The sequence below is a fragment of the Falco biarmicus genome, chromosome 13, assembly GCF_023638135.1.
Source record: "Falco biarmicus isolate bFalBia1 chromosome 13, bFalBia1.pri, whole genome shotgun sequence".
NCBI lineage: Eukaryota > Metazoa > Chordata > Aves > Falconiformes > Falconidae > Falco > Falco biarmicus.
Window position 1 is genome coordinate 20,219,457 of NC_079300.1, and position 70,913 is coordinate 20,290,369.

A 70,913-nucleotide genomic window follows, 5' to 3' on the forward strand; every position below is an offset into this window, starting at 1 on the left:
GCAGCCTGCCCCGCCGCCCGAGCCGCGGAGGTTCGCGTCTGAGCCCAGGGCCGCCTTCCCCTCCGCGGGAAGCCGGAGCCCGCTCGGAGCTGGCGCTTTCCCGGCTCCGGGAAGGCTGCCAGGGACCCCCACCGGAAGCCAGATCGGCTTTCTCTGCTCTTCCAGGATATACGGTCGTGCGGCTCTTCTATTCGAGAGGGTACGGCTGCCGCCGGCCCGCCTCACGCCGGAGAGGGCGTCTGACGTGTAGGGTTGCGCCGCTACACAGGGCACCTCGGCCTGGCGGGGCGGCGCCGCTACACGCAGCGTTACGGCGGCCGCCGGGCTTTCCCCGCGCCGTCAGCTGATGGGCGCCGGGCCGGTCCCGCGGCAACATGGCGGCCGAGATCCACTCGCGGCCGCAGAGCAGCCGGCCCGTCCTCCTCAGCAAGGTCGAGGGGCACCAGGACGTGGTGAGCGCCGCGCTCCTCATCCCCAAGGAGGACGGGGTCATCACGGCCAGCGAGGACAGGTAAGCGGCGGCCGCGGCCCGGCCCGGCCCGCCGAGGCGCCTCGCGGGGCGGTGAGGCCCCTCAGGGCCCGCTCGGCGAGGGGCTAGGCCGGGGCGGCGGGGGCGGGCGGGCAGGGCCGGCCCCTCGGCGGCGGGGCGGGTCCCCCTCCTCTCCCTCGGAGGTCTGCGCTCCGTGTGGGGCTGGGGCTGAGCCCCCCGGTCCCGCAGCCCCCCGAGCGAGGCGCAGCGGCGGCGCGGCCCCCGCGGAAGGTGGCGGCCGGCGGGAGCTGGCTGAGCCGGGGAAGCGGGGCACTGGGGTGGGGTGCGGGGGGGAAATCGCTTTTTAGCCTGTAACTTTGCCCGGCGGCACGCAGCCACGACTCTTAGCCTGGAGCCATAAGGAAATGACTGAAGCTGCAGTTCGAGGGAGGGAAACGGCATTGGCCGACCGGCGGCTATGGGGGCCGGCAGCGTTCCGCTCCTGGTGGGAAAAAGCTGCTGTGCTTCGTGCCTGCGTCCCGGCCCCTCCGAACTAGCTGGAAAAGTACAACTGGTGTGTGTGAAAGGGTTCTACAACGGTTATGAGCAGAACGAAAAACGTAGGAATACGTTTTACTCAGTCTTCAGCTGGGTGAATCACTTGTAGGTACGTTGCTGCTCCCCGGTCTGTCAGGAGGGTTGAGGCTCCCCGAGCTGCTTCAGTCAAAACAAGCCCATCCTGATGGCTCAGTTTGAAGGTCTTCAGCCTGTTTCGTTCTGGCTGAAACAGCTCAGGGAGTGAGTTGGCAGATCTGAGGGGAGAGGTGGTGATGAGCTGCTGAGGACAGTGGTTTCTGTCAGGAAGGGAAAATGTCTTCAGAGTCTAATCCTGATCCTTGGCACTGGTGCACACAGCATGTGAAACATCTGTCACAAAAGCTGGTAATGTCATTAAGCAGTTACTCAGACGAAACAGAAGTGAAAATAAGGAAGCAAGTAGCACAGAGGGTTGCTGGCTAGGAGAGAGGTGAGGGGTCTACAATGGAGTGGTGAGAGCTGGGATTTCCCCTGTGCTATGTGGAAAGTGACTTTTAAATATGAAGAGGGGTAGGAGATGCTTCTTAAGAGCTCCTGTCCAGAACTGTGGCAGTGTTTGAAAGAAGCATGTTAAAGTACGAAAGTGCCTTCTTTGAGATGTAGCTTGGTGGAGGGATAATTTTACTGTTATAATGTATAACTTTTAAAACTGAATTTGCGTTCATTTTTGCATTAAATCTTATCTGAAAAGCCTGACCTTGTGGGAGTATGAGTGCTGAAAATAAGTAGAGCTATGGTGTTACCTGAACGGGTAAACGAGGTTTTCTGGTGTTTATTTTTAGGTCAAAAAGAGCAAACAGACCAGCTAGCAATGCCACATGCTAATTTCATAAGCATAGTCTTAGCCAAGGCATTCAGGATTTGGGAGGGGGACAGATTAAGTGCAAAGGATGTAAACTTGTCCTGGTTTAAGTGAAGTTTACCAGATACTGTTAGTTTTTCATTAGCTGGCATTTAAAGTGACAAAATTTGTATAGGACATGTCATGGTGCTGTTATGCAGACCAGGTAGAAACACTGACAAACTTGTCATACTTCGCGGTGACGTGGCAACATAAATCTGTTACTAAAAAATGTGAAGCCATAGCTGCACTTACTGGTGCTGATTACCAGCACTTCTGAGAATTCAGGAAGTGCTAGTCTTATCTTTACTTCCACTGGAGAGGTGGTAAGAATGTATTTTTCATTGGCATTCCAAGAATTGTTTTCAAGTGCCAGTTGAACTCTTTAGAGATCAGGCAGAAGTAGTTGAATTTGGAAGGGGAAGACTTAATTATGTACTACTTTAAAATGGCTAATCAGATTCCACCTCCCCACCCCACCACCCCCAAAGATTAGCACACTTAAGTCTTAGGTGAGCTATCAATTATTGGAACTGGAGTAAAAACTAATCACTGATTTCTAAATGCCTGAAGTACAAATGCTGTAAATTTGGGGTAACTATAAAGGCAAAGATTTCCCTGTGTTGTTTAAAGGCTATTTGAAAATATTTTTCTGAAGTACTTTGAGTCAGACTCCTCTTCCTCAAAAATATTTTTTTCAGCCATCAGATTGGGTGCTTATTGTAACAGGCCATCTAAGAGGTGCTCTTAAGTGCATTAATATTAGTGTTAGGATTATCCATCAGCTTCTATAGAATGTGACAGATATCTTTCCCAAGCTTCCAGAATGCTGGAGTTCTGGGTGCTGGAAGCATTCAGCAGAGTGTTAGCGGGATCAGAGGATAAAAGGTATATGTGCTTCTCAAACTATACAATTAGATATCGATGTATTAAATATTTTCATGCTCTTAGACTGCATGATATCATACTGTGCAATGTGTGCACTGGAAGGTGGGCAACAGAGGGAAACTGTTCTGTGACTTCACAGAACAGCACCTGCCTCTTCAGAGCTTCGTTTTGCCACTTAGTATGGCTTCTTTAGAGTTAAAATGCAATTTTCTCCCTGGTAAAGAGGTTAACAGCTTCCTTCGCTGTAGTAATGCCTATGTAAAAGCAGCAGGATTTGAATGTTGACCCTTTGAAGCAGTAGTACATACTACTCCTTGTTGACCCATGGCAGCAATTGTACCTAGCTTGCAGCAAGTGGTGACGCTTGGATGTGTTAGGTATGTTTTCTGGCTTTGATTGCAAGACAGACTTGGTTGTCTCTTCTCTTCCTGTGGAAATGATTTTCTGTAGTACATGTTGGGTAACAGGTTTTGGAGGAGACTGAGCAGCTTCCTTTTTATTCCACTTTTATGTGTGGTGGTTCTGGTATCTTAGTCCTGTACAGGATGAAGTTGGTGTTTTGGGTGCCAGTGTGGGCTAAGTGTTAATATGTTTGTGTTTAGTTTGTTTTGGTGCGCTTCCTGAGGGACAGAAGAGGGAGAAGCAATTTTTACAAGTTCATATCCGAGTTAAACCTGAACAGACTTTCATGGCAGAGGCTTGCCTATAGCAGACGACGCCAGCCTTTAAGCTTAAAGATCTAATGCTGAAGGTAGCAGTCTGCATTCTTGTTGGTAAGAGCCAAGGATGCAGCTGCATCTTCATCTCTGCAGATTTTGATACCAGATACAGACCTGTGCAAGGAGAGCCAAAGCTGTTGCCTACCTTTGGTGTGTGTAAATTTCTAAGAGAAGCTTTGGACTCAAGGCTAAATTTGTGGTGCCGATCTTACTATGAGAGTTTATTTAGATCCTGAAACTTTCAGAAACTGGTGTGCTGTATTGTCTCTAATCTGGGATACCTCCTACAGCACATCAGAGCCTACTTATGTATCCTTCACCTCCAGTTTAATGTGTTATCAAACTTACTGCGGTCCTGTTTGTTCACTAAAAACGGCGTGTAGGTGTTAATACTGCGTAACTGATTATGCTGCTAGCAGCAAGCAAAGTACAGAGTTCAAGAAGTGAAAGAGCTGTTATGCACACCAAAAGAGTAGGGCTGAAGTATTTTTGATTATGTCTTAATACAGCTAAGGCTGTCAAGTGTTTCATAAAAACCAGTCAGAGGCATGTGTTTATAAGTTGAGTGAGGAAAACATTGGTGCACAAACGTTCTGCAGAAATGTTGTAGATTATCCTTCTCTTAGAGGGGTTGTAGTTCTTTCTGGTTTAAATTATGTTTTCTACAATGAGAAGTAATGGTAACTTTTTTCCTTGAGGGTACAAAAGATGACATAGCAAATACGTGAATGCAAATAAAAATCTAGCTCTTTTTTATTTAAAGTTTTGAAGCCAAAATAGGCAGCAAGAATACCCGCAGGAGTGCAGTAGTTAATTTTCCCAATCAGACTTTTTCACAGGATAATTTCCATCTGTGAAGCTTTCTCAGAATTTACCTAGAAAGGATGATTAACTCAGTGTCCTTATGAGCCTCTTGCCTGACCCTGGCTCCAAGACAATGTTTGGAATTGTTTCAGTGTGTCTCTCAGCCTGGGCAGCTAGCTCAGGTACCAGCTGTGAGTTGGATCAGTCTGCTTGAGGCTTGCTCGTGTTTTCTCAGAGCTGAGATAGGCCAGTGTGGGCTGGACAGGTCTGTGATACAGTAAAATCTCTGGACATAGCCTTATTATCTTTGTTGTCAGCAGACAAATAACTAAAGCAAGAGAAGTGTTTGCCAGCTGCAGCTGGGAATGCTGAGGGATAATAAGCTAGTGTACAAGACCGTAAATGCAAGGTTAAAGTACAGTATTTACCACAGGCTAACAGGATCTGTAGAGTCACTAGCACATCTGAATGCTGCTGTTCTGTAACCATCAGCAGCTGCTATTGTGTTGGAACTGCTGCTGCTGATCACAGAACAGTTGTGGTATTAGGGGTTTTTTTGGTTATGGAACTTTAAATATTGGTCAAAATTAATGTTTTAGTGAGGCTAAATTTGATAAAAAGCATCCAACTGCAAGTGATGTCCTTGAACTTGTATCACACTGTAATTAAAAACCAGATTCCTAATGCTGTTTTGGGAACACTGTCAATAGCAATCTGAATACTTCTGCTTTATTTTGACTACCAGAAAAATCCAGTCTTCTGCTCTTGCTAGGAAAACAAGTTAGTGACTGATTTCAGATAGGAAAGCAATTGTTTGTGGTTTGAAGGTGTTGGGAAGATGCAGTTCTTGGAACAGGCTGGTGTAGCCATGTAGTACTTGCAGCAGTGCTTGTATTGTAACACATTTGGATTTGCCTGTTCGTATTTCATCAGTTCTTTCTCCCTGCCATGCGAGCATTTGGCTTTTAGAGGGCAGTTTATGTGGTATGAGCACAAATACTGTTGGAATGCTGAAGGATTTTTCTCTGCTCTCAAACCCCAAATTTTTTCTCCAGCACTGTTCGGTGCTTAACTCTGTGAAAGAAACAGCAACTGAGAACAAGGGAAATCCTTAGTAATTGGTAAGGCCACACTCAGTATTGCTTAAAGATTACTTTTGTATGCATTGTTTCTTTATATTATATTTTAAAAAAACCAAACCCCAAAAACCAAGAAAACAGCCAAAAAACCCCTTTCAAATTACTCTTCTATAAATATGTATGCTTTCCAGCTGAAAGCAACTTTTGGTTCAATACTCAGTTAGGGAAGTTTGGAGGTCTTCTTTAATCTTGTTTAAATTCCTCTTGCTACTCTCAGATGTCTGAGTCTACAGTGATTGAAAGTGGATGTGTCTAGCTCTGGGTGCTCCTTAATGAGTTTCAACATTTTTACATCCTTACTGAGACTGCTGTCAAACAAACCTGTATCTTTCTAGGCCCTTAATAGGGAATGCTTGAGGAAAGATGAGTGGTACCTAGCACTTAGGTACTGAGCACAGGCTTCTTCATTAAGTAAAGACCAAGTTTTGAGAAGAATGTGGAAAACTCTAGGATTGATACGGTGGTTTACGTAATAAAACATTTTCATGGTAGGAGAATGTGGAAGTGGCATTAGTGGAGGACTTCTCTAGTCCTTTAAGCTAGAAACGGTATTCCATAAATTATTTGGTCCTAACAAAAGTAGATACAGTACAACAACAGGTTTACAGGAGAGAAAAGTAGAAGTGGTATTTTGGCACAGGTTATTTGCTGACTACTATGAAACGTCTCTTTTCAAATTTTGCTCAGAGCTTTGTATAATTAGATATAAAGCTGTCTCACAGCTTATCTTTGGCAGCGTGAGGCTAGCAAAGTCTAAATCTTGCTTAAACCAAAATAAGAAGCTTTCAGAAGTTAATTTTGCTAACTCTTGCAGCTGTTTGCCTAGACGCTCAACTTTATTGAGGGACTGTATTGTTGATGATCAGTGTAGAAATCATACTTCCAGGAAATAATTTGCTTAGAAAAAGCAAATCCTTGCTTCCTTATATGAATTCCTAATTCAGTATAGTTGACCAGAATACTGAGGGGAAACAATGTCTACTTTGGGAAAATCAGCAATGCATCTCAATCACTATAGCAACTCCTAGTCTTCATATAAAAATATATATATATATATATATAATTCCATGATTTTGGTTAGAAGTGAAAGAGATTTGTAAAGGTAGAAGCTACCGTCTGAGACGTTTAGAACAGTTTGAGTATGATGGAGCAGTTTTAAAAAGCAGATTAAACAGCTGCTAAAAATGCATAGGTGCTAACCCATGCTTTTGCATCATGAAAATGACTTCACAGCATTGTGGCTTTTTTTCATTTTCTCATGTTACCAAGAAATAACTGCTCTTCTGAAAGTGTTAACTTTTTGACGGTGAGGCAAGGTGTCAATTCTTGTAAAGAGGAAGTGATAGCTTTTAAGAGACAGTCTTAATGCAACCTGTTTAATGGACTGGAGTAATGTGCATTTGTCACGGAACTGGTGGAAGAGTGGTTTGATTCAAAACCTGAAAATCATCGTTTTGAGGCAGTGTGTACTCAGCTATATTGATGTCAAGTTTTAGAAAAGGAAAGGAGTACATTAAGGGTGGGTGTTGTCATCTTTGTGTGGTCCTTTAAAGAAAAGCCCTTAAATGGATTACAAAATGAAAATGCTACCTATATTTCTTCAACCTGCAGAGTTCTAGTTCTGATGCAAGATACTAGTCCCCTCCTGTACTCTTTTTATTGAACTCTTAGTGGCAATTTTGTATGATGTTTAGCAAATCTATCCCCTAGTTTTTTTCTAAAAAATGCTAAATATCAGATGCATTGAGGTGTGTTTGGTTTTGTTGGTTTTTTTTTTTTTTTTTAAAATAGAACAACTCATCTCAATGAAATCTCTTGACAGTGTTGCCAGGTACATGGATTTACAGATCATTTAGGTTTCCATTTAAGGAAGGAGGAAGTTGGATTTAAACAGTGACAAGAAGTCAAACAATGGTTTGGAGAGGAAGTTTCAAGTAGGCTTAAAATAACCTTAACGCTACCTACTGTGTCTATGTGTTCTCTTAACTTCTTGATGTAGATTCCCTTCAAGTATGCCTATTGTAGGAATGTTTTTAACTGACGATAACTTTCCACTCCCTTGCTGATTCTCTTACATCCCTCCTCCCAGGATTTGACAGTCATGGGAGTGTTACAATGCTAAATGTTCTCAAGACCATTTTTCCTTTCCTTCCAACGCTTGATTTGGAAGGTTGCAAACTAAAAACAATTTTATAAAGAGCCTTAGAATGCAGTCCAGGTAGTCTTGTCAGCTTCTTTCCATTTCCATTTGACGGGCTAATCAATTCTGTTGGTATTTAGGCCAGAGGAGCAGTGCAAAGCAACAGTACTACTAACATTGATTGTCCTTTGTGTTTGTACATGAGGGAGTAGAAGTGTGGATTAGAGGGAATAGTGCTGAACTAGATATGAGGTTCTCCATGGATCCATACATCAATATTTGGGGATGGAGATGTCAGTAATATGCTGGTCTGGAGAATGAAGTGCTTCTGTTACTAATATTCAGCATCTGGCTTGCTGAAGGATGAGTTGCGCAGAGGAGCTGTAAAAATTCAGGAGTTCAGGCTTCCATAAGGAGTGATTTGGAATTCTTTTTTTAAACTTAATCTACTATAAAGCAAGCTGTGGCTTCCTCTGACACAGCTGGAAAGTTCCTGCAACTTGAATTCGACTTAAATCAGCCAGAACCAAGGAGAAAGAATTAAAGGGATGCAATATGTAGCAATGTCTGAGGTGAGCTGAAATAGTATTTCCATTTCATGTTTAATGGAACTTGTATAAATAGATTTGAAGAAAACTGTTCAGAATCAAAGGGTAGCTACTCTTAGTACCATTATTCTTGTTATGTTAGTAGCATTGGAGTACTACTATTTTTATTATGTTGTTTCTCTATTACGTTTGAGTAGCACAAAAGCTGAGAGGATTGGAGCTGGTATATAAGTAATGAACTGGTTCTGATGGTGTGCTTACAACTGTCTTCTCATCACTCTTCCCACAACACAGAACAATACGAGTATGGCTGAAGAGAGACAGCGGACAATACTGGCCCAGCATCTATCACACCATGTCATGTAAGTACAGTGCTGGAGATGGTAAGTGATGTCCAAGCACAGCATGAGTTTTGTACCTGTGCTCTGTGTGGGGCTGACTCCTTCCCATTTCCTCAAGTGCTGGATTCACTCGATGATCTTGAATTTGGCAATTTTGCAGCAACTTTAGCTCAGACTTTAATTGCACAGTGCATAAGATCTAAGGCAGTGTTCTGTCAGAACCAGATCCTTCACCAGGTAAATCACTGTGTGGATCTGCAGCTGTAGGTGCCTCAAATGCTGGCAAATAACTTGCCTGCCAAAAAAGTTAGTTTTTCAAACCACAAGCTGAAAATTAAGACAGAAGAATATTCTCAGCTTTCTAAGGTGTGCATTTTTCCCCCTACATTTATATTATTAAGAAAACAATACTGAGTAGCAGCTTCAGTATTGGGTAGATCTTGAGTGTCAGTGTGCTTTTTTTGATTTTGAAACACCACTCGGCCTGGGTGCTTTGCTGTAACTTCTTTAACCTAGACACATGCCATGTACAAAAAGAGGTAATACAATGACAAAACAAACCATCACACAAACAAAAGATAGTCTTTGGAATGTCAATTTCTGCAGAAACTTACATACAAATGTTAAATGAAGATCGAAGAATTGGACTCCTTGATGTTCTGTGTCTTTTCAGCTGCAGGCTGAGTAGCCTAGGATCTAGATCAGAAATGCCAACTGTAATCTTTTTTTTTTTTTTCTTCAGTAGTTGGTCTAAATTACAACACTTGCTCAATTTATCAATTTTCTGAATAGACTATTTAGACTGCTCTATAAAGGTTTATACGAAATCAAGTGTGCCTTTAGGTAGTTCCAAGGGATGGACTTGTCCTGATGTAATATGACCACTGTAATATTCCAGACTGTCCTGTCTGGGTTTGAATTTCTAAAACCACCTTCAAGGCCACATTTTCTGATGGTCTTGGAGAAGGAGGTTTAGAACACTGTATCTTCATCCTTGTAATTTGGAAGTTTAGTGGGGCCACTCTTCAGTGAATTTTTTTTGCAAAATTTTCATTAGGACACTATTGTAATTTTGTTGTTGTTGTTTTTCACGTTTATTTTAGCTCTTAATTTCAAAAAGTGAAGTAGGTCTTTAGAGGTTTTCTGCTGAAATAAATTGTATGTAATCTCAAAAACATGAGTCTCCTTAAAGCTGCAGATATTGAAACATGATTCCATATGAAGTTGGCATGCAATTACTTATTTCTGTCTAGCGCTTTACTCTCTAATGATACAGTCCTCAAATGTAAAGAATTGGAATATTGTTCTGGTATACAACTCGGGACTCTATTTGAGATAATTTTAGTGAACTCAAGTTCTTCCGTGTAACCATCTGCACATGCTGTTGCTGCTGGTTAGGCTTTCATCCTGTGTGGAATTCCTTTTACCAAGTTGCACCTTGTGGCAGGAAATGGTGTTTGCATATGGTGCCTAGTAGTATATCTGAGTTACTGTAGTAGTGTACCTTTCTTCAGTTCACATATGGGAATTTAACTGTCTTACCAAGGGACATTATCTCTGCAGACTAATTTCTATCAAGCTACTTAAACAGCTTTTTTCCTGTATGAAAGAATTGGTTTTAACAAAAGTTCTGTGTATCCTGATACCTGTATTCCAGTAACTCTAATGCACTTGCTTTTTTTGACAGCACCGTGTTCAGCTATGGCTTATCATCATGACAGCAGACGAATATTTGTAGGCCAGGATAATGGAGCTATCATGGTAAGTTGCTGTGACTTTTCTTCAGAATGTAGATTAGAATTGTCTAGATTTTCCGTGAGCACCAGGTGTTGCTGGCAGCTGATAATTTTTCTTTCCCTTTTTGGAATGCAGCTACTACTAAATGGCTGAACTTCTTGGCAGTTCATCTGAGATGTACATGGGAGGACTGCAAATAAACAAGGGTTCTTCTGGCCAGGTGGGAGCCAGCTAACCTCAAGAAGTCACTGCGCCATTAGTGTAGCAGTGGACCCAAACAATGACACTTTGTCAAGGAATAATTTTGAGTACATTAAGCTGGGCAGAGTGCTGTGGTGGTGCACTAACGGGTTGTGAGCTGCAGCTGGCTTGCATCTGGCCAGAAGTATGGATCAGCCTGTGTCTTGCCATGCAAGTGTCTCTGGATTTTCTTGATGTAGATCTTTTTATGATGTGGAAATTTCAACGCTAGCTCTAAAATTACAAGAGGCAGGGTTGGTTTCTTTTCCTTCTGGGAAGTCTTCCTTCTGTCTCTCTGTACTCTGGGAGAGGGTGAGCAATTACAGCAAGAGAGCAGATATATATGGCAGAACAGAAAGGGGTCTGTATTCTTCCCCTCTTTTCTTGGCAAAGGAGGGGAATCTTGTGATTCTCCCAGATGCTTTAATGGTTTCCTTTCTTTATGAAAATAAGGTCAAAATAATAACTGACCTATAACTGAGCTGGGGTACTGCATCAGTGTCATAAATAGTGATTCTACTGATAACTCCTGTGAATAGTGTATGCAGTACTACATAGAATAATGTTTCTAGTGATAACTACTTGAAATTGTAAGATAAGACTTTTAAAATTTCACTAAGCCTAATGGATCAAATAGAGAATACTCTCGCTTAAATCTGTCTATTATGAAAACTCAGATACTTGAATTTAACTGCGAGATACAGTGTTACTTATTCCTGCTGGGGACAGCGAGACCTTACCTCTTCCTATAATCTCCATTCAGCAAACTCTTTTCTGAAAGAATGCTCCCTGTTGAAAATGTAGTTCACTATTAACCTTAATTTACAGTTGGTGTGTCAGTGTGCTACACTTCAGTCTCTGAAAATGCTAGTTTTTCATGAGATATGTTGCTGCTAAGCAAATTTTGTTCTGTGAGGTTACTGCTCTCTTTTTTTTTGTATCAATATTGCTTATGTCAGTGTGGTATCTTTTCTAATGATTCTGCTTTGCTTTTAGGAGTTTCATATTTCAGAGGACTTTAATAAGATGAACTTTGTGAAGACCTATCCAGGTAAACTGTTGACCAGTGACTACACTAACATTTGTGTGAAGGGGAGGCATCTAAAATGCTTGGGAAACTGGACACTGTCACAGACTAATCAAGTCCAAATATGCTTTAAATCTGACTGACCTTCTAGCTGTCACTTAGTTAGGAATAACTGCCTTAAGATAAATGTTCAGTTACTGAGTAATCCTCAGTCATCTGAGTTGCAGTCATTATCATTAAGTTCAGTACATCATTAGCCTGTGAGTGTAATGAGCCAGAACTAGTGGTTCAGATTTTGCTCTTCAAGTGGAGTAGTTATACTGCGTGAGGGTAAGAGCTTTCTACATTTTGGTATTTGCAGTTTCCATCCTTACCTTCTGTAATCACTGGGCTTGGTTACTTCTAGCTGAAGATAACAGTCCTTGCCTTCTCTGTCAACTTAGGAGAGCAATAGGGATGGAAAAGGTCTTATTTTTTTGGTACATGGGGAATAGGCATTGTTCTAATATCTATGGAGATGCTAATTTCAGCATTTGTCTGCACATCCTTAAAAGAAATACAAAACTTGATTGCTGGTTGAAATTGGAATATTAATGTAAAAGGCCTGAAGGAGGCTCATGAAGACTGCAGATTATGTAGTGAAACAAAGTGCGGTTTGTCTTGTGACTCCCTGACACTGATAGAAGCAATGTTCTTACGTAGGAGAAAAAGACCTTGTTCCTAAAGCAGCAAGCCCTGCCTTTATCCTAAGGAAGATGACTTGACAACTCAGTCCAGGGAAATACTTGCATCTTGGGGGAAAGGGGGGACTTCTTTCTAATGCTTATGTAATTTTTTGCTTAGTGGCAGCATCCTAAACAAATCTCTGTGGGATTTGGTTGCTGTCATAGGTAGCAGTTTAAATGGCATGGACTAGATACACTGTCAGGTGCTTAAAAGCATGCATCTGAGGATAGCTCCCCAGGCATCAGGAAAAGAGGCACTTAAAGATGAAAGTTAAGGTTTTTAGATGCATTACATTACTTCCCAGAAGTACTGGCCTAACTAGAGAAAGCTGAGGATTTGTCTGCCCCTTAACCACGGCATCACCAGTATCTGGGCTGAACTCAACTTCTTTCTCTGGGATAAAGGGTTAAATTAGCAGACTGACATGATCAGTTCACTTAAGCTATTCAGAAGGCAAATACTACACAGAACAATGCCAGCCTTTTAATTCAGCCTAGAGGCGAGTATAGTATGATGGTAAGAACATCTCCCTAGGGCACTGCTTAGGTACCATCTTCAACCTATGTCTCTCTGAATTAGAACATGCGAACACATCACTTTGATTTTTAGGAAAAACTAGCCAGAAACTTTTTCTTCCCACAGCCCATCAGAATCGAGTGTCTGCTATTACTTTCTGCCTGGCATCAGAGTGGGTTATCAGCACTGGCCATGACAAGTGTATCAGCTGGATGTGCACCAGGAGTGGGAGTATGCTGGGGAGACATTACTTCACCTCTTGGGCTTCGTGTCTACAGTATCCTTTTGAAAAATGATTGCTGCCCTGAAACCAAAGGAGTACTTTGTTCCTTTAGCTCCATTTGTTCCCTCCTTTAATAGTGAAATCTCTTGCAAGTCTGCAAACCTTTATTCTGATTAGATATTTAATACCATTATTTCTGTCAGGGGATGTTGTGACCTTGAATTACAGAAATTGCAGTGTGTATTAGTTCCAAATGTTGAGATGTTTGTCTGTGGGATCTTGTGGAAGTGACTAATAACTGTACCTACATCCTGGCCTGTAAACTTCCTAGGCAAGTCACTTTGTTCAACAGATACCAGTGTGCTCTAGAAGGACTCAAATGCATAAAACATCATAAACCCCCTTTGGATTGCTTTAATTTTTCTGCCTTTACTCATGTTAACCTTTTGTATCTTTAAGCTACAGGGTACACTGTACCTTTATTCATTACTAGTAGTAATTTGTCTGTGCAATTTGCTTTCCTGCACATTGCTTTTAATTGCAGCATTTGTAGCTTAAGAACTCTGGTTGTCTATTCAGCTGTGAGTACTTCCGGGCATTCTTTACCCTTTGTAAAAAACTTACAAATCCAGTAGCTTAAAATGTAGTTCATATATCAAAACTTCTGAGCCTGAGTTAATACTTTAAATTCTAAAACTGTTTTTTGGCACTTTTTAATGGTGACAGTTTAGGTGTGGCTAGACAGTAATTGGAAGTACTGGTTGGTGTATGAGGATTAATGGCAGTAATGTTGTAGAAGTGGCGTAATTCAAAAGGTGAAAGAGGTCAGCTGCGTCTCTTGAAAAAAATACCTCTCTAAGAATCGCTATATACCTGTGCAGTACTAAGAAACCAGGAGGAAAGCAAACTGCTTGGTTGTTGGCAGCGTGTGTAGCCTTCTGAGGTCTCCTATTTTTGCAGACACTGCCTTGCTGACTGAAGAGCTGACAGATTAGTATTGTTGTACTTACACTCTTTTTTTGCTGTCCTTGTTTTAGTGTTCAGGGTGATGGTGTCCCAGAAAATATTTCATGTACAGCTCACCTCGGCTGCATGCAGCACAGAACTGCGTTAATACTGGGGGGTGTGTGTGTTTTAGGAGACTACCTCACAGAACAGTCTGGTGCCTCTGAGCCTCACTATTTGAATGCAGTGGGTTCTATAGCTAACGCTATTGCAAATAACGGAACAGTTTATTATGAAAATGGAGAAAAGAATATCATCTTTTCTGTCAAGATAAATTTCCAATGAACAGCATGATATTTTAAAATGCACTGTAATTGATCCTGCCTTTGGACTTGTGTTTGGAAGAATTAACTTTCTGGTGTGTGTACTAGGTGCTTGGTCTCCCTGTCAGGAGGTTCCTTAGGAGTTAGTTGTTAATGATCCTCTGTGTAAGCTTCTAAAAAACACATCAGAGTGCCTTTTCTCTACTGGATTAGTGGGGATAAAGCTAGCCTGAATTTCCAAGATGTAGAAAGGATCACATGTTCAGGGACTTAGTGGATTTGTTGAAAGTGAAATGTTTATCTCTATTCTGAAGGCTTAAGAGATTTCAGAATGTCATCAGATGACAAAACCTCTGCTTTTTCACTTGTGGTGGTGGGCTCTTTGGTACACTGACTTTTTAAAGTTAGTCTTTTCTGTTGCACAGAGTAGGCTGCTTTGCTGGCTGCTGCTTGTGTGTTTGTGTGGCTCCAGGAGGACAGGTAAGTTTATACACAACTCTTGGGTTATTTGGTGTCAACTGTATAGGGTTTTTGTAGCTCTTGTTTACATCCTGAATAGCAAAGGTCTTCCAAAGGCAGCAAATGGTCTAGTTCCATCCAGTTTGCTGTGCTTTAGTTTCTGGAGACAGTAGTTACAGTGACAAAAACTGAGTATCAGAACATGGTTACGATGTATAATACTTTTGCCAAACATGGCACCTTGTTAGTAGATCCCATGTTAGGATGTGGTGTGGCTTGTATGTCAGTGTTAAACGACAGAACCCTTTCTGAAATACAGTTCAGTCTTCAATACTGTGTTTAAGGACCCACATCAGTAAATTTGAAAGTGCGGAGAACAGAAACTAGATGGTCTCACCTTCTCAGTAGCTACAATGTTGGGAGTGTACTTCCACTGTAAGGTAAACTAGCTGTGGTGGGTTAACGTCCTTGTGTCTTAGTTTTCCTATTCTGGCAGCATCGACTAGTATAACATGCTAGAAAACTAAGTTTATAGGAGGACATACTAGGTAGGACTGAATGCCACCCAATGTCCAGTGAGGTGCTCCTAACGGTAGCTCTGCACTGCAAGAAGTAGCTTGAGGAATTCTGGCATCTCTTGTAGAAGATCATGAGAGTATTCTGTAAATTTCTGCTAGAGATGGTCTAAATCTACTTGGCTTGCCTTAAACTAGGGGATGTGTTATCTCCTGGCTTCTCCAGTGGCTTTCTAAAACTTTTCATATTTATTTTCCATACTGTGTTACCTGCACATGTAGGGAAGTGTGGGGAGAAGAGAGGAATGAAAAACGTTTAATTATGGTCTCCAACCCCTTTAGAAGTAGTTACATAAGTATTTGTCTGGCCTATTAAAATGTTCCATTCCAGTTTATTTAGTATATTGCTAACAGCTGTGCTGTCTGTTTCAGTCCCATAAAATACTCTTATGAGCAAATGAGGCTTCTCCTTGACTGGTGTTCAGATATGATCATGAAACTCGGCATGCCTTTGTTGGTGATTATTCTGGACAGATCACTCTCTTGAAGCTTGAGCAGAATACATGCTCACTTATCACAACACTCAAAGGACATGAAGGTAAGTAATTCTTCATCTTAATTCCACTTGACCCGTACTACAGTACCTCTTTGTAAATTGCAATGAGACGTTCAGTTGAGGATCTACCCCTTAAGGATAGATACTGGATAAACTACTAGTGCAGGGCAGTAGTTATCAAAACCTGTTCAAAGCTGTACATATGACTGTCTCTTAAAGAACAGACACATACTTGCTGAGGGGAAATCTTAACCTTATAAATACTGACAATATTTTTCATCTATAATAAAAATACAAGGTAAACTTACACATTCAATTAACACAAGTTATCCACTAGATGGCCACCTTTAAAAACTTTTGTTTCCTTAACATTGAAAAGAAAGGACAAGAATATATTATATTTTTTTTGGTCTGGAGGCCTTGTAGTACTATAATAATTCCTAAAGCAGCTTTAGCAGCCCCCAGTCTGGATTCTAAAAAAAACACTTAATTCTTTCCAATGTGGACTTCACTGTTCTGATCAGTCTTTATGAGACATTAGTTCAGTTTCCTATGTTTAGCTGAAACTAAGCTATAAGCAAGAAATCTAGAGAGCATTTTAGAATCAAAACTGTCTAGCCAAAGACAAATGTCTCACGCTGTGTAGTATAGTTGAAATCCTTACGTCGAACAAAGAACCAAATAGTCTGTGACATGATATGGAGCCACTCTCTGCTGTAATGAGTAAGGCAAGAATGCAAATCAGAGGAGAATGTGTAATTTAATAATATACTGAGAGAAATAAACAAGACTTAATGCCTCTTCCCATGTGGTACTGGCAACTTTCACATCAGCTGACTAGTTAGTATTTGGGTAGAGGGTAAATTACTGGGTCATGAGTCTCAGCCCCACTGGAAAAGGCTGTCTTGTTTAATAGCTGTAAGTATAGAGTAGACTTTGTTAAAGCTGGGTAGACTCCTGATTTACAGATGACTGTAAAATGACAAAGCAGGTTTTGAATGTGGGAAGCTGGTTGAGATTTTCAAATGATAAATGCCTCTTCTGCTTTCAAGCAGAATTTCATATTGTTTCAGTTAAGAGCAAAATAATTTTCTTGGCCCTAGGGACTCCTTTTCCTAGTCTGTGTTCAAGTGCAACTCCTTGATAGATACTGTTGTTAGTCTGAAAGCAGTATGTCTTGATGTGCCACTACATAGAGCGTGTATTCTCTCTATTAAGTTGTGGTGGGTGTCCAGGTACTAACTTCAGCAGTGCTGTCTACATAGCAGACAACTTTGGCTTATATATCAGTTCACTAAGGGAACTGTGATCCTCAAAACAAGAATTGATCTAGTACAAAAGATGATTACATTTGAGGGGCAGAAACAGGTTTTTCTTCAATTGGTGTAATAGTAGCTATTTCATCTTGTTTGCTTTTTGGCTTTTTTTTAAAAGCAAAACAGATTATGTGTAACCTTTTTTCCTCCACAGTATTTGTGTAATATTCTCAAGGCCTGGTAACTAAATTTAAATAACATCTAGTTCTTCTCTGTGTGCTCTTTGCCAGACTTCAGAAGTCTGACTTCATCTTGTTTCCTTTCTAGCTCTTGCCTTACTGTGACTTCATAAGCAAGCAGTGTTTGCTTTGCAGTTTGAATGGTTTTAGAGCTTGCCCTTCAACAAGCCAGTTTCCAGAATTCTCCATGTTTAACAGCCTACTGTGTGTAGGCTGAGTTAATACTCAAACTGCCTTTTATGGCACAGATGCTCACTGTTCTCTGAGACAACTATTCCCAAATGGGTCAGTCTGAAAACAGTGTAGCCCTAAAGGAGGCAAGAAAAATCTCGTGCTCCAGAGAGCTGGAGAGGACTAATTTAGGCTGTAATTACCATTCATCTTGCTTTCAGAATAACAAGGCTTTTGATGACAACTGAGCAATGGAATGATGCTTTAACGGGAAGGATGTCTGTAAAGGAATAAAACATCCCTGCAACTTCAAAACTATAGGTGGCATGAGTGACAAATTTACTTATTTAGTATCCTGTCTACATTATCATGCATATGGGCTTAGTATAAGACTGCTGCTGTCAGATGACTAATTTCTTTTTATGTCAGACTAATGAGGTGCACAGCCAGGTTGGGCCTTCTGAAATCTCATTTTGTAATTTAGTATGTAGTGGCCAGATTTGCTAATAGCAATGAAACTGTCACTTTGTTTCTTATTCCAACTATTTTAAGGTTGTAAATGGTCATGTAAGGGAGTTGGTTTACCTGTGAACACTGCATGCTGTCCTGCAACCACTGACCAAGCACCTTACTGTATTGTAGATATTAGTCTCTGCTTGGCAAGTTTTAATACTTTTCATCTTCCGAAGCTCGCAGAGCAGCCTGCTGACTCTTAAAACAAACTACCAGTTTACAAGGGGCAGCAAGCTGGTAATCAAACTTTCTGGCTTATGCTTTGCATCTAACTTTCATCTTGGGGGTGTTTTGTTCTGTTGTCAAATGCTCTTTGCCTCTCTAGCAGGACTGTATCTTGCTGTTGCATGCTGTCCTTTGCCTTAAGGCTTTCAATATCTGTTACTGTAGTAAGGGCATACCTCAGGTTTCACTTTAGTGACCCAGAAGAGCATCATTGTGTTGGGGAGTGGCTCCCTTAGGTCTAACTGCAGAATGTTCTTTCCTAGGAAGTATTACTTCCCTGTGGTGGGATCCTGTTCAACGACTGCTCTTCTCAGGTGCCTCTGATCACAGCATTATCATGTGGGATATTGGTGGAAGGAAGGGACGAACACTGCTTCTCCAGGGACATCAGTACGTAATGGTGTCTTATTTTTCCTACATGTTCTGTAATGAACACAGAGTCCGAGGAGGACTAAGTAGCATGGCAAGATATTTGAATCTGTGAATAACAGGGAAGATAACTTTTTGCAGAACTCTGAGGCCTTTGAGGTGGAAGAAGGATAATCAGTACTAGGAAAGCATTACTGATAAGTCCTTTTTTTTTTTTGCTCATGTTTGATACTTCTAAACATGGGTAATAACAACATAACATAGAAGTAGGTTATAGAAAGAGGTGTGTAAAAATCCTAACTCGTCTTACTTGGACTTTATGTAGAAGTTACATGCTTCTGTATTGCATATCCTTCACTGAGTTGCCTGTGAGTGTGGGGCTAGAAACTTGACATACAAGCATGTTTGTGTGCCCATGTAGAATAAGCTTTAGTATGTTCATGTTCTCTGTCTTGATCAGCGAGGTGATAAACTGATTGGCCAAATTACAGGGAGGTCTCTTGACTTCCCTGTATGTCACATCTCCACTGTTCTGTGGATTAGGTAGGTAGTTGCCTGTATTTAATCAACTCTTTATTTTTACGGAGACACAACACTAGCTGCCATTTTTAAATCCAGGGCCTTTATTCAGTATGACAGGCAGTTCACATTCACCACTCAAGATATATTCTACTTAGAAATGCAGTGGTAGTAGAGATCTTGTTTATGTTTAAAAATGTATTTGTATAGTGCATTCTCCTCTTGTCTAATTTCATAGATGCCTTCATCCATCTTTGATCAACTGATAGCCTTAGCCCTAGAACTCTTGTTAAATCTTGAGGATTTAGTTTTATGGCTAAAGAACTAATAATAGAATACTTGTTACAAAAAAGTAACTGAAGTCAATGACTGGAGGACTTTATACTGCTTTTACTGCTGCATCATGTGTCCTGGTGAAGACTTGTAACAGTGTTAGTTTCTCTTCAGACATCACACTTAGCATCAAACTTCATACTGAATGGGAAAGTAAGTTCCTCTGAGAAGCAGAATGGCTTTTTTAATTCAGCTTAGATGTTGCAAAGCAATCTAGTAATGTTGAGATCCTTTGTTTAGTTGCTTAGGGTAGACTTTTGTTTTTCTATTATTTTATTTAGGATTAATTTGTATTATCGGTGTATGCATGCTTTGCTTTGCAGCTATAGACTCACTTATTGTAATTTGTTAGAAAAAATGGAAGTTCCGTCTGCTTCCTAGCTGTATATTGAAACAAATTATTTCTCTCTATTTTTCCAGTTGTCTCTTGTTTTGATAACTGGCTCCCCTTGCCAACACAGACAAGTATTGGCGCGCATGCTGAGCCAGTTGACACTCAGCTCACTGTCAATGCTTACTGCCAATAAATACTAACGTGGAACTATACCTCTGGTATTCTGGTCAAGCCTGTAAGAACTGTTCTAAGCAACATCCTGATGCTAGGGTACTGCTTAGGTGACGGTACCTGTTCATTCATTTTCATAGCTCTACTTACTAGTCTTAGCAAAGTGTTTGGAAATCAGTTTTGGCTTTCCTAGGTAGCTTTGCAAGGATAAATTGGGGTTTGCTGGGAAATTAAGCTTAATTTAGATACCTGTGGGTAAATAATGTCTATTTTGTCTGCAGTGATAAGGTGCAGGCTATCTGTTACATCCAACTGACACGGCAGCTGGTATCTTGTTCAGCTGATGGGGGAATTGCTGTTTGGAACATGGATATCAGTCGAGAAGAGGTAAGATCGTGTCCTAGGTCAAAGACTTTTATTCCATCCCCCCTTTCAGAGGCTGATGTGCCTTTGCTTAGTCAGTTGTCCTCATGTTGCCTGAAACTTTAAGGCTGATATTATCAAAACCTGCTCTGTTCTAGTGGCTGTCCATACTGCATTGTAGTAGGTGGATTCCCAGGTCAGGGGAAGTGCAGGACAGACTTGGGAGTGCTTAGAATCTTATCTCAGTGAGACGCGCTCGCTGGAATGGCTACAGACCTTGCTGCTGGACACTTTAAAGCAGGCAAACTTTTGCCGTAAAGAAACCAATGGACTGTGCTTCAACAGTCTTGGGATAAGTTCTCAACTTGTATCGAAGCAAGTAAAGTAGTGAGATGCTGTTTTTGAGATGCAGTTCAGAATGTAGAGATTCAGTCCCCAGGTAACACTTTTTTTTTTCTTTTTGTTTTTTTTTTTTTAAGACCTCAGTACACAGCGACTGAGCCTGCCAGGTAGATTCTTTCTGCATCAGTTCATATCCATGATAGGAGCTGAGAAGATGTATGTTACTACAGTCTTTGGTTAAACCATAGTTATAGGAGTTTTGGTTGCCCCCATAAAGCGGTATTTAAGGCTCGGTCTTCCTTGCCCTGTTGCTTTTTGTTAAATGCAAGTGTCAGGATTAAGAACTGTTTTCTGACATGTGTTGAGCTGTCACCTTAAGCATACAGAGTGCTGTATGTGATGCTCCTGATGTTTTCAGCATCATGGTCTCCTCAAAACTTCTGTGATATTATGAAACTTCGTAGTTGCAAGGAATTGGCTTATAATACAATTGGGAAAACAAGATGTAGCCATTTCTCTTCTTGATCTGCGTGCAATAATTAAGGGATCTTCTAAATAGTAGACAGTTTTAACACAATTAAAATAATATGGTTAATTTAGAACAGCCATGATGTCTCAGAGCTCGTTGGAAAAACATGATCAAGCCCAATCCAAAAGCAAAGAAACTAAATGTTTGAAGAATGATGAACATAGTGCCTCTGAAGCATTAGCTAGCAAGTTGTGTTATGGGGTATCTTTAAATACGTATGTAAGATTAGAAGACTGACTTTTTTGATTAGAAGGAATAGCGACTCTACTGACAGCTGTACTGTTGATGTTGGGCAGATCCAGCTGTGTGTGGGTAATAGCACTGGTAGTGTTGGCAGGTTTTTATCTCCTATCTAGTGCTGAAATTAAGATGAGAATAATAGGAAGATACCCCGTTTTTCTGTTAGAGGGAGCCAGAAAGGGGATTGTCTTCTCAGAAATGCTACATGAAGATGTAGGAACTGGACATCTGGTATTAATAAATACTCATGGTGAGATGATTGTTTTATTACTATAAGCTATGGATATAAGTGAATTGAGGAAAAAAGTTTCTTTGTTGTTCCAGCTTTCCTCCTGTCCAGTTTCAGGGAGACTCCCCCATCAGATGAATTAGAACATGTATGTTCTATACAGCTTTATACAAGTCTATGTACTAAAAGCATTGTGCCTTTCTTTCTATCCCCTACAGGGATGCTCAGTTAAAGTGTATATGAGTGTTGAAATGTGTGAAGGTTCTAACTGTTTTCACTTGGCCTAGTCCATTTATGGCAGGAAAAATACGTGGGTGGGAGAAGAGTTGCTTAATGAAGATGTGGGCAGGATGGAAAATGCAGATGAGTTCTTAATTATTTCAAACTGCAATCCTAGGGAAGCAGAAAAGATATTTACTTCTGGACACCCACCCCCCCCCCCCCCCCCCCCCCCTTAGATGGGATGACTGCCTCATAGCTTCTACAATTTGGATTACACTAGCTCTTAAAAATCACCTAGGCAACCAGAGCAGCAATCTTTGAATGCCTGCAGCCAGTTTAATAACTTAGATGTTTGAATTAGTTTTCTTATTAAGGCAGTAACGTAACGTACTTCTGTGGGCTTAAAAGGTGTAGGAGGCATGTAGGTAATAAATAACTGTAGTCCTGGGTTTGGGGGTTTTTTGTACTAAACTTCCTATGTACTGTACACTCGGCGATCTATTGTAATGTCCAGAGCTGAGACAGGGCATTGTTCCAAGTAAAACTTTACTTTGGGTTGGTAAAACCAACTTCCTTGGCTGTTGCATGAGGAGAAATAATTCTGATTGCTTACATCTCTTGCTCTTTTGTAGGCTCCTCAATGGCTAGAAAGCGATTCCTGTCAGAAGTGTGAGCAACCTTTCTTCTGGAATATAAAGCAGATGTGGGACACAAAGACATTAGGGTTGAGACAGGTGAGATTGCTGGTTTGAGTGCTTAGCTGTGCTTCAACACTTAAGCAAAATGCAAACAGAAACCACTAAAGCTGTTAGATCTTTTAAACTGTTGGTATTTTTGCTGCTTTGAAGTGAGGGTTTATTGAGAGGTCACAGCTTCCAGTCAGTGCTAAGAAATTTCCAAATTCTACAGAAAGTGTTGCATCAAACTTCTATCATAGGGGCAAAGCAGGCTGTGCTGGGAGTGCTCTGTTGGATTTCTCTGAATATTTCTATGCACTGGAGCTGTGGACAGCTAATCCTTAAGTGCTGTGTGAAGTGGCACACAGTGTCCTGTAACTGAGCAAATTGCAGCATAGCATATTGTAGGGTTCTCAGTTCAGTGAAACGGTGATAGCCCTGCTCTCACTGGGCTAGAATGTGACAGCTTGCTTTTTGGAGGGACTGGACAGAGGCACCGAGACACTCATCTGTTTCTGGCTTTTTTAGACTGTTATTTCCTTGGTTGCTTGTTCAGCCCTCTTTTTTTCCCCTGCTCCCAGAAGGAGCTTGCAAGGAGAAGAGGATGGGCAGGGAGAATATGGAGGTAAACCCATTAATAGCCAAGATGAGTATTCAGAACTCCAGAGTCCTTGGTCCTTGGTTGAAGTAACAGAATTCTCTTCCTAACAGGTTGCTTCCTATGAGGTTGCAAAACAGAAGCTTTGTTGCCGTTGTTCAGTGAACACTGGTTAAGGTGCTCAAGTGGCACAATATAGTGATTTTCTTGTTTGTTTTTTTTTGTTTTCTCCATGAAGCATCATTGCAGAAAATGTGGGCAAGCAGTGTGTGGCAAGTGCAGTACCAAACGGTCAAGTTACCCAATCATGGGATTTGAGTTCCAGGTCCGTGTCTGTGATTCCTGTTTTGAGTCAATCAAGGATGAAGAGTGAGTATTAAGGAGTAATAAATTCAAGTAACACTGCTGAGGTGCAGAAACACTTGTGCTTGCTCCACATCCACGCACAATGCTACACAAACATGCCAAGCTGACTCTGATAATAGGCTACCCTTTCCTTGGGCACTCAAAGCACTGCAATGAGAGAGATCCCTCAGCTGGCTTTGCAAGCTGATTTGGATCATAAGTGGATTACAACTTTTTTATCCACTTTATTTCTTCTTTCCCATGAGCCCAGATCTAGAGTTGAAACATACTTTTCTCAATATTTCTGTTTAGGAAAAGGCTATCGATTGCACTTAAAATTGCTGAATGGATGCCTGACAATGCGTCACAACTGCCAGGATGTATATGTATTAATTCATGTACACTTACTGAAAATTGTTTCTACAGGAGTATTCACAGCCCAATATTATTTTCCTCATGCAAGGAAATTGGGTTAAACATAATTTGCTGTCTCTTTAAACTCTTCTTAGCAATGAAGGAACCCCCTTTTTATCTTGATGTGAACAGCACTTCACTGTTCACTGTCTTTTCACCCCCTTGGACACTGGGATGTTCAAGGATCAAAGTAATTTGATGCGAATTTTTGAGATGGTTGGTGGTGTTTTTTATATGTTTTGTGGTTTGTTTTTGTTGGTGGGATTTTTGGTTTGTTTGGGGTTTGCGTTTTTTTTTTTTGAAAGGGAGGTGCTGTGCCCTAGTTGACTCACTGTAATGAGCAGGAAAAAATGTGGCTGAGTTTGAGTTTATAACCCAAGAGTAGAATTATTTACTAATGCAATTTCCCACTTCTGCTCTAGTTTTATTAACAGTCAGCCTGCAGAAGGCCAAGAAATGTGACAGTATAACTGCACAAGCAATGGGTTAGCGTGACTTGCTGATTTAATTCTGTCCACTTTTATGTGGCACTGCAGTTCTCAGGACTGATTTATTGGTACTGAGCAATTTAGTTTTCTTGTAAGTTTATTTTGTGCTGCTATAATGATGCCATCAAGCTTCATCTGATGGCTGCCTTTCAATTGAATTGTTCTTGTACAGCCGCACTTCCTTGGCAACCTTTCATGAAGGAAAACACAACATTTCACACATGTCCATGGACATCTCCAGAGGGCTAATGGTGACCTGTGGGAGTGACCGGATTGTGAAGGTATTCAAGTGCCTCTTTCCTGCATTTGAGATATTTAATGGAGAGCTAATGCTTTTTTGTACTTTTTTCTTTCTGACAACTATTGCTACAAAGCTAACTTGTTGTGGGCAGCAGGAATCGTATTTGTTGCAGACTGTCTTCCTGCAGCTGAATGAGGAAATGAACTGTAACTCCACTGCATGGGGTCTAGATGTCAGGACTAGTTACTGTTGGTGTCCTCTGGACAAACAAAGCAGGCATCAGCAGAAGGAGGATATGCCAGTGGCCTTAAGGACACAGACATGATGAAATGTGCAGGCTTCCTTCACACTGAGCTTTCTGGTTCTTGGAGCATTGCCACTAAAAGCCCTGTGATGTGGAAATCAGACTGATGTAGAATCTTGCTGTACTTAAGCTGTACATCTGCCTTGCTTGCCAGAACTGAGACTGTTCCAGTCTGTCCCTGCTTTTCTGTAAGCATGTTTATAACAAACTGCATAGCATTTTCTAAAATACAGAAATGCTAAAAGCCCTAAGTTTGGCTTTTGGGTTGTAAGGCTGGTATAACTCTTTATGACATCTTCCTCAAGTATAGTTTAAACAGGATTTGTTATCTTGTGCCCAGGAAGCTCTTCATGTTTGCTTCTGTCCTCTTGCAGAAATACCTTTTAGGTCTTATAATAATGCTATATAATTCTCCACAATATTTTCTTCCAGATCTGGGACATGACGCCAGTAGTTGGTTGCAGCCTTGCAACTGGCTTCTCTTCACGCTGATCTCATACGTGACAGGTTTATGCACCTTATGTACAGCAATATGCACCAAATGAATGGGATCCTTCGTAAGAATATTACCGCAAACACTGGTTGCTTGATTCTTCTCCTGCTGCTGTTCCAGGATGGACAGTCACCTTTGTAGAGCACGGCTTTTCTGTTGGGCTCACCAGGACTCTCCTTGGTGCGGAAGTGCAGTTCCGCAGGCTCTTGGACTAACGTAAAATGGCTTACCTGCAATATGACACCTTGATGAAAGGACCTCGGTTTACATATGTAGTGTTAACAATGTGCTATCTCTGCTGATATATCTTGTACAGATACCTTGTAGCTAAAACGTTACCAGAGTAAAATGAGTGTAGTAAATTCAATTTGTGCAAATAGTAAAATAACTTATTCTCTCTTCCTTAAAAGCAGTTCTGTAGAAATACTTTTCAGCAGTCACTGTCTAAACTGCCTCCAAAAGATACGTTGGTTATTCCTGTGGAAGGAGGAGATACTTCAGAGCAGCAGGTAGCTTCTTTCAGATGAGATAGTAAGGGGACCTTTGATCACACAAGATTTCCTTTACTGGCTTTCTTGTAGTGTTTGTCTTCAAGTCCAGTTATTAGTGGAATCGCTTTTGTGGGACAACTGTTTAGGTAGCTGGTGAGTCTTTGAACAATTCTAGGGTCTTTAAGTAGTGTTTTAGCATAGCTAATAAACTTCTGTTGTTCTTACAAAGATGTGCAGCCCAGCTACTCTAAAGAGAGGCTGTAGATATGAGCCATATACTTTGACAACTCTGTAATGCTGTTAGAATGGGAAGCTAAGCAGATCTGCCTTGTTAAATGTAATGGCTAAGAAAAAATGGCCAGCTAAATTTTAGAGACCTGTTTGCTGTGGAAAGGCTGATGTTTCTTAAATGGTAGGGAATCTGCATCTGCTGAAGTGCAGCATAAATTCAAATACTGCCTTGATGTTGCTTAAATAGATAAATACTGAGCAATAATTACTGAGGTACAGATCAGCTGCTTTTTTCCCTGCACCTAGGTCTGCTAATCCTGAGATGAGATATCTATATTGATCCTTTCCTGTTTCAAAGCTGAGAAGTATGGAGAAGAACAGGGAGGCTTTTATGACTGTGCAGTTGGCACGTACAAGACATAGCTAGTGAGATTGTCAATAAATTGGACTGTCAGTTGTGTGATTCTCCTATATTTGAACACTGTAAGGAGAACTTACGTTGAAACTCGGAAAGCTAAGGTAATATGTCACAGAGTTTAAGCTTGAAGCTGTTAAGATTTTTCTGAAAACCGATGCATATGTGTGAGGATAAAAAATGTGGGTAGGTCAGCTGGGCCAGAATAGCTGGTGTTGCACAACTCTCAAAGGTAATAGTCTCTTTCTGGCAAAGGACTTAGAGGCTAGACTGTCTTTATTTACAGCAACAATCAAGTGGTGCTATGAGTGTTAGTGAATTCAAGTCATAGGTGTGTAACTTGACACTAATAATCTGCATTGGACCATGCTCTAGGCTGAAACAGATGAATAGATGAAGATCATGGTATCGTTAATACATAATGATTCACTCCCGTTTTAAGCCAAAAAGCTGATAGTCTCCAAAGGGCATTAGAATCCAGAAAATGTTAGTTGCTGTTATTTTGGATCTGGCTTTGTCTGCCTGTCCATGGGCCTTTTCTGGAAGTTTTGCAAAGAGTCTTTTAATTTGCTAGGCTTGTTGGGCCACTGAAGAATAACCCCTCTTTTTGGGGGGAAAACTTGTCTTGCCTTCAGTTTGGGATTTAGCACTTGTCACACTGATGTGATTCATCCCTTGATACATGCTATATAGTTTAGAGGTTTTGTGAAGGCTTATTTCTAAGCTATTGAGAGAAGATGAGCTTGTACTGGAAAAAAAGTTTCGGCATTCTGCTCTGAAGACCTTGTAAATTAGGAGGGGAACCAAGTGGTTAAAGGGGTGAATAAGCCCTGATAATGCTCTGCGTTCACTTACAGACTACTTGTTGTCTGGCTCTGGAAGAGAATGGAAGCCTTCTTCCTCACAGCATGTAAGGGAGATCATGAGTTACATTGCTAGAACTGTTTAAGGTCATACTGTGGTAGGTAAGGAGGATCTAGGGTAACGAGTTAAGCTGGGAGATTGATGTAGATGTGGGGTGAATAGCATATTTTTCAAACCAGACGTTCTGAAACTTACACCAATGATACTGAGGTGTAACTCCCTTGCAGTCGGCACTCCTGAGCTTCAGCTTTTTTAGTTCTGGTTAGTCAACATGCCCCCTGCTGAGCATGCAGCTCCCGCCCCTTCCCTGTGAATACTTCCTCTGCTTCTTTACATTACGGTTTTGCCACTCGATAATATATTCTCTACTACATATTATTAAACCTAAGGAATCTATTTTCTATAATTGATATACTTAAAGATAGTGTCGGTTCAGATATAACAAGACAATTATGGCTGCTAAATCATTCGTCATTTAAGTATACTCCTGGTGTTGAATGAGTAATGCTTACAAACCACTGAAGAGATAGCGATTTGGTTTATAAACAACTATTTTGAAGGCACATACTCTGTCGTGAAACTGAACATCAACTATGTCAGTCAAGTGTGCAATTACTGAGAAGGCTTGATTTGAAGCATTACTAGTCTGGCTTGTATAACCTCCACTGGGGCAGGGAAGGGGAGCAAAGGGTACTAATATGTGCAGATTCTTTACTAGTTGTATTTCTGTACCCTGCATAGTTAAGAGATGCTAGATAAGTCTGTCCCTTGCTCCTTCTTGTCTGTTTTTTAAACTTTGATTACATGTACAATAAAATATTTCTTGATATTCACTTAGTCTATTCGGATGATCCATTTTTTCTTCTGTGAGTGCAGAACCCCAGTATACATATATATATATATATATATATATGCGCTCTGGCTCCTCCTTTATATGGCCCGTGTCCAAATTCTAGGCTGGAGGTAGAGCTTGTAAGAGGTGGTGTATTGGAACTGGAGAAGCTGCAGCAGTGGGGTTAAAGGCCCACGATGAACCAGTGAGCTGAGAGACAAACAACTGTTGTGTGGTCCCAGCTAGGCATGTATAACCCTATCCTGTGTCCGACTTGCTAGATTGTACAGACCTCTTCTCTGATTTATCTGGTTCCCTTTCAGAGGTCTGTGAAGGTTCTTACAACATGGAGGATCAGAGGGTCAGTCCCTTCCCAGAGATCCCTTGGACCTGTCTGAGGTATTAGGGAAATATTAATTTATGCTGAATGGGATGAGCAGAGTCTACAATATGATATATACAGAGGACACAAACTGCAACCACAGGAGGTGATTACACTTGTCTTGTGACGCTTTCTTATGGAGAAGGGATGGGGACAGGCTGGGAAGCATCCTTATCCCTCACAGTTACACAGCCTTCACAGGCTCAAATACAGCACTGGCTGCCTTTGTAACACCTGGAATGCCTGAATGCTGGCCTGTTAACATGTAGTGTAGCTCACTGCTCCCTGGGGTATTCAGGAGCAACAGAAGGAATCTGAAAGGGTTTCACAAACTCTTTCCACTCTGAAGGGTGGCTGAGTAGCCTGTGTGGTATGTAATACTGTAATTTTTTTCTTTTTTGACAAACTATGTCTCATTTTGATCAGCTTCTCACCTTTCCCAAGGCAAAATGCCCTGATTTCTAGTTCCAACAAAAACTGACTGGAAACAACGAAGCTGTTGCTTGTCTGTAGTCGGAAAAGCCTGTTTAAATGTCTGTGTACACCATCTTATAGACTCTTTTAAAAAAATAAGGCATATGAACTCTAGTTATGTTTGAAAATGTTTGGGAACTGCAAATGGTGTTCTTGTAGTAAAAGCACTAAAATACTTGTATTTGTTTTCTAAGTGAAAATGCATAGTTAATCACTTCTTGACATTTCTTATGTCCTAAACTTCATTTAGATTTCAGCTAGCTGTGTGGCAGGTCTTAGCAATGAGGTTTTTTTGGTGTGGTGTCAACTTTACTCATTGGAGAAATTTAGAATTTGCTAGATGCAGGAAAGGGACAGGGTTTTATATTGATCAGATTTACTACTACTACGTACTTCAGAAGGAAAGCTCTCTAAGGCTTTTTGTCTCTGTAGACTTAAGTCCTCAGTGCTGAATGACCTGGCTAACAGTGAAGTACTATGATCAAACTACACAGCAAATGATGAATTTCTGCCAGCTTAATATTTAAAAAAGTACTTTTGTTATCAACTAACCAACCATCTTTCAGTGAGTTGCAGCGTGCCCTTTGAAGGCTTTATCTGCTTCTCTCATGGGTATAACACAAGCCTTCCCAATGATCTTTTAAGATACTGCTACCAAATGATCCCACATAGTTTTCTGCCACTTTAGAGGAAGTAAGGGCATGGTCTCTAGGTAGCTCTGTGTGGTCTACAAAAGCTAATAGTTGAACAGATTCAAAGACAGTGTTACTGGTTTTATCACTTTGGCAATGGAAGAAAGTATCAAAAGATCAGTAATAAAAATTACACATTTTTTTTCATGAAATTAAATATAAAATATTTTATCAAATAATAAGATGAAGTATGTGGGGTCATTAGAAGCTTTTCTTTCTGCTTCTATAGCATGAGCATTTTCTCCCCAACATACAGGCAGCTCAGAGTTGCTCTAACTAACTGCCCTCCAACTCACTTGTGTACTCAGGGTCTCTTGCCAGTTTTACTTTATAATCTGTGCTCACACAGAGAAGTTGAACCATATGCTTTGACTTACACTTGATGTGTTATACTAATTTGGGTGGGATTGACTGGCTTGTCTTGCAGAATGTTTGGTACATTTGCTTTTTGTCACAAAGATGTCAAGGGTTGCCTTACATCCAGCTGTTGTAACTGAATTACTGAGTAAATCCTGTCAATTTTGTTTACAAAGGCCCTGGTGTGCTATGAATCATGCTTTCTGTGAGACACCCAGAGGCTTAGGTATCTTTGCATTTATCCAGCTCAAAACCAAGATAAATTTAGGTAGAAATAAAGGTTGGCTGTAGGATTTCCCATTTGTATGTTTACACGTGGTCTTCCCATTTTTCCTCTAAACTGCTTTATGTTACTTTATGTTCTTCAGGAAAGTGGCTTGCAATAACAAATGTTGTGGAGGTGCATGCTTTTCTCCCCTTTTTCTCCCCTTTACCTCGTTTATAGGGAAAGACACAGAACAGGATTTAACTTGCTCCTAGCTTTGCTACCATAGTGGTCTTTCAAATAAGGAAGATACCATGACTCTCACGATCTATATTGATTTTTCTTTTTGAAGCCTGTTTTCCTTATGGCTTCAGCTGCTCTCAAAATCTATATGCATGTATCTGTCAAGTTTTCATGAACTGAAGTGCACCCCTGTGTTGCTGATCAAGGGTGGGCACTGCTTGCTAATACTCCTTGATGTTGCTGCTAAGCTATAGCTATTTTTCTGTTCTAGTACTGTCCTTTGTCTTTTCTCTGTTCTCATTCATTTCTCCTTCTTTCTCTCTTAGTTTATGGCTCCTTCTCCAGGTTTCCTCTACAGCAGCATGTCCATTTTGGAGTTCGGCTCCGTGAGGCGAGCGATGGCAGCTCTTGAAGCACAACTGAACTGCTTGCCTGAGCCTCCTGATCTGTTAGAAGGAGCTGGTCTTGCAGTGGTGGAATTAAGGACGACTGAGGCAGCAGACGGGGAAGGTGAGTGTCTTCTAGGGTACAACCTAGTACCTCATCCTCAGTTACAAGACTTTGTCCTGTTAAGCACCCATAGCAATGCAGCCATAACTTGTTCTGTTTGCTGCAGCCTTTGCAGGTTGGAAAAGAACGCTGTAAAAGCCACTACCTCTTACAAACCTGACTGTGCAGTGTCCCAGCTCAGTGGTGGATACCAGAGTTTTTAGTCTTGGTGATTGGTAGGGAAGGTCTGGCACTCTGGGATGCGCAGGACTGTCAATAGTACTTAGAGGTTTTGGAGAATGTCAGCGTGATTTCTAAGGGTAGAGAAACGTTACACATGTCTAAATGATGTCTGTAGGACAGTCAGTTTAAAACTTGATCCCATAGGCATTATCTAGAAGAAGGAAACAAGGCTGTAAATTGTGTTCATTGTGGTCCTTTTATGGAGAAGAAATGCTGGGAATACAAGCATGCTTATAGGCAACGAGGGATGTTTTAGTCCTACTCCAAAACAGCAGTTCTCTCGTTTTATGGTGTATATACCATGCAGTTATATCTATATGTATATATACCAATCAAGCACTCTGCTGTTTCAGAAGCATGGTCTGAATACACTTAGATTTTACAACCAGGATGGGACAAGTCAAAACATGAACGAAACTGAGGGAAGGTGGAGAGGGCAAAGAACCGAGTGGCAGTGTGGTTAAAGCAGGCAGAGCCTTAACTTAAGGGGTCGTAAGGAAGGACACCATGGATCCAACAGCTGTGAATCCAACTGAACACAAGAGGGCTACACTGACACATTTTGTGTTGATAGAGAATTCTGGACGGAGCTTTATTAACGTCTATCTGCCTTGTGGCCTGCTCTTAGTTTTATACAGCTGACAAACAAAATGCCACTGGACACCCTTTAAAGGTGTACTTGTGTACACCTATCCCTTCAGTACAGGCTCTAAGGATTTGAGACTGCTATTTTTAACTCTTTTCTAGTACTGTAAACTGCTTAAGTGTTGGGACTGCTTACTGAACATGCTATTGCTGCTGATAAGGTACCAAGAATTGTGGCACAGATACGTAATTCAGTATGTTCTCTAGTGATACGAATGCTTTGTTCTGCACTTAAATTGTGGAGAATCCAGACTCTGTGAGCACATAAGGAAAAGGGAATGCACAAAAAGCAGTGGGAAATTGTCTGGAAAAGTACAAACCCATGCCTAGTAACCAAAAGCAAGTGTTAGATTGCTTCACTATTGATCCAAGTGCAATTAAAAGCTACCTCCTGCAGCTGATTGTAGATTGGGCTTTCAAAGTTTTACCTTTCTCCTATGGACCTGGTATCAAGTGGAAAAAAACGGGCACAGCAGGTCTCCTGTAAAATCACCAAGTGGACTGTACATCATCTGAACTCCTTGGTTCACACAGGGCTACTTATCAGTAGTAGCCTGTGGCTCTGTGTACCTGGCCGCAGCTCAGTTTAGGTACTGACAATGACACCAAGGTATGTGCTGGCTAGAATCGTTGTCAATGGCCAGTGTTCTGCTTCATTTGTTGTGGTGCTCAATGTCAGTAAAAAGGCTTCTTTCTGCAGTAAAGAGGTGGGGCTTTTTCAGAAGGAAATTTTTTGCAGTTTTTTAGAAAGAAAGGAGAATGTTGTATCTTGTTCTCTCCCTGCTGTTCTTTGGTTTGTGTCTTTTAATTGGAGCTGTCAGGATTTGTTTGTTTCCCTGGAAATGTACGTTGAACACAACTTCCCAATCGATTGTAAATCATTAGTGAATGTATAGCTTTACTTACATGGTCCAGGATTAGTTTCTGTAGTCCATAAAGCTTGCAGAGATTAGGAGGGTCTAAGACAAGGCTTGTTGCAGGTTTAGGCATCTGACATTTTATCAGTGACTTCTTTTCAAATAAATAATGTCCAAACTCACCAAAATTTATACCTAAGAGTTAGAGAAGCTCTTACCAGCAGCTATAGGCACACAAGGCTCACTAAATCCACTGTAAGTCTCAGCGTGAACATTTTCTACTTCTGAATGCGATAGAAGAATGGAATATAAGCAAAGAGGATGCAATGTCCAACAGCTGTTTGCCTCACTTAAAAGCCTTTCAAAGGGTCCTCAAGAAAGGAATTCATATTGTGTTTTCTTTCAGGCAGAGACAGAAGCCAAAAGAGAAGGGTCCCAAAGCCTTTGCAGCCCCTTTTGAATTAGAGAAATAAATTTGCGTTACTTGGCAAGCTTTTGTGTTCAGATTAGTTAATTGGGCCTAAGGGAAGGACCCGAAGGAGTCCATGGTATGGCATTTTGCTGGCATAAGATCACCCCACCAGTTCATCTGGCACAACTGTGTGCCACAGCTGTCTCCACTTGCTCCCTTTGCTGTGTGACACTGATAACCATCAGTAGTTGCTAGCTGGGAAGTTTGAGCTATCTTCATCACTTTTGTGGGCACACAGCGCTAGTGGTGGAGAAGTGGGGAGGGAAGAATTCCAACTCCTTACCACTCCTAGTTAGCCAGTCATTAAGTACGCCCTGTCTTTCTGTGCTGGAAAGCATCTAATTTAGGCATGATCCTGTATCTGCAGCCTTGTTTCTGTTGGGCAGCAAAATTCTCTCTGCTAACCTGTAAGATTGGCATGTTGATGTGTTGATGTTGGCCACTACTATTAATGTACGCTGTATGCATGATGTGTTTGCTGCTGCTTATTTTTCTGATGTACTTGCAAAACCACAAAAGCAGCAAGCTAGTTCCCTTGCATTCATGGGTCTAAGTAAGTAAAGTCTTTGCATAGAAAAGATTATTGGGAGACTGTTGTTAAGCAAAAAAATATTACTGTTCATCACTGGAGTAAATTACATAGCAAGGTAAAATGTAGGCCAGAGTTGTTTTCACAGGTGAGGGGAATGTTCATTCCTTAATTTTGAATTCATTTTGGAGACGGAAGAGTTGAAACGTTGATGCCCTACATCTGCAGTACGTCTGCACTGTGGTGTTTGCATATTTGGCAAATCCAGTTCCCAGCGTTCAGAGGCATGGCTTTCCCAGTGCTGCGGTGGTATCTGTGGAAATCCCCCATTCACCAACAGTGAGGAACATTTGGGGTTCAAGCGCGCAGCCAGCTCTTGTTGCTCTGCATAGGCCAGGGTAGGGTAGAGCTGGGGGCTCCAAAGGACAGGAGCGTTGGCTGTGGTTGTGGGGGAGCCAGATGTTTACCTCCTGGGGAAGGCAGCATGGGTGCTGTGGCACTTCATTTGGCCTGTTTACTCATCCCAGCCGTCTTTCAGAGAATCTAGCAAAAGGGTTTGGTCTATTTTAACAGAAGCTGATAGCAGTAAGCATGTATTTAGCAGGCACACCGAAGGCAAGGTAGTGCCCCAGCAAAACCAGTGGGGCCAGTCCTGTCTTGGAAGCATGGCGTGGTGAGTGCTGCACCACAGCTGTGCAGTAAAGGGTGAGTGTGTCCATGCAGTCTGTAGATAGCACTGCTTTATGGGTCTGGGATATGTGCTCAGGATGCGACAGAGGCTGGAGGCAAGTGAGCAGATGAACTATCAGTGAGATCTGTAGGCAGCTGGGACTCTTCTTGTGTTGTGCACTCCAGAAGTGAAACCAGGGCACTCGGCAGCTGGCAGTGTCGCAGCACAGCATGCATCATGCTGCTTGAGAGGATGGGGTTGGAACATACAGAAACCAGAACTGAGCAAGCAGCAGCGAAAGGCGCTATGAACACTATGCCTGTGTAGACCAAATCGAAGCTTATGGAGGGCAGAGAGGAGTAGGGTCATGTGTGCTTAGGGAAATGTGGAAATCACCTCCACACTGTTAAATGAGTGTAAGGAGCACACCCCTCCATATGCTCTCTGCCCTTGCAAACAAGATTTTCCAGCTGTGAGTGGATTTCAGCCCAGCTGCCCTCTCAGCCATGCATGCAGGATTGCTTTTGAGTGAGGGACCTCTCCTTTGCTGAAGCCAGAGGCTGAAGAGGGGTTCCACCTGTGTCAGCCATTGACATCACTGTGTCCCCTGGAGTCCCTGAGCTCATTCAGATTTTGCGTTCTCACTGATGGCTCTGATGCATCTAGCACTGCACATGGGAGCAGGGCACAGCTCTGCCCAGGGCAGGTGGGAACCATATCCTGAATCCAGAGAGCAGCGCTTTGGGCTAGGTGATGCTGTGTGCTGCAGAACGGCTCTCCTTTAGACTACAAACATGGCACTTAAACATCCTAAGTTGTCTTGTTTTGTGCTCGTGTGGTAGTTTGCATCTGAATCAGACTCCTGGTAGGAGCTTGAGAAGCCTTAGGCCTGGATTTAGAGCTTTAGATTCAAGTGATGAGCCTGTGGATGTCGCACATGATTTAGGCACCAGCTGCTTATCGGCAGATCCCTGCCGGAGGTTACAGGGATTCGCTGCTCTACCGGCAGCGCTGCTCGTGTCTTGCTCCCCCAGAAAGCACAGCTTAGCAAAGCCCAGCCGTCTGCGGTGGTTAGGGCGAGTTTCATTGTGGTGGAGGTGGGTGCAGAGCCATCGCGGCTGTGCCGGCAGCGTGGCCTCATGCCGGGAACGCTCGGCAGGGCTGAGGCGAGCCGCTGCGGGAAACAGGCAGCGTTGTTGTTAAACTGGGGTCCCGCTGCGGGGAGCAGGGCGGGCCCACAGCCCGGGGGCACCCCGTGTGCCGGCAGGGGCCGCCTGCCCTCCCACATGCCGGGGCCTGGGGGGAGCTGTGCTGCGGTCCCGGCCGAACCCCGGCCCGCTGCCCGCGCCCTGCCTCCCTCCGCCGGCGGCACAGCGGGGCCGCCTCGCGCCCGCCGTGCGGGGCCGCCCGCCCGCTCCCGTAGCGGGCGCTGCCGCCGGGCCGGGCCGGCCCCCCCGTGCCCTCCCCGGGAGCCGCGGCCCGGCGGGGGAGGCGGCCCGGGAGGGCCCTTTCGGGGCATTGTGGGAAGGCGCGATGCGGCCGGGCCTCACCTGGCGCGGGGCGGGGAGGGAGGCAGGGCGGGAGGGAGGTGGCCGGCAGCCACCCGGGCCGGGCCGGCTCCCAGCGTGCCGCCGCCGCACCATGGTAAGTGTGCCGGGGCCGGGCGGCTGCTGCCGACCCCTGCCCGGGTGCCGCAGCCCCCCTCGGCGGGCGCTCTCTGCGCTTCCCCCGCCGGGGCTGGCTGGAGGCAGGGCGGAGCGGGGCTGCCCCCGTTGCCCTCGGTCCGGCGGGGCCCGCGTTCCTGCACCCGCCGCGGCCGGGGGAGACCCTGCGCGGGGCCGGCTCGGCGCCCAGGGGCCAGCCCCATGGTGGGGCCGCGCCGCTGCCCCGGGCTCCGGGCCGCCGTGCCTGCGGCAGGGCGCATCCCGGGACGGGGCGCCAGCGGCCGGCTTGTGTTTGGGGGAAAGAAACTTGGATTTCAGTGAAAAATCATCCTGCTGGAATAATCTGAGTTGGCTCTTAACAGAGGTACAACGTGTTGTGCAGGACGTGCGTGCCAGCCTGCCTGCTGGGGCCGCAGCGCACCGGCCGGGGGGCTTGGGGCGAGGGTTGCACCTTTGCAGGAATGAAAGTTCTGGTCCTTCCTTGTCTGTCTTCTGGCCCCGGGGTGAGCTGGGGTCACGCCGACAGCCGTTTGTAGCCAACCAGGAAAACAAGGCTGTTAAGAGAGCTTTCCTGCAGCCTTCCTGTAACTTGAGGAGCCGGGGTGCAGATCAGCTCAGCTCCAGAGCCTGGAGAAAGATCAGGTGTGGCTTTGTGTGGATCTCTTGTCCTTTGTCTGGCTCTTCTGTCAGAGCGAGGTGGTGTCAGGCAGTGGGTTTTCTTGTGATGGGCACATTGGGAAGAGCTTTTTCCTACCTGTATTCCCTGGTGCCAGGTAAGTGGGCGCAGCGTCCAGCGGTGCCTTTGCTCAGCTACCTGGTCTCATGGGGGTCAGAGGAGCTTTGTGCTGCCTTTCCATCAAGTGACGTGTCCGAGAGACCCGCTGGGTCTGCTTCAGTTCCTTGTACGTTTTCTGTTGGCAGCCACGTGTGTGACCTGGCTCCATGGCTGGGCAGAGGCAGCAGCAGCAGCTTGGAAGGGGGCAGCAGCCCTCCAGGTGTAAGGGCTGACAGGCAGGATCCTGTCGTTTCAGCTCTCCAGTGCTGTGCTTGGTGGTGGTTTGCTGGGATCAGAAAAGGTTGCCATGGTTATTCTCGTTTGTTAAGCGTGATGACCAATATCCTCAGAATAATGGCTAGATTTTCCCTGAGGAGGACTGTGGGCTGTCAAGCAGTAAGGTGGTCAGTGATGCCTCTTAATTGAGAAACCATCTTACTGCCTGATAATTCAGACTTGGGGCAGGTTCTGCGAGCGTGCCCTGAGCTGCTGTCTTGCACAGTTTGCCTACTGTGTGCATCCGTGATACCAGTTACTGTCAGTGCAGCTGAACAGAAGTCAAAGTCTCGACTCCTTCATCGGAGGCCAAGCTTTGTTGTTTGTCTCTATCCTCAAAGGCAGAGCTATGTTGTTGCTTTTCAGTGGCTTAGCCAGAATGCTAAATATGTGTTAGTCTAGTGTATTTAGAAAGGTGACCTGTCATTACGTTTGCAAATAGAAATGTATAGTACTGAATTTACAGATGGCAATGCAGTCTGCACACCTTAAGTCCCCATATAGATATAATCTTTACGGCTACACCCCGAGACTGGCCCTACATAGTCACTTCCCTCGGGTAAAGCTTGTGTAAACAACCAGAGTTCCTATTTTGCCCTTGAAGATCAGTAAATACAGGAGCAGATTTCAGGGAAGCTGATCTCAGAACTCTCCCTGATACATGCGCTCCATAAATGCTAGTTTTCAAAGCACTCATGATGGTCCCGGGGGAGCGCTGCTTATTGACAATTTGGAGACGATCTACTGTATTGATGGTTATAATTTTATAGGGTGAGTGTGCATTCTTACAGTTAATAATTTTATTAACGAGTGCTGTTGAAAGGGTGCTTTTGTCAGGGTACTCTTTTGGTTAAAATTACTGTGTCTGTCATCCAGTCTCTGTGAAGGAATTGTTTACGCTAAGTTACGTGTCAAGAAATAAGGGTTACTGGATGACAAACCAAGAATAAGCCTTACTCAGGCTCATGAGCGAAGAACTTTCAACAGGTCATTTAAACTCTTCGTAGATCCACTCCTCTAGCTTGGAATGACACAGTTGTGCTTGCCACCTTTTTTCTGTATTTTAAGATCTGAATGGAAGGTACTTGTGCAGATGGTACTGTATCTTAGCCAGTGGGTTGTTTTGATTGCTTGCTGTATTGCAGATTTCCAAGGAAGTTTCAGGAAAGAGTCTGTTTAGCAAAGCTAACTTCACATCCTGATGAGAAAGACAGCTTTTCTGCCTGGCTGCTGCTTTGTGACATGTTAAAAAAAAAAAAAAAAAAAAGACTTTTTAGAAAAGAGACTAAATTCTGCTCCCTGACACATATATGGGTGCAGCAGAGAAACACGTCCTGAAGGATTGCTGTCTCAACAAAATCGAAGAGCGGAGAGAGAGCACATAGGAGAAAACTCTTTCCCCAAAGACACATGTTGCTTTAGTCTTTCGTGCCTGTGTTGCAACACCTTGATCTTACTGCCACCTCAGTGTTACCAGTGCAGAACTGGTGCTTGCGTAGTAAAGGGTCTGCTTCCCTCCTACCTGTGCTGCTTTTCAGTACACCGAGAAAAATTAGTACCTGTGAGCGTGATCTGAAACCCTGGAAGAAGATCAAAAGAATCCCATTGACACAGGGGCTCTAAAAATGTACTTGGCCTGAATAGAAAAGGAGTTGGCAAGCACTGTTTCCACTTAGCGAGACATTTGATACCAGTCACTGATCTAGAAGCTTGGGTGGAAATACTAGTTGAAGCGACTGCAGCTACTGACACCTGCCCGGTGTTTTGAAATGAACTCTCAGCTATTCTGAATCACTAACAGTCTCAGTGTCCGTAATTGTTAAACTAGACACAGATCTGCAAAATGTTTTCAGTGCTGCACGGAACTTACTGTCTACAGGTTAAAGAATTAACTGCTTTTTTCCACTCTGTAATACAGCTGTGTATTGGTCTAGCAAAGACAATGAACCTTGCCTCTAGGCATTTACCTCTGAAAGACAAGAAGGGCGCAGATTAGAATAGATGAGGGAGGGAGAGAAAATTACAAATGGATGATTCTTGTTGTTTTAGGCAGTGTTCTACATGAAAAAGAAAAGTCCGTGTGGTATTTCTTTGTTTATCTTGTAGTGAACTATTACTGTGGGAGTAGATAATGGTAATGCAATGGCATCCTATTTAGAAGATTCTGAGTAGACAGACTTTTCAGCTTGGAAAGAGATGACTGCAGGGGAGGTGATAGAAATGCGTGAAATCATGAATGCTACAAAGAATGGTTGCTGCAAGAAGAGTCAGGATACATCCTGTGAAATTTTTAGGCACTAAATGTAAAGAAAACAAAAGGGAATGCTTTTTCACACAGTGTAGATGAATGTTTTTAATCTACTGCCAAGGGTGTTGTGGGTGTCCTAGTGGTTTGGCATTTCTTAGAGAATGGGTCCATAGGTGCGTTGTCTGGATCCTGATTCTGGCCCTGAATCTTTAAACCTGTGATTCCTGGAGACAGGACTACCAGAATGGTTTTACACATGCCCTGTTACTTGTGCTGTCCCCTTCTGGAAGCTGCTCAGATCAGAGTACTGCTCAGGAGGTGATCCATCATCTGGCATTCAGTTACTCCCTGCCATTCAGTTGGACTTTTTAATACCGTTTTGTGGGATTTGCTAGGAAAAATGTTTTTTTGGGGTTCTTCTCAGGAAGTCTATAATCTCTGACTGTCGATGTGATCCTCTTCCAGTTTTGCATGTCTGTCTCAAGTACTCACTGTCATGAGTCACTGTTGTACTAGAGACCGCGCTGGACTGCCTGGCTGTGCAGTCATTGCGATGCACACTTTACTGTCTCTGGGTAATATGCTCATTTCTGGAAAGCGGAAGAAATGATAGATCATCTGATGATTCTTTGCTTAAGTCATTTTATATATTTTCACTCACAAATAAGAAAACTGTAGGCTTGTCTCAGAGCCAGGCATTACTGGGATGTGAAGTGCCTGGAGGGCTTTGGAGAAAGCCATGGCATCTGAGGTAGGCAAATGGAGGGAGAGAGCTAGAGGAGTAATGGGCAGCGGTGGCTATGAGGAGGCAAGAAAATGCTGCCAAGCATGTGAGCCATGTAAAATGTTTGCTGCTTTTCTTTAATTACTTCAAAATCCCGTGCTTTATAAACCATCCTGTAGATCTTCTGCCTTCTGAAGGCATCAGTTATGTGCAAGGGACAAAACAGTGAAAGTATTGAGGAAACTGATGGGTCAGAGAGGGCAGGTAGAGCTGCTCCTCCCCAAAGTACTTACAAGATTTATGCTTTGGCATATACATCAGGCATTTATGTGAGCCAGTAGCAGTCTTTCCAGTGATGCCTAAATTAAAACCGTACTGCTCCTGTAAAAAGAATTCTTTCTGTATCACATATGTACAACTGCTAATTACCATCCCTGCCCATTCATTTCCCTTTCATTTCCCTACTGTCCTATTTCTAAAGGCTGTCACATGCATTTCCTTGGCTGCTTTGGGTATCTGCTTTCTTGAGGGGCCAACTCTGGGCCTTTGTGTTTTATAGATGTTGCAGTTTAGAGAGGTGCAGGGTCCAGTCATGCTCAAATGGTGTTTTATTTGCAAGTAGGAATATAGCATGCAGAGTCACCGGGGTAGGACGGGAAAAGAAAATTTACATTTGTATGGTTTAAGGCAAGCTTGACGTGCCTTTCTTGCCAGACATGTCTTTCTGGCCTAGTATGTCCTGGATTTATGTTTCTTAATATGACAGATATAACCCTAGGTACTCCATGCACCAGTCTTTTTTTTTTTTTTTTTCTTCTCTAACTTGCAGAATTTGTGAGGATGTCCATTTGCTATTCTCTGTGTAGACCTGAGAAGGGAAGAGAGGGCATTAAAATCCCTCTTCACCAGCCGGTAAATGCCTGTTGCTGCCTTGCTGCTTGAGCTTGACGGTAGTTTTTGCTCAGACACTTGCAGTTCTCGATGGCCCATTAACCAGTGCAGGAACCCCTGTATGATGATCATGTCCCTCTGCCTAGTTCCCTGAGGCAAGCGATAGACACATAGTGCAAAAGAATGAGAAAAAGAATCATTTTTGTTTGAAGAAAATGCAGAAATTTACCAGTTTGTGCCTTTTGTCTTGCAACATTGCATGCTGGAAGGAGAACATGTGAAGTGTTGGGTGGGTGTCTGCCCGTCTGCTCTGAGCTCTGGAAAAGCCATGGGAATGGCTACATGGCTGCGTTAAACTCACAACTCAACAGCCACCAGGCTCAGGAGACGGGGATGGGGAAGGAACAGGACCTAAAGCATTTCCTTTCCTCTGAGTCTCATGACAAGACCCAATGTATAGCAGAATTAATTTTTCATACACTTTGTCATTCTGGAGGCTAAATTTTGGGCCAACATAAAGCATTTTGTGAGATCCTGTGCTCTGGCCCTTTCTTCTGTAAACAGCAGTTGCTTCTTTAGGTTAAGTCCATGTCAGTTCTTTACCTTAATGAAAAAAAAAATGCCATTTTAAAAGGGAAAACCAAGAGTTTATTGAAAGTGCCTAAGTGGAACGCTGCAGTGTTTCAAAAGAATTACTCCAGTGCGCTTTCAGAGTCATTCACGAATGTCATCCTAACTCATGTGAATCTTTGGTCCTTTCAGAGCTTGAGTTTTCCTTGAGTGTCTATGTTGGGAGCTGGAGGAATGGGTGTGAGACTGCTGCAGACCTGCAGTGTTCCTGCGCCGCCAGACATGGCCTTCCCAGGGCTGAAGCACTATGTCAGCTGGCTGAGGCCCCAGGGAAACGCATCACCTTCTCGTGTGCCTGCCCTGGCCCAGAGCAAAGCTCTTTAACTTTGCTCCCTGAAAGCTCAGGGGCAAGGGAAGGGCATCACGGTGCCTTCACATAGCAGGGCTTTGCAAATACCTGATAAGACAAATGGGAAATTAAAATAAAAGAGGCTGCACCTTTTGCTAGAGTCTATTGGGCTAGATTTTAGCTCTGTTTCTTCACCGGCTGTCCAAGTAGCAGGCTGGGAAAACAGCTTCTTGTGACTGTAAAATACACTGGGGCTATAGCGAATTAGAGGTAGTTCTTGGCAGCTTGTTCAGCCTCTCCCCTGGTCTCCTCCTGCTAATAGTAACCTAATGAAGATTTCCACTGCCTCCCAAAAGCGTATAAACAAATAAAAACACCTCTGAGAACACAGGAGGTAGAAGGATGTGATTACCTGGTTAATAATTGTTCTGAATGTCTTCAAATTGTGCTGCTTTCTGTAAGGTCAGCCAGCTGGTGTCCCTGCAGCTGTCTGTCCCTGGAGCCAAGGCTGAGGATGTGAGTGCTGTCTCTCTGGTTCACGCAGCTGCAGTGTGGTCACTGGCCTGCTCTCCACTGGTGAAGTTTGGGGAAGGTTTTGTGCAAACTCCCTGCCTGGACCTGTTCTTGCTTATTGCCTAGAAACTGGGGTAATTCCACTTTGTGGGAATAAAAAAAATCACGGATTTAAGAAAACTGAGACGAATTATCCTCTGTAAAAACTGGATGTCGCTGCCTGCATCTACATCTTAGGAGCTCTGTTGGAAAGCTGTGCTGTCTGTCCTCTTTGGAGAGGTGCTGGAAACCCAGCTTCGCCATTGGTGGGATGCCCAGCAGCCTGCGAGGAGGAGACCCAAGCATGCCTGTACTGTAGGGAGGTGGTTGTTGAAGGAATTTTGCTGGGTTATGAGAAATGAGCCAAGGTCAGGAGGACTAGACCTGCTAGAGGCAGTGATAAACAGGAACAGAGCTGGAGGGAGCTTGCGGGGGCCTGAGCATTGTTTTCTCATCCTTAGGTAGGGATCAGGAGCAGGGAGCTTCAAGATGGTTTTGATTCAGAACTTGAGATCAGCTGTAGTGTTTTGATTATAGTTTTGTTTAACTCAAGTGAGGCTCTCAAGAAGGTTGTTGCCTGGATCAATATTATATGGTGTAAATATCCTTTAAATACTAGAATGCTGGTCAATTTAAAATCTTCAGTAATAAGATAAGGGCAGTTTCTGCATCACGAAAAGCATAAAATCAATGTGTAACTATAGTCACGTGTGCCTGTAATGATCTGGCACAGCTTTTATTGCATGGACTTTGGATGTATTGTTTAGGGGAAATTGTTCAGAAATGTTCCTAATGGAGATTAAGTGAGACAGAATTCTGTGCCAGTTGGGCAGCTACTTTGGTATTTTTGTGTTGCAGGTTTTTCATTTATTTTCTTTTTTTCTTATTTGCTTGAATCATACGGACTGAATATGCATTTGAATTTTTAAAGCTGAGATTCTACGGTATTTAACAAATACCTGTCAGCTTCTGCGTGGCTGTGAATAACAGACTAACAGAGTAAACAAGGAAGGCAATATTTTCAATAAAGTAGCCTGTTCTGGATTTTACATAATTGCTTTAAAAGTCCCTAAAATCCCAGAGTGTATGTATTAAAGGTCAGTAGCCAGATGGGGACTCCGTGCAGCAGCAGAATACCGAAATACTTCAGTGTGTTGTTATTCTGGCTTTTCCTGATGTAGCTAGATTGTTAATACATTAGGTCAGTAGTTGTCCATTCAGTATGTCCTTCTCATTTCGCCTTAAAGACCTGGCATTCCAAGCCATCTGTGTGTTCACAGTATAGCTATTCTTTTTTTTTTTTTTTTTAAAAAAAAGTCAGTATTTACTTTCCTCCCTTAAAAAAAACCACTAAACAAAGCAAACACTGAAATGAATTTTTTTTATTCTTCAAATGTTTTGGAGAAAAAAACCTCTTCGGATAATTTGGATGCTCATACTTTTTAAAAGAAACAATTTCATGAAGGTAGGTTTGTTCATTTTCAGATGTAATGTGAAATAAATACTAATAAAAAAACTCTGGACACCTGTCGATGTTGGGAAATACATTCTTTCATTTGGAGGAAAGAATGAAAAATAGTAAAAGATAAGCAGAATATGAACTCGACTAAAACAGTGCCAGAAGATCAAGCAGACTTCAAGGGAGTCAGAATAAGTGAAAAGAACTTTATGAAAAAAGTTGCTTCCTCTCCACTAAGTACAGCCAGTCAGGCTGGTTTTCCCCAGGTTTCTGTCGGCAGCTGTTGGCACGCCATCAGCCAAAGGTGTGGCTTTTGTTGTCCCACTTCCCTTTTTATGTGGTCCATCAGTTTTTCTTTATTAGTATGTCATACGTTGCCTGTTCCCCTACTGGCAGCAGCAGGCTTAAAAAGAAAGCTTTTAAAGAAAACCTAAGTTTCCAAGTTCTGCCAAGCTGTCTGTTTCAGGATAGTAATTCCTAATTGCAAATTTTAGTTAACTTATGAATTTCAGGAATCTTTCTCTTTTATAAAGGTGACTTTGATTTGGGAGGGATTTAACTGAATTCCAAAAGGTTACAACTGGAGCAGAGTCTAAACCCAATGCTGCTGGAGTGACAGAGCTGCCTAGCCAAGCAAATCCTTGCCCAAACCAAGCACCCAGGAAAGAGAAGGATTCTTTTTTTTCAGTCTTCCAGCTGCCATCTCTTCTGCCATCCCTCCCCGTAGGCTCCTTGGAGTCCTCCTGTTTCCCTGTCCTCTCCCATGGAGGGACCTGGAGCAGCCAGATGCCACAGAACAGGTTATGCAGGTTGAATTACAGGAGGAGGAGAAGCAGCATTTCTAGTGCTCATTCCTCTCACAGCCGGGTGAATTAGAGCCTTGCTGCGTTGACCCCTGGAGTTCCCCTCACAGGAAGAAGTGTGGCATCTTTTACATGTTTATGTCATTGGACAGTAAACTGGAGAAATGACTCTGGGAGTCAGGAAAGCTGCTTTGCCTACCCACGTGGCAGTCTTTTTTGATATCCTTACAGGTGGTTTGTTCTGTATGTATATGTTAAAGTCTGGGGCCCTTTAGGCAGTTGTACTAAATGTTGGAGTTCAGATAAAGTTTTAAAACCTCTGTAAAAGCAACAAATGAGCGCAGTTCAAAACCAGTGAGCCAACTGTAAAGTGTTTGATTGGTCTGGAGTGCGAAATGGCTGCACACTGGGGAAGGCTGCACGAAGGGGACCTCTGGTCTTGGCAGGGAGCAGTCTAGGAGACAGGCTTAGGTGAGCTACTTCTCAGACCATGGCAGCCCATTAGCAAAAGGAGAGAAAGGTCTCCCAAGGAAGGTGGGGAAAAAAAAGTATCAATTGTGCATTTTACATACATCTTTTATATTTGCTTTTTATGAACATGTAAACCTTCTGTATTTTGCATTTTCAGTGTGTGGTCTATTTACTGCTAAATTATTTCATATGAAAGTTTTTTGTAGCCCTGAAACTAAGGGGGGTGGTTGTTAACACTGGTGCAGTTTTGTAGATCTGGATGAAACAAAAGGCCTTCTAAGTTTCTGACCTGTTACACAACTTACAGCTGCAGTTGATTCAGAAATGCATGAGGAAGGGATAGAATTCAGGTTTAGAAGTCCGGTTTAAATGCTTGATTTAAAAAAACAACTATTTTTCCAACTAGGAAATTATGGCTTACAAATACAAAATGCAGTCATTTAGGCTACTTACTGACGTTTGTGGAGATAATTTTGCATAGTGCTGTAGGTGGTTGGGTCTGATTCAGTAAAACAGGCTAATAAAATTACACTCAGCTCCCAGACCAAAGCTTGTCTCCTACAGACTCCTCATGTGAAGGCAGCCGATGCTCTCATAGGAACTGCACTCCTCATCCCGACCCACTCAGGCTTGGACCTAAATATTCCCACTGGCATCGCCCCTGGGTCTGGTGATTGTTAGTCACAGCCAGCACACCCTAGAATGGAAGCAAAAGAAATCAAGCACTCTGCTTCAAAGGTATTTTGCTTGAAGCAAGTCATTTGCCTTTGTTTTCCTCTGGAATTAGAACTTTTAAAGATGAGTAAAACCTAAAACCAGGATAATCTACCTCTGTTCGTAGTTTGGCTGCTGAAAACTAACCAAAAATTCCTTAATCAACATCCATCTCACCGTTAGCACTATAGGAAAGCAAATAGGTTTTCCCAGTCAAGGAACAAATGAGCTATTAATTTGTGTTTGTGCAGTTCTTCAACATTTCCAGGTTTATTGATGCGTCGGCATCTTTCCAGTGAGCTGTAACAAGGGAGCTGGGGCAGTGGGGAATGTGGTGTGTCGCACTGTGTCTGTGTGGCTGGGCAGAGCGATGCTGAACTGCCTGAAACAATGTCTGTCTATAGCAATGAGATGCTCACACAGGAATTAAGCCATTTAACCTCTTGAGAATGTAACAACATTTACCTCTTAGAGAGTTTCCCAAATTGAATGGAATTTAGGAAAAGGAAGAAGAGTCAAAAGAGAAAAAAAGCCTACCGTATTTTCTAAGTATCTGCAGCTTTCTAGTGCGTTATTTTGTTACAGGAGCTCTGAGCTGGCCGGTAATACATACCTAGGCTTCAGGGCACATTATTTTACTGCAGACTGTAAAATTAGAAATGGGCTACGGTAGAAGCTCTTACCTGTTTTCTAGCTGTATATATTTCTATAATAGTAAAATCGCCTTATGAGGTATGCAGTTATATTCTGTATATGAAGCAACGTGGGATAGGAGACCCAAAAGTGGGATTTTTGAAACTTGTGTACAAATCTTGATGCGTTTAAAAGTGTGTTAATGGGTATTTTCTGATTGCAAAGAATGTTCCTTCTGCTCATGAAAGGGGTGGTGAAACATCAACTGCATCGTTACAAGAAACAGTGGAGTTTTCAAAGCAATTTTAAATGGAGAGCAGCCAGCTTTCCTATGGGTGAAGCATAACACCCTGAAGTAAACTAATCAGCAGAAAATGGTGATAATATTCACAGTAATTCCCTGGCTTGCTGGTATTTAACCTTTTAGAGGCGTAAGGCTGCTCTCGTGCACATACATGGATTACTTGCAGGCACTCAGAGTTAAGGTCCGTTGGGTCCAACAGCTGAACCCAAACCAGAACACCCCTTCATTGTCTTCCCCTATTGAAGCACGGCAGGCAAACACATTTCTTCCTGAGGATCTCTCAAACTGCACGACCTTGTTATGCTGACCGTGCTGCCAGCTTTTGATAGGAATTCATTGACTAATTCCCTGCATTGTCAATCAAATCTAATCACCCTTTCCTATCTGATCCACCATATTTCTAGAAATTTGTTTATCAAATAGCTGCTACCTGTGCCTCGTTACTTTTAAATGGACACCCACTGACCTTCTGCTCTTGTGTGCAGGACCTATGCCCTGCTTTTCAAAATACACTCACCTTTACAAAGGCTTTGGAGTTAATGAGCTGTGCAGCACGCAAAGTAGTCTTTCATTCATTCATTCAGCTCCTCTCAGCGGACCAAGTGTATGGACACTAAGTACTGTCCCTTCATCTACTGGGCCGGGGTAACCCTGACAGCTGGAATGTTGTCAAAACCCAGTTGGTCATATGAACAGAGAAAGGCAAGAGCATGGTGCTTTGATCTTCACTGTAATCAGGCCATGTGTACTGCTGGCAGCATAATTTTTATTTAGCAAGCTCATCTGGAGAGTATTATAGGACTCAATACAAGGCAGCTACAAAATCCTTGTAATTTTATCAAGCACATTAGACTAATGATGGCAAGAGCCATATTTCCACCAGTAGATCCTGCCACAGGCACATATGAATAAAACAGTCCACGTTTCCTTAAAATGATCCCACATTTAAAGTCTTTCTCAGTATAGTCAGAACTCTTATCTCTGGATTACTCAATAACTATGTGACTTAAGAGCTAGAGCGTGGCTCTGAATTATGAATGATTGCTTTGTTTAAAATCGGTAGCTTTTCTTTTTTTTCTTTTATGTAGAAGCTTCCCTGGTATACTCCTCTGCTTGGACTTTACCAGAGCGTAGAATGATTTTTGTCTTTATAGAAACCTGCATTTTAATCTTGATAGTAATAGTGAACATTAACTTTAATCCTTACTGGGGAGATGGAGCAATGGGGAAGTAAAGGTGCAGCAATAAGCTGGAGTAGAAAAGAGGGAGAAGGGATTAGGGTGTAGACTGGGAAACTATAGGGAAGGGGAAGGCTAGGCGAATGGGAATGGGATGTGTCAAGGGACCTGCCAGTTCTTCTGTTGGGGGGCTCGCAAGGACTGGGAACAAATGAGGAAAATGAGCTGTGCTTCTCCCTGGTCCACCCAGCATCAGAGGAAGCCTTGCCTCTGCTTGGGCAGGTGGTGGTGTGCCTGTCATGGTGACATGGCCGTGACTACGGTTAGACATCCTTCCTGCAGGTCCCTGGCCTTCAGGCATTGCTACTGGTGAGAAAAGCGATGGGGATGCCTGTCAGGAACAGGGCAGTTCACAGTGTCTTCAGCCACTGGAAGCATCTCTATCCCTGCTAGGTTTTGGTTTGTGGGTTTTTTTCCATTTGACAGATGGTGTCCCATTGAGATGGATGTCATCCTCAAATAGATTTCCTGCATTCTTAAAGCCATTGCCATGCTATGGGTAGATGGCTTACTGTACTGCTTAAAGACTTAGTATGGTCATTTATTTTAATCTGCTAATAAAAGCATTTGTATAAATGTGAATTGATACTTTTCTTCCAAAAGCCAACTGGCATTTGAAAGTGAGCACTTCTGTATTTCAATAATACTGCTAACGCTAAGCATGAAAAAATCATGGGCCAAACTGTGGAAAATTATGACTAGACTTAAATTTGAAATTTTAGAACAGTGTACATATTATGCTTTATTTAATGTAACATACTTGGTCACTGAGGTCTGTCCTTTGTCATCATAGTCATCTGTGTTTCATAATCTGGTGATTTCTTTAGTAAAACTAGTCAAGCTCCCTTTCCAAAGCAGTTGCTTTCTTCTGCTCCTTATAGCCTCTTCTAGGAATGTGCTGCTTTGTTTGTGACCTGAGATTGATCAATACCAAAATTAGTGATTACTATCTAGGTATTCGTGTTTCTGGTCTTGTGCCACACTGCATTCTTGGTCTCCCTAGCCCCTAGCCTTGTTGTGTATAAGTCTTTATTCCCTTCATTAAGGTGTCTAATCTTGCTGGAGGAGGCTCTTCTCACAACTGCAAAGTGGTGATGCTCCTCCCGTTCCCCATGGAAGTGGTAGAGTAGGAAGCAAAGCTGCTGTTTGCACGAGGTGAGGAAGGAGGTGGGGAAGGTCGGGTGGAAGAGGGTGCGAAGGGGAGAGGTCTCAGAGAGAGGAGAGAGCTGCCTGGGGAAGAAACAGGAGAGAAGAGGGATCTCTGCTGCCCCGCTCAGCCTCCCCCAGACCTCACTGACGCCACGTCCAGACATCATGTCAGGGCTGGAGATGCCTTCGCTAGGATTTCACAGAGTTCCGGCGTGGGGCAGAGGAATGCTCTTCTCTGGCTGTGGCCCCAGTGTTAACCATGTTGCTTTGTTTACTCTAGATACACTTTATACTGCTGTTCAGTCGGCAGGGGAAGTTAAGGCTTCAGAAATGGTATACGACGCTACCTGATAAAGAGAAGAAAAAGATCATTCGAGAAATTGTTCAGATTATTTTGTCTCGCAATCAAAAAACATGTAGTTTTGTTGACTGGAAAGACCTCAAGCTTGTTTACAAAAGGTGTGAGTAATTTTGTGAGAACGTATGATTACTATTCATATAAATAACGTGCCAGAAGAGGGAAAATAAAGGCTTTCTTCAAGAAAAGCAGCAAACAAAACCTTAAGTGCTAGACTAAGCTAGTCAGAGCCTGCCATCAGTGATCTGTGTATACCAGCACAGTGTCCCCAGATAAACCGGCAGGGTAAATTGTGGGGTGCAAAATACTTGTACAATCAGTTAAAGGAGAGAAATGGGAGTAACATAATAAGTATTGGTGCTTGAAATTCTGTGAGAAGGCTTTAGGCTTCACTGCTCCTTCTAATTCCCCAAGGTAGCCTGCTGAGATGCATGCTGAGCTTTATCAGGCTCTTCAGGAGGCTGCAGGAGCTATTCTGAGGCACTTTCAACATTTTGTCAAATTTTGTCTGAAATATATGTTCCTCTGGAAAGTGTTAATTTACACTTCCTTTTCCAAACCGATCACTGGACCCCAGTTACAGGATGCTTAGCATTAACTGCCTGTTCATTCATGTAAAGTTGGAGCAAACAAAAGTCGCATTAAGGTATAGCACGCTGTACAAATTAAGCGGCATCTCCCATTTAGCAAAAATGGTGCTCCATGCTGTGAAGCGATGGATATAAACATCTGATCAGATGCTGTGACAAGTTGGGCTTCCAGCCACAGCACCAGAGAGTTGAGGTAGATCGTTACTCCCATCTTGGGTTGATTTAAACATAAAGTTTTGCTGCAAGTTAGTTGTGAAGATTGCTTGGTCTAAGCAGTTTCATGCTTTCAGGCCCTATGTAAAACACTGTCAGTTACTTGATAGCCAGCAGGATTGCTGGGATGTAACTCCTTCCACCTTGGTTTTTGCCTTTATTTTTTAATAAAGAGCAGTAACTCATTAATTAACCCCACTTACTGTAGTGCTGTTGCAGCAGCTGAGGGAGACCTTAGAGTACTGCTGATTTACTGGTTTTTTTTTAAGACCGGTGTTGGAGGTATCCCACTTTGCCAAGGGTGGAGTTTGTTTTTCTAACTAAATTAAGAATTCGTTTAAATTATCTGATCTTTTTAAGCGTTCTCTGGGACATTGTAAGAATGAAAGAAAATGATTATTTTAGAGACCAGATAGACATTAACTGTCATTTGCATAGCTGTTCACTCATGGTTTTGCCTTTGTTTCCCTAGGTATGCTAGTTTATATTTCTGTTGTGCAATAGAAGACCAAGACAATGAGCTCCTGACACTAGAGGTCGTTCATCGATACGTAGAGCTTCTGGACAGATACTTTGGAAACGTAGGTTTCACTTTCTCCCCTGAACTCCGTTCCTGGCTGTCTGATAAACCGTTGTCTGAAGGTGTTTTGCTTCATGTTTCCATCTGCACTGCTTAACTTGTAGACTCTCTTAATCCAGAGCGAAATGAATTATTAGAATATTTTATAAAATAGAGCTGAAACTATCATAAGATATTTTTTTTTATCCTTTCCCCCCTCCCAATTTAATCTCGGTGCTTGGTATGTCTGTCTTGGAATAGAATTTGAGGGGAAAGCTTGAGGAAAATTACTTTAAAAAACCCTGGGTGAGTGTACTCTGATTCTCTCTCCTGACATCTTCAGATATGCTCATTTTGTTTGTTTCACAATATTGTGTAACAATTAAGGGCATATGAAGAGGAAAAAGATAAAGTGGGTGGTTTTTTTAAAGCAAAGACCTGAAGAAGGTCCAAATAAGTCTTTTCAGTAAGTCTTAGAAGACTGCAGGAGACCCATCTTTTCTATGAACATTTTTGAAATTGTTCCCACTACCTTAATACATTTCTTATGTAAATCACTGTGCCATTTGTACCACCTCAAAACAAAAAAGTGGTCCGTGACTGTAAGATCACTAGGGCAGGGATTTTGTCTTGCTCTGTGAAGCTGCATGAACATGTGTAACCCATATTACAAGTGCTATGTAAGACCTATTACAAGGTTAGTGGGCTAGGAAGTCAGCTTTGTTCTCTGAAAACTACTATGAATGTAATATATTGTATAAAATATAGTAAGTGGAATATCTTTGCTGTAAGTATAGGCTATATATGTGAAGAGAATACATGCAGAAGCTGCAATATTACAGAATATGCAGTATCTTTCTTTACCCTGCTACTTGCCACAAGAGTGGATATGTTGAATAAGTTTGATCATCTTACAACTTTTGGCCTAGTAGTGCTTATAATGCTGTAAAAATTATTTAAATGTGGGGTGTCCTTTTGTTCTGGCAGGTGTGCGAGCTGGATATTATCTTTAATTTTGAAAAAGCTTATTTTATTCTTGATGAGTTTGTAATCGGTGGAGAAGTTCAAGAAACTTCAAAGAGGTCTGCAGTGAAAGCCATAGAAGACTCTGACATGTTGCAGGAGGTAAGGCAGAGGAAAACAAAAGGCAAACCCCTGATCTTCCTCCGCCTTCTTTCATCTTCCTTGTTTGACAGGAGCTTAAAATACAGCTAAGCACTTCTGGTATTTAATTATCCAAATGTGTCTTACGTCCAGTTTCAATAGGTACAACAGTGCAGTCAAGGTAGCAGTTATATAAGCTTTCAATTCAACCCTCTTGCATCTTGCGGAATTGTCTGGAGGCTCTTTATATAATGCTCTCTTGCAGTTTAACTGCTAGAATTTCTTGGATATTATATTAAGAAATAGCTTAAGATGTATCTAAGATATTTATATAATATGAGAACATAATCTAAGGTTATATTTCATTTATACGTACATATATATGGATACAGAAGAATCTCTTCTGTTTCACTAATACATTGGAAACAGATGACCTACTGTTAACACTTAACATGGGCAAAAGTTCTTGCTGGCAAACGAGTTTCATTCATAACACCTTCGTAGTCTTTCTGCAGGGCACAGATATGTAACTTTATTCAGAACCCTGCAGGAATTCTCTTGTTGTAACTTGTAATGTAACTTGTACCATTGAGCCAGGAGTGGCAAAAGCAGTTGAATGTGATGGATTTACTTCATTTTTTCCTGGGTAGCGAAGGACCCATTTTAATGCTGGAAGAAAAGCATGCTGGTAGAAGTAACTAGGGGCACGCTATGTCAGTCCAACAGTTTTTCACAGTGGTCTGGCATTTGCACGTGAAACTACACCAGCTTTGTACAACGGCCAGCTGGATGTGATGAGTTTGGCCACAACCGTGATGCCACGATTAGAAGAGCAGATTCTAAAATGCTCTGAAAGGTTTTTAAAGCAGAGTTATTTCTACCTTTTAGTTAATTAATTCCATGCAAAATTACAACTGTCTTCAGAGAGGACGAGAGGATTTGTTTGAATATTACTGTACTGCTTATAATGCATCAAGTTTTTGTTTTGTTTTGTTTTTCCCCCAGACAGTGGAAGAGTACATGAACAAGCCTGCATTTTAATGTTAAAACTACCTGGAGAGAGAACTGCTGTATGCACCTCTAAAATGCACTTCCTGAAATTGCTTCCCAATGTGCCAGATCCTCAGAGAAATACCAAAACCCAATAACTGAAGGGGTTTGTTTGTATAATGGTGAAGATGAAGGTCAGCTAATGTAGCAGAGGGTTTAACAATTCTGCACTTGTGTTACTCTACAGATGAGTTTCTCAGAGTTGTTACTACCCTTCGTCTAGTTTCTCTTCTCCTAGCTGGGCTAAACACTTGTTTTGTACCATGTCTTTTAGCTTCAGGTTTTGTCATCATAAACTGTTACTGACAGTACTTCGAAGAGCTATTTTTACTAGTTTTGGTCTACTGCTGACCGTATGACTCTACTTTTGTACAAATGTCCATTATTTTGAATGTAATGATTATTCTGCTCTAATAATAATTTTTTTTCTAAAAGCCAAATGGTTGTGGACCCTGATTTCGCAAGCTTGTTTCGAAAATGTAAGCCACCTAGTATAAGGAGAAAGACACTTCTTTTTGGACCAGCCTCTTTCTTTCTCTATCTTCCTTCTATTTTCTGTTGTAGTCTGGTAGCAGGACTGCTCCAACTGCTACTAGACTGCACTTCGCACCTTAGGAAGACCGTTGGCTCAAGATGCTTCTGCCAGGTTTAGTGTATTCTTTTTGCTGCTGCATGCGGGTGGCCTGTTTCTGTCTTTCTTCTCATTTTGCTGTCCCCTTCCCAGATCCCCTGGACCTGGACAAAGGCTGCAACCTTTGGAAGTGTGCAGCTTGAGAGCAGGAGATATCCTGAAGAGATTAGTCTTTGATATTGTAGGGTGAAAATAATCTCTTATATCTTTTGGTATCTACTAATAACCGTCTTTCCCAGTAGAGTTTTCCTGTCCCAAATTCACACACCTATTAGGATGATCAGCTTTCTAGTAGTTGAGCGTGGCCCATTTTTGTGAAGGTTGGACAATTTAATCAATCTTTTATAACTTTGCAAGCTGCATAAAGGGAAAAAGAGAAGAATCAGCTGGGCTGTGCATCTTACTGTGTATTATAAAACATTGTAGCTGTGTGTGGGGAGCCAGGTATGTTAACTTGCAAGTCCGTCAGTGCAATTTGGTCTCTCTAAACTGATTGAACACTTCCTTAGAGAGATAATTTCCTCCTTTAACAGAATTCAAAGCTCAGAGAAATTCAATTTATCCTAGCCCATAACCCATAGCTGGATGCTTTGTCTCTGTCAAATCATGAAACTGTCCTATAGAAAAATCAGGTAAGTTATCAGAGACATATGCCAGAATGATCTGAGCGTTGATTCACATTTCCCTTCCACATATTTTCTTTGATTTCTGGAATGTACAGTCAGTATTTTCCTTTAGGGTTTTTTCTGATCTTTAAGTGTCCTGCATGCTTGTTCTGATTTTTTCATTGCTCCTTTCTCTCCTGTCTGTCTGTATCTTCCTGGGGGGAAGGGTTTTGGGGGTTCTTTTTGGAGGGTGGGAGCACTTTGAGACAACGTGACAACTTTGCTAATTCTCAGCCCACTTTTCTGCCTGTGTTATCTGGTCTGTTAGTAAAACTGTGACAAACTGGTTCATAGCATTGTGCTGCTCTTTTTAAAAATTACTTTATCCATCTGTTTTCTCTGTATTGATGTCAAAGGCATACTTTCAGCATTGAAAAAATAGTGAAATTGCTGAAGGGCTTTTAATAGCTCTGAAGACATTCCATTTAATAGTAAATTAATGAAATTGTATGAGTTGTATATTATTTTCGCATGGTTTGAAATTAAGTTTTTTGAAGTAGAGTGTTTAATTGATTATGAAGCCACTTCAGAATGTGCAAAGAGGCTCTTTTTGCTCTTTGCTTTTATAAGTGACTTCTATTCAGTGAAATCATCAGTAGTTTCATTTGCTTTTACTCTTTTTCTTTTGGAGCCACGCTGTGATTCTCTGACTCTTATAACTGTCATGTTGCTTGAATTGTGGAGTATTATCAAAATAGGAGTTCTAAAAAGAAGATCTCTTGGTATGAATAACGATACCATAAGCCTGGTTTTTTTCAGTCATTCTAAGAGCTGTAGGACTTCTTTCTCTCTCATTTCAAATAGAGAAGAGTTCCTTATGGAAAAGAATAATACATTAGCTAGGATTACTTATGCCAACCATATCAATTCTAGCATCTGAAATAAATAGTATTGTCAAACTGATGTATCCAATGTCAGCTTGAGAAGTGTGAGAGAATTAGTATGGTTGCCTTGCCCTACTGCACAAGGTCATTGAGTATGGCATGCCTGCTGTGCCAGCCACCTTTGTGCTACAAAGTGGGATGAAAAGCATGTGTTAAGCACTCCAAAGAACTGCTGAATTATATTCTTGCTCTAAGCAGCATCTACATCTTCCTGTTACTTTTGCCTACACAAAGTAGGCAGTTGAGCGTTACTTAATGTGACTTTTGCAAGTGTCAGCCTGTATGTATAGCACACTTAAGAACAGATTGGATGGAAACATAAAACTTGTATTTATACTTTTTACAACCTTCAGTGAGGCAGGGGTCACTCACCTAAGCGGTGTTACAGTGGCAGTTCAGCTCAGTTCTTTCTCCAAAGGGAAAAAGTCCAAAAATGAAAAGGCCCAAGTGAAACCCAGTTATTTACAGGTTACCTTTAGGTCACTGTGTCAAAATCCCTGTGCCTCCATCTTTGTGGAACTCCATTGCCATTGACGGGACTCTACATAGGTTAGTGCACTGTGGAGTATAGCTCATCAGAAGATGGTTGGCTCTCAGTGTCTTAGTTCTTTGATTTTTCTTAAAGGAGGAGATACATATCTCTTTGTATATGTTCACGAATCTCTCATTTAATGCCCGTTTAATTTGTGTTTGCTGTTGATGTTTCTATTTTCAACTTGCCTGACTATTCTAGGCGATGCTCAATGTAAAGTTTTCTAAGATTACTTCATGAAATTATAATTAAAAAAAAGTGTTAGAAAACAGGTGCCTTAACAGCTTTCCTGATCTCACCAACATCTTTTGTGGTTATCTAAACTCTGACCTCGCTGACAAGCTTCAAGCGCATGTCCTAGTTTGCAAAATTCCAGTTACTAAAATAACCATTAATTGTGGTCATGTTGCTAGCCTTGATTGCCATCCTTGCTTTTGCCAGCTGCATCTAACAAAAAGCTTTTTTATTTCCTTGTTAGCATCTCTGCCTGGAGGATTCTTACGCTGATCTTACTGCTTACCAGTTGTGACAGGGCTGGTTATCTGTCACGCAACTATTTGCAACTCTTGAGTTGTGACATCTTTGAACATACCATGACAATTAAAGAGAGACAGACAGACTGGGATAAAAATAAGTGTAATAATGTCAAAAGGGATATTGAAAGTATGACAAATCATCTTGTGTGAGAGGCAAGAGTGGCAGGATCTCACAGGATTCATGAATTCTTACAATTTCTGTTTCTGTTTTCATTATGCATTTCTGAGTGTTGTGGCTCATTAAAAGGTGTCAATTCTTACAAATAACTGTAGGACATTTGGCATTTAGGTTACCTTGGTTACCTCCTATCAGCCTTTGTTTAACAAAAAGCCACTGAAAGTGAATCTTCAACACCTCCCCTGGCTGCTCCTACAAAAAACCCATGTGCTTTCAGAAACCCAGGTCGGAAACTTACTGTATAGTCTAGGTATGGTTCTCTGTCTGAATTTATGTTGGACAGAGTAATGCTGTACTTATGAAAAGATGAATTGCTATTTTGTAATTTATTTTACAGTCCTTTCAATAGAGAACACGTTTTTTTTATCCTCTGTGTAGCACTGTGCTGCGTTGGAGTAATACAGTGTGCAATAACAGTACATTAGGGGTCAGGAGGGATTGGTTTATAAGGGAAGATTAGAAGAATTTAACAGTGTGAGTGAGGCTTTCAAAGATACCCAGAGACGTTCAATCAGCAGTCCCCGCAAAATAACAAGGCTCAATCTAGTTCATAGAGAAAACTCCTGTCTGTGTCTGTCTGTGACATTCTACTCCACTGAAAATGCATTTGAAAATGTTTGTTAGCACAGCTACTGCCTGAGTGAGATGTTGCTCTCACCCTGCACAAAATGAGTAAACCCAAAGGTCTCAGTTCTGCAGTTAATCCCTGTGGTGGGATTTTTATTAACTCTGTCTGATGCCTTTGTGAGCATGGAGTCTGCATCATCAGCTTACATCATTATATTTTTGCTTTAGATGGTTGCCAAGAACTTGTGAGCTCAGACCAGGTAAAAGCATCCTTCTGGGGAATTTGATGACATTCCTGCTACATTCAACATCATCTGTGTTCCTCAGCAAGATGATAGTACAAATAAGATATCTGTTGAGTTAAATGTCTGTTAGGATTTTTCAGGGTAGTTTTTTTTTTTTTCTACCGTGAAGATAGCTGGGCTAGGTTGAAGTATAGTAGCGAAAGCTTAGTTTAAAGGGTTGCACTGCAAAACTTAATGTTTGCTGTCATGGAAACCTGTTGCCTTGGAACATGACTAATGAGACCCAGGCTAAGGGAAGGGAAGAAGCTGTTCTTGAAACTATTGTTCAGCAAACCCTAAGGAAAACCAGCAATATACATTATCATAAATTACAGTTATTTCAAGTTCTGTTGTCTAGTCCAGTTAACCTTGTCTTTTTATTTACTTATTTAGCAGCTCTTGTAACCACATGTTTTCATACAAAGAACGCTGTAAAATAGTTCGGAGCTAATTCTTTGGCTGTCTAGAAATAAATAGCATCTTATTTGCTGTCCTCTTTCCCAGTACACTACAAAATTTGTCCAACTTTCATGGAAAGAACACACTGAAAGCAAACATGTGGCTGGTCTGGAATGCCCCAGTAAGGGGGGATAGTCATTCAGCTGAGGATTTTTGACTTTGGTTGTAGCTGTATGTTTTAAAGATAGTCCAAGTATATGAGGTGGGGAACATTTCTGTGTACATAGCCATGTGGAAAAATCTGGTTACCCCTGTTTATCAGTGTGGGAGGATTGCTGGTCTCTAGTGCTGAAAGGAAGCTCGGCAGAGGGGGGAACATAGGGAAGGTATGGTACGCGGCAGAGGGGGGAACATAGGGAAGGTATGGTAAAGTTTATTTTACCCTTCTGTCATCTCTGTAGAATTTTTGCTGAGAATTTTCCTCTTTTCTGGAGCTTTATGCTCCAAATCCGGTGTGTATCGTTACACACCATGTTCTGCAGTGGAGAAGAGAGTGCTGATGGTTTTTTCCTACAAAGGTGAATTTTGTCTGTCTGTTGTAAAAAAACACTACTGAATGTAGAATCCTTAGTTACACAGGCTGACAAATTCATTAGAGCTTGCTGCGGATTTCAGCTGCTCTCTGGACCAGGCTCCTGCATGAATAAATTGCCAGCAGCTGTGTAAGTCTCCCTGCCTTGTGGAGATCACGATTCGGGGTCCTTCTGGAAGCTAACAGCGAGGAGTCAGCGTGGCTGAGCAGAGCTGACAATGACAAATCACAGAGGAACATCTTCAGAGAAGTTTCAGGTGAAAGAATATGTTCTTTTCTATTTCTTGAGAGGGCTTGGGACGTGGTCCTGGGTGAGTATTATGCTGGATAACAGCTCTGAAAGAGCACTGTGACAATGCAGCAAGAAAGGAATATTCTGGGAAAAAGAACAAAGAACTGGCTGGGTTTGTGAGCTGACAGCTGCATTTGGGGCGAAGGAGGATTTTTTCTGGTGTCTGTTGTCGGTGACAAGGTGGTCCTTGTTCTCAGAGGAAAAACTGGCTTGGGTAATCCGTTCTTGTTTGGCAAGGACTGACACAGAGCGTTCTGTTGGTAAAAAAGGTACTGCAGAGGGCAATGACATATTTTAAATTGTTTTTAAATACAATAATAAAACATTGATTCATTCTCATTGGGTTACTGTGAGGAAACCGCAACATTTAGCGTGACAGTTCTGCCTGAATGATGATGAAAATAACCAGTATGTCAAAAACGTTATGTCATGATGTATAATCTAGTATTTATCTTTAAGCCTGGATTAAGAGTGGAAAGACTAGGACCTCAAGAAATATTTTCATCCTTGTGTCCCAGGCAGGATCAGCTGCACTTAGATTGTACCTGAGTGATGTTTTCCTAACTTCTTTAAATCAGCCTCTGGTGGAGATCCCAAAACGTTCTTGGATCGTCTGTCCTGAATCTAGCCCCTCCCCCCGTGCTGAAATGCTCTTCCTAATGCCAGCTCCTTCACTGCAACATAAGCCCAGTACTACTTGTGATACCGAGCATAGATACAGAAATACCTTCGTTATGTTATGTTTCTCTTTGCAGCAGCCTTTTAGGGTTTAGGGGGTTCTGAGTGGTGGAGCACAAGGACAGCTGTGCCTTCAGTATGGGTGGCTTTAACCTTGATTCTGTTGCATGAACCCTAGTCCTTGGTAGGTGGTCAGAAAAGGTAAATAGCAACTAAACCGATGAAACCCAGAAGCATAATTCCTTTCTCTTTCTCCTCTGTTCTTACACGCTGTAACTGCTCGTAACAGCTGTGCACGAGGCCTGTATTCAGCAGGCGCTGCGGGGTGTCCTCTGTTCCAAGCGTGTAGGATCGCTCGGGCTGCTTCAGCCCAGCTACCTTCGTGTTTGAGGTTTGAATTAATCCCCCTGCCTGACGGGCTCAGCACTGCGGAAACAGCTGGGTTTTTTCAGATGTAGAAAAAGGGGAGCTCCCTTCATTATTACAACTGCGGAGTCATGCTTTGAGATAAAATTAATGAGAAGGAAAGCCTGTTTGAATTCCAACAGGTGATGGCTGTGGGTGGGAGGGTTTGACACATTTTCCAGCTGGAAAGCCGCAGAAGAGCTCACCTAGGACAGGCAGGGGTCTTCTGGAGGGGAGGGGAAACTTGAAATTACGAAACTGGGTGTGTGTTGAAGCCATGGCAAACAGTGAAGTGAGGCATTACAAAAGGGGTGTTTTCCACCTTGCCTGGCTTCTCTGCTGGAGTGCTGGGGTGAGCAGGGCTGGGGCAGTCAGTGATGTGCTGCAGGTGTGCCGAGGCAGGCACAGCTGGGCACATCTGTCCTGCGGGTGGGTGTGGGAGCTCAGCCTGGTGCCCGTGGAGGAGAGGAGCTGCACTCGCACTGCTGTGCCTGTCCTGAGGGCAGGGTGTGCAGCCTGCAGCAGACCCTGAAAGCGCTGTGCAGGTGGGGTTGGTGCCGGGCAGCCCTGGGCAGGAGTCGCTGGTGCTGGTGCTTCGTGCCCAGGGCCTGCAGAGCATCCCACCTTGCAACTGCAAGGGCTGAACTAGAGCTTGGTCGTGTGGTTTAATAAGACATGGCTGTGCTCCATGTAGGACTCAGCCTTGAAAAAAAAGTATCCAAATGCTTTTACCCTGAATTGTTAGTGTTTCACTGCATGGAAGGGCTAAAAGCACATGGAGACAGCTGATCCCTGAGAGAGCATGGCAGCTGGGTTAGCCCTGTTCAGCATATAACTGCCCAAACGGTGCCCCAAGCCGTTGCATTAGCTTCCAGAAGAAATGGGAAATTAAATCCTCGGGGACAGCAGGAGGAATGGAGGAGTGGGCTGGGAGACACAAGGGTTTGCTGATGGTTGACCTGTCCTGCCACACGCTAACGGGCAAAGCAGCCTGTGCAGCCTGTGCTAATGAGGTCATCCCAAATATTACAGCTGCGTTGGAGCACCCAGTTCTCTCCTAAAGAATGGGAAAAATCTGAGACCCTGAATATTCCCAGATTACTCTGGTAAAAGGGAAAACAGAAAAGCAAAAGGATGCTTAGAAAGGGGGGAGAGCCTCAGTTTTCCTTCTGTTCCTTGATGCAGATACATAGACCATATTTGCTTACAAGATGGTACTGATGGCAAATACGTGGTTGTTGAGGGGTTTTCTGTCTTTTTTGTTTTTTAAATAATGCCTTTCTGCAGCGGCGAAAGGCTGTATATGTGAGGCCAAGCAGTAACAGTGCGGCACCAGTAAACAGGAGGGAAAGTGCTTACTGCTCCCTTCCTGCTCCAGGGTGATCCTGGCCAGAAGGAGGGGGGTCCTCCAGGGCTCTGGCACGACGCTTCCCCTTTGCACAGCCTGGGGAAGCAGGAGATCCCTTAGTCAGGGATGGCTGCCAAGAGCATTAGGGAAGTGCTCAGTGCCAGCCAGTGGCGGTGGCGGGAGGGATGGCAGCCTCTCCTGCTTTCAGCATCCCCGTGGGAGTGGGGAGCAGGGCAAAGAGAGGGTGACCCGCCCTGGGGGGTGAGGGGGGGAGATTTTCTGCAAGAGGGAGGAATAAGAAAGAGAGACGCCCTTCCAGATGTAGTCTTCACTGCATTCGGAGAGGAATGGTGTCGGTAGCATTACCCGTAGCTTTCAACTCTTTCTGCATGGGCTGCTCCGCCCATACTCTCATTACCACCTTTTTGCAACCGTTCCAGGTTTCCTCCAATCTCATTTTTCTTCCTTTCCTTTTCCGCTGTCTGCTCTTGCATAAACTCCCCTTCATCTCCCATCTCTTCCTTTCTCCACTCACTTTTAACTGACTTCCCAGAGGGAACGGCAGGGTCTGTCTCACCAGGGGAGGTGGAGCAGCCGGAGCCCAGGAGCCACGTTCTGCTCAGCCTCCAGCTCCTGCTGCTGGTGCTTCTGCGACCTTTTCCTCTCCTCTCCTTTGGTGTTTGTTTCTGCCAAGAATGCAAAGTCTTTTGGAAAGCCTTGTTTGAGGGATGACCGCGTTTCTGGTATTGTATTCCCCAGTCCTCCTGCTGAAGTAATCACAGCGCTTGGTCTGGCTCCGATGAGCTTTGCCTGGCACCGTGGGCCAGGGTGGCTGGGTAAGGTGGCAGCTAGGGGCTTTTTCAAATTGAGATGTTGTTTAGGGTCTAAACTTGAGATAATGAGGCATGTGCAGTGTTCAAGTCTGTTAGCGCTTTGTTGCTAATTGATTCTAGAAAGATAAGCAGTAAGAGTATTTGCACTCCCATTTTAGCGTGCTTGGCTGTCCAGAGTTAACTCGGATACCCAGGGGGCATTTCTGCTGTGCACTTTCCATCACTTTGCTGCACATCTGTGGGAAAACAACTTCTGATTCATGCTGCAGGTAGACAGAGACCCCATAGAAAAATAAGCAATCAGACCAAGTCAAGGCTAACACTAACAGAGCCAAAAGGTCAGACAGTAAACCCATTTCTGCAAAATGACATGATGTTTATTTAGGTTTTTTTCTTTTGATAGAAAAATGTGTTGGGCAGAGATTCGTGTCATGGTAACTCTCGGCCTGTGTATCACTGGTTTTTCTGCCCCTGCTATGTTATATATGTTTCGTCAGTCATTTCAGTCATCCTTGGGCTTTCCCATCACCTGTGGCCTGACCACGTGTGGTGGGAAGGAGCGCAGGTGGGAGCGCTGCCCTACTCAAGGAGCATTTTCCAGCTCTGGCACAAACCCCAGGTGTGTGGATGACCCCCCCATTGCCACACTGTCTTCCCAAACCTCCACTTTACTCCCTAATTGACTGCCTTTGGTGAGGAGACTGGGCTAACAGCAGTATTTCTACTTCCATCCCTGCACTGGGGAAGTCAGGAGTGGTGGGCTGGAAGCGATGCTGCCCTCCAGGCAGCAGGAACAGAGCTAAATATATCTCCGGTCCCCTGCCACTGCTGCTCGCAGCTGAAGAGTGAGCAGCTGCTTCCTGGGATGCGCTGCCGCGGGAGCTGGGCTCTGAGGAGGCTCTCCTGCCTCTGCAGCCTAAAGCTAGCAGAGAAAATAAAATATCACAGATGCTAGTAATTAATCCCATGTAAGAGCTAAATCTCAATTTACCTGGTTTGTTCCCCTTGCCATTGTCTTGCAGATTTTTCTGGGTAAAATGCAGTGTGTCCGTCTGACCGTGAAAATCTGAATTAGTAACTCCAGAAACAGCCCCTTTCTCGACTATTTCTTCTGCTTCTAACTTTCATGGCACTGGGCCCAGGTTTCTTCACAAAGACTGGGAATTGTGGCCGTGTTCATGTATGATTTTTTTCATGTCTGCACATTTCAGCGCAACCTTAGCGAGGCATGGATGCAGCGGCGGTCATGAATTTGGCCGTACTGGACTTGATGCTTCTCTCCAGGTCCGTTTGGGGACCCTTATCAGGTGTTAACTGAGATGTAGTATTTGGGCAATTTCAAGAACTGCTTAACAGCTACTTTGGGTTGTGTAAACGTCTTGTGAAAGTACTCCCACCTGGCTCGGAGCGTGGGGAGAGCTAAGGCAGGGTGCTCGCTGCCCTGCCAGGCTCTGCTGAGCAGGGAGGCGTTCCTGCGAGATGCACAAGCAGGGTGTACCAAAAGGCCCGATGTTGGGGTTTTGTTGTGATTTTTGAGTCGGTATCTAATAGATCAGCTTGCCTGAGGAAGTACGTTTTATGCTGTTAGTATTCAACAGAAAAGTTTACCCTTTGAAGGAGCTGTTGGTGCATACGCGTGGTGTAAGTCTCCAGGCGGCAGCAGCAGCAGCGGAGATGACCCCTGACCAAGCCCCGTGTGTTTGGGAGGAAGTTCAGGCTGTTATGTTGATACCTTTTTTTATCTTTTTAATGAAACCTCCTTCCTGCCATTTCAGAGGAGAGAAGGGTTTGACGTCATGTGCTGATGAGTCACTGCTTTTAACAGGCCAGCAGGCAGGGATTGAGAGTGCTGTCTGGAGCAGCTGCTCTGTTAATCATTCACAAAAAGCCCAGAGAAAGCTCAAGGGGAATGCTTGTGAATAATTGAATTTCTGTTTTCATTATGAAGATGCAGTTGATTTACCTGGATCTGCTAGAATCCAGGTATTGGGAAGTGAGGGAGGAGGACAATGATCTCATTGATACGACTGTAAATAGCTTTTGGATAGTTATTGGTATTAGTCAAGCATATACGTGATTTAACAATTTCATGCAAAGCTTATGTAATGCAGCTCTGACCGTCAGCTACATCTCATTTGCTGCAACCACTTCAGCCATACTCGTGTCTTCTAGAAGAGAGTTCTTGGGGAAGCAAATGCCCTTGATAGGGCAAGACATGAATTTTACTGGAAGGCTGAAGATCTGGCACCTCTCTTAGCCTAAAGTCATGTATTCTCAAAGGAAGCAGAGTTGTCCAGGTTTGTTCACTGATGGTTCTCCTGCTCATATACACCTTCTGAGGATGACTCCATCATTTTGGTTAATGCTGAATCAGTATCTTGACCAGATACGTTGCACTCATTCTTGGTGTGATGAGCTTTAAATTTCAGTTGCCAACATGCAATGATCAGAGAGTTCATTAGATTCTGCTTTGGATGAGTAGGAATCTTATTTCAGCCAAGGTCCAAACTGTATAAATTCTTGCATGGTGAATTATTCACTGCTCAACTCTTCGTCTTCTAGGTTGTTTAAGTGTCTTGGATGAGGAGCTGCTGCCTCTTACTCGGAGGCAGAATAAGGTGGGCAGTTTTACTGCCAAAGCATCCCTGTCCCCTGAGCGGTCCCCTGAAGCTGCCTTAGAAGAGAGGCATGCCACTTGGCTTTGACAAAGTTTAAATCTAGCTTTAAACTTCACCTACCCAGTTGGAGTGCTGGGACTGTTAGGGGAGTGGGATTGCTTACAGACATTTACCTGAATTACCTATATAATGCCAGTGAGTATATAGTAGAATACTTATATAGATATAAGCCAGTTGTTACTCTGCCTGACAGAGAAATAATGAGAAAAAGCCCCCATGCTGTGGAACAATTTGAGTCTGAAGAACCTTTCTGGTTTTGGGCATTGTTTTCATGGATTTACGATATCCCCACCAACGTGTAGGCAGAACCTAATTAGCCTCAGCCATTGGAAAAGTAAATTTTTAAATAATTTGTTGAAAATGGCGTATGGTTTTCATCTTTCAGCACTGTGGCCAATTTGCTGTGGATTTACTTTCTTGAATTGCTAAGTAGAAAAGTTTAACTGATGAAATCACCTTCTCCATACGCACATTAGCCCCAAATTCTAAAGCTTCTTACCAGAGTAAAATGCACTTATTCAATTGGCTGCGCTATTCTTGACAGATGGAAAAAAATGTTGATAGATGAAAACAAATACCCCCACTGTGGAAGAGAGAGCTGTCCTAGAAATGCAATAGCTGATGATTTGCAGTTTCTGTAATGAGATGGTTTCCAGAGCCTGCTTCTCGGTCTGCAGATGCGATGGCCAGTGTGGGCCCTTTCAGAAGAGTTGCCCTCCCTCCCTGAGCAGGTACGTGCCTCCGGGAAGGGTATGAGAGGGGGGTGGCTCTTTAGATAGTTAGGGGGACAGTGAAGGACCAGCAGAGATGATACCTAAAAATTTTATGGGGGAAGCAGTGTTGAATTCTGGGATGTGGGCAACAGGCTGACTGTCCTGAGCTGGGAACCCAGATCCAGAAGGATGAGGAAAGTGGTGGACTAAACAAGAAGCTGAGCTGTAGCTTTTCTGAAGAGCAGCAGAAGCAGAGCTAAATGAAGGCCAGAGGAATGTTGGAAAGACTTCTTAGCAAACCTGGAGGAATTGGCATTGGTGGAGAAAGCAGGAGGTCCCCGCTGAGGAGTTCAGAGGGCAACTGGGCTGGGTCTTTCCCCAGGGGACCAGAGATGAGCCTGAGAAGTAGTAGGTGCTGGGACCAGGATAGCTAATGTGTCAGTGCTGTGAATTTGGAGTTAAGGTTTGTGTGCTGCCTGTAAGTAAATGAGAGATGGGAAGTGTACCTGGGTCGTCACACAGCACAGGAGACTAGCTATGGAGAGACTGGGAGCAAACTGGGACTGAAGTGGGAGAGCAGGATGAGGAAACCAGTAATGCTGTGCCCTTTTCTCGAGGGTGACCTGATATCTACCAGGGGACACGGGAGGGAAAATTTCAGACCTCTCATGGCAGGACAGAAGCACTGAAGAAGTTGCACATGCATGAGTTGTATCCAGCTTTTCAGATCATTGCCGTGTTGCAGTGGGTAGTGTTGCTCATGCAAACCCGTGGAAGGTGTGACCAGAAGGAAGTGAGGTTTGCGTTGATTTGACAGTGGTAGAGCTCGATGTACAGATGTTGGCAGTGAGAGGATGTTTATATACCCCGTCCTGAGCGATCAGAGATCATGAACCACGTATCTTCCCATAGAATCACAGCCTGAGAAATAGGATGCCCAAGGATGGTTGTTTCGTAACTTTAGTCCTGCGGCACATCCTTCCTGGAGCTCTTCTTGTGTGACTTCTGCCTTTTGAGCCTTTGAGATTCCATATTCCAGTTCCTATTAATTTTAAGGCTTGGAGAAACTTGAATATTGAAAGCTGTGATTCTAATAAATTAATGACATTATAAGTATACCTAGCTTTGCTAATAACTCCAGATATTCTGAGATTTTAATTCTCCAGCATCATGAGCTGCTGAGCCTGGGACATTGGACAGAGCCCAGCTTGAATATCACGGTTTAGGGTGGTTATTTATGCTGGAGGGAGAAAGGTATCAGCAAAGCAAATTGTGTTGCTTGCACATAGGGCATATTTTGTATGGCATACAATAATAATGAAGGTCATCTTTAAGAGCAAACTTGCTGTTGAAAAGTTGAGTATTGAAAACAGAGAAAATCAAACAGGAGCTTATGAACTATGAGAATAAAACAAAATCCAAAGGAGGAAGGCAGTTAAAATCTAAAAAGAACACTGTTTCTGAGGCCTTGCGTCAGATGTTGATTCTACAAAAGATGCTTTTTTCCAGTTGCTCATTAAAAAGGGTCCTACTGAAGAGTTATTGTTCCCTGAGAAATCAGGTGCATTGTGTAGTCAAACATCATATTAAAAAAGAAAAGGATTTCTGGAAAGACGTGGGTACAGGAAGGCAATAAAGCCTGAGGAGGTTATTAAAAGCCACCCAGAGAAATTGCCCATGTGAGTTGTGTTACAAAACTGAGAAGCAATCAGCAACAAGAAATCTTCTGGGACACCAAAGCCTAAGCCTGCACGTAATCCTGAGCACTTGGGAGCCTCTGCTTTCCCTCTCCTGGAGTCCTTGCCATGTGGGTGAAGACAGCTCAAGGCCTTTGCTCTGCCATCCCTGTGGCTGGAGGGAAGGGCTGGTAGGTTTAAAAACAAGTTTGAAAATTTTCCTTGTTCTTCAGCCACGTTTTTTTCTCCTAATTGCAAAGTAAGTGTAGTTGGTTGTTGTTTTCTTTTTTAAATAACTGATTCAGCCAGCCATTTAATCTCTTGTTCTCTGTACCCAGTAAAAAAAGTGTGAGTAGGTCTGGAAAAATAATAATTGGAGAAAGATTAACACAAGGGACCAAAACCATCTGTGATTAAAGGATGGGCTCTGGAACTTTTCACCAGCCTAGGTCAACAGTAACCAGAAATCGTCCATTGGGTTTTCACATGAATCGTGGTCTCAGGCCGGTGTCTGGGGCTAAGTACCAATCCTGTGACACTGAAGGGTGGGTATCCCCACCCCCCCCGGGGCTCTCATCAGAGCGCAAGCCTGTCTGCTTGCCTGCCTTGGTGCTCATTAGCCATCGCAGCGTTGTGGGGCAGGAAAAAGCACAACTGGTTGTTGATCAAATAATCAGATTTCTTCCCTTGCTTCTGGCCTCTTGGTTTGTGTTCGGGAGAGCTCGAGAGTTCGTCTAGAGTCCTTGAACCTGCTGGCGCTCCAGGGCAGCAATCAATGTCTTACATGGCAAAGCGTCAGGGAGTTCTTGTAATGCCATAGCCTGTTACATTCGACGTGTCATTATTAATTATTGACAGAGCACTCAAAGATTGGGTTGTGATGTTTCTGTTTTGTGTTTCTTTTATAAGAAAAAGAATAGTTTCTAAAGTTAAATTTAAAAAGTTTGAAACTTTAAAGAGATGCCTGTTCGCCCATGCCTGAAGGATAGGTTTGTTTTCTTCAAAGGTCAGGAATAAATTTGTCTTCCAGCTTCCATCTTTGATCCTGCGCCGCGTGATTTACAAAGGGCTCTGCGTCCCGTGTAAGCCAGCATGGCAGATGACTCCAATGCCTCAGCCACAAGCTGCTCTCACAGGTATGGTACTGATGTAAGAATTATTTGTGCTAAGAAAGAGAGGGGAAAACCAAAAGATTAAGTATCTATAGTGAAAAACAAGACAGAATTTGAAAACCAGAAGATGTTAGTTAAATCCTTACAACCAGTTGACAAAACATGGCCTTGGGAGAAGGAACCGGCACCATAAATATGTCAAGCTGGGGCACAAGATATGCTCAAGGAGAACCAAATGGTTAATGAGACTAAACAGAAAAGTACTGGAACTATGCGTGAGCTATCCTAATTAGCACAGTAGAAGATCCCCGTCAGAGCCCCACGGTACCTTTATATGGAGACCAGGCTTGTGAGAACCCACGAGAATTAAGTGTGACTAAATGTAGTTGTAAACAGTTGTTCAAAGTGTATAAAAAGTTCTGGTATGTGCTCAGCAGGGCACTAGCTTTGCGGATTTACCACCTAGCCCCCGTCCCTGCGCAGGGGCGATGAGCGAATCCCTGGGCTGTGTACCTGGATGGGCTCAGGCACACCGCGGGAAGAGCCCGGGTTCGGGATAAGGGTACCCCGGGCAGGAGAGCAGTTCTGACTTTGGCGCGGTTAGTAACTACTCCCTGCTTCCCAGGAGTGGCTAGCAGGCATCCTCAGAGTGGGTCATGGCTCGAGCCAGTGCTTGTAAAGATGGCAATACTTGTTGCACCCCCTGCTCCAGCAGCCTGATGTTGCCTGTTGCGAGCCCTGTCCTTCCGTGCCGTGTGACAGGGATTCTGAGCGTCCCCACGAAGCTGTTCTGCATTTCGAGAGCATGGCACTTTGTCTCCTCAGAGACACGAAGACGTGCCTTTGCCTTAGATCCCAGCCTACTGGAAAACAAGGTCAACCTGACTGTTTTGGAACAGATGGCTTCCTTCCATGTAGTGGCATTTCCCTGGCTAAATGGAGCCTGACTGTACATAAATATCAGATGCAGCTATATGTGGATTGGTAAGTATAGTAGCAAATTACATGGTTAGGAGAATTTAGAGCTGCTGAAAAAAATGACCATTTTTTTTTTTTTTTTTCCAAAAAATCAGTCAGCACTTTAAGTTACTAGGGTTGTTTTTTTTCTTTAACAGTCATCCTTTAAACTAAGCTAAGCTGGCAGGTGACAGGTTACCCCCGTCCCTCCTGGGGAAGGTTTTCAGTGGAAGATGCCTGGAAGCAACTGAGCAAGAGCTTGATATGTTCTGAGCCATCTCCCCCAGCAGAGCGAGGCTGTATTGGGTCCTGTGGAAAAGTGAGCTAAACCAGATCTGATCTTGATACTAAAACACGGGATTGACTTGTGCAGCATGGGTAATGAGGCTGGAAGGAGTGCAGGTGGATTAACTGGGCACAGAAAGACGAACTTACTGTTCCCAAGTGAATGCGTGCTGATGGTTTTGCTTGGGTTTTTTTCAGAGTATAGGGAACGATGGTGCCCTAAATTCTTGTCTGTCTGTATTACAACATGCTCGGGGGCAGGGGGTAGGGGGAGCGACCTACATGTCTTATGCAAGAGAGCGTTGTCTTGAGATTTCCTGTTTTTCAGGATGTCTGCATTGCTTTTCCTGGTCCCAAAGAACTAATTTAGATTATATTAATTAATTATTTCACATAATATTGTGCAGGAGAGAGGAGGACCGTATGACGTCTAGAGGCCTGTTCCAGCTCTGTTTTCTATAGTTTTAAGAAAGTGGGTGCCACCAGCCGTGGACATCACTGATGCAGGCTGTGTACCCCTTAGGCAAAAGGGTAGCCCTGGCAGTGTGCGGAGAGCCCTGACTCTCCAAGGGTAGCATTCAGAGCTCTCCCCTCCAGCTTTATCTCATCAGCTCTTTTCAGAAAATGCAGCAGAAATATAATCCAATCACTTTAGCACTCGGAGGCCCGGGCTCAGCATAGGCACTCCGGCTCAGTAAGGAGAGATGCTGCTTCATGACTCATTTCCTCTCCTTGGCCACTGAGTCACTGTCCATCCTTATTGCTAAAAACTACCTGAAAGAGTCTGAATGGATTCCTGGGCACTTGGTGTTTTATCTAACTTTAAATGTGGCAGAAGGCACTTAAAGACATGAGAGTTTGTCACCTCCTCCAAAACACCACGAACTATGTTGAAATAGAGATTCAGCAAGTGTGCTTGAAAGCCTGGCTTAAAAATGTAGAGGTTTTCTTTGGCATGTAGGTCATTGCTAGAAAAGGGCTGAATCATAAATACAAGGTCCTCAGAGAGGTTCACGTATGAGCTAGAGCTGGAATTCTGCTTTGTAGCTTGGGCTCATTTCCAGAGCAGACCAGAACTCAGATCTGGATTTTAAATACCGTCAGTCTTGTAAGTCAAGTACCCAGTTCAAGTGTACAGCCAAGCAAGGACCTTGACCTACGTTCCTCTGCTGCACCTAGCCGTGGTTTATGTGCCTTTATACTTGTGCATCTCTGCAGGAGGGGCATAGCCACCTGGAACATCTCCACCCTGCCCGGCTGGCAGCCCGTCAGCTTTCCTCAGCACAGGTTTCTTCTTTTTAACTGCTGGTTCTGCTTCCAGAAGTGCCCTCAGCACAGGTTTCTTCTTTTTAACTGCTGGTTCTGCTTCCAGAAGTGCTGCTAGCTCCCCACAGGTTTGTCTTTTCCATCAGATTTCCTAGTGCTCATGCTGACTGCATCCCGCAGGTCTCCCTGGTCCAGCTGTGTGGTCCAGAAGCTGATGCAGTCTTAGGACTGAGCCTGCTCAGCCTCTCC

The 70,913-nt window shown here is 43.1% G+C and overlaps 2 protein-coding genes across 2 annotated transcripts; both read left to right on the top strand.

Annotated features, from left to right (window-relative positions):
- The first annotated feature begins 284 nt into the window (after positions 1 to 284).
- WDFY1 (WD repeat and FYVE domain containing 1) lies at positions 285 to 28,202 on the top strand. The gene is made up of 12 exons (XM_056358430.1): positions 285 to 511; positions 8,440 to 8,507; positions 10,174 to 10,247; positions 11,460 to 11,514; positions 12,859 to 13,009; positions 15,683 to 15,795; positions 18,421 to 18,547; positions 20,165 to 20,270; positions 22,441 to 22,542; positions 23,322 to 23,452; positions 24,503 to 24,611; positions 25,308 to 28,202. Exons 1-12 carry the CDS (start codon positions 375 to 377, stop codon positions 25,365 to 25,367), a joined length of 1,233 nt encoding a protein of 410 aa, XP_056214405.1. The 5' UTR covers positions 285 to 374; the 3' UTR covers positions 25,368 to 28,202.
- A 7,769-nt stretch (positions 28,203 to 35,971) lies between these two features.
- AP1S3 (adaptor related protein complex 1 subunit sigma 3) lies at positions 35,972 to 53,593 on the top strand. The gene is made up of 5 exons (XM_056358431.1): positions 35,972 to 36,103; positions 49,560 to 49,738; positions 50,913 to 51,021; positions 51,987 to 52,124; positions 53,109 to 53,593. Exons 1-5 carry the CDS (start codon positions 35,993 to 35,995, stop codon positions 53,142 to 53,144), a joined length of 573 nt encoding a protein of 190 aa, XP_056214406.1. The 5' UTR covers positions 35,972 to 35,992; the 3' UTR covers positions 53,145 to 53,593.
- Positions 53,594 to 70,913: the final 17,320 nt, after the last annotated feature.

Coding starts and splice junctions, on each gene's coding strand:
- WDFY1 (XM_056358430.1), top strand. CDS start 375: ATGGCGGCCGAGATCCACTCGCGGCCGCAGAGCAGCCGGCCCGTCCTC. Junction 512..8,439: donor ATCACGGCCAGCGAGGACAG/GTAAGCGGCGGC, acceptor CCCACAACACAG/AACAATACGAGTATGGCTGA. Junction 18,548..20,164: donor CTGCTTCTCCAGGGACATCA/GTACGTAATGGT, acceptor TTTTGTCTGCAG/TGATAAGGTGCAGGCTATCT.
- AP1S3 (XM_056358431.1), top strand. CDS start 35,993: ATGCGGCCGGGCCTCACCTGGCGCGGGGCGGGGAGGGAGGCAGGGCGG. Junction 36,104..49,559: donor CGTGCCGCCGCCGCACCATG/GTAAGTGTGCCG, acceptor TGTTTACTCTAG/ATACACTTTATACTGCTGTT. Junction 49,739..50,912: donor CTCAAGCTTGTTTACAAAAG/GTGTGAGTAATT, acceptor TTGTTTCCCTAG/GTATGCTAGTTTATATTTCT.